The sequence below is a fragment of the Castanea sativa genome, chromosome 5 (assembly GCF_040712315.1).
Source record: "Castanea sativa cultivar Marrone di Chiusa Pesio chromosome 5, ASM4071231v1".
In the NCBI taxonomy this organism is placed as follows: domain Eukaryota; kingdom Viridiplantae; phylum Streptophyta; class Magnoliopsida; order Fagales; family Fagaceae; genus Castanea; species Castanea sativa.
Genome location: NC_134017.1, coordinates 61,971,572 through 62,043,660, shown reverse-complemented (window position 1 = coordinate 62,043,660; position 72,089 = coordinate 61,971,572). Strand labels below are relative to the sequence as shown.

Below are 72,089 nucleotides of genomic sequence, written 5' to 3'. Positions count from 1 at the left end.
TTAATTTGCAAGAATTGTAAACAAATATGTGTTGGGGAATTTAACATAAAGAGAAACAAAAAGTGAAATTTGTTAGATAACAATGTAAATGTAAAGAAAGCATGAAAGTAATGGCATGTTCATCCAAGAAATTAATGTAAACAAGGAATTCCTAACCTAGACATGTTCATCTAAGCATGTGAAGGAAAACAAATCATCATGTTATTTGTCATCAACGTAATTGCAAAAGAAGATTTAATTTTAGGCCTACCAATCATCCAAGCAATCATGAGAAGAACAAAGAAAATCACCCAGACATGTTCATCCAAGTATTTAAGCGAAAACCATAATGTTAATTAGACTTGTTCGTCTAAGCATTCAAAAAAGAGAGAAATAACTACCTAAACATGTTCATCTAAGCATGCCATGAAAAGCAAATAATAACTTAGAAGTGTTCATCTAAGCATGTGAAGGAAAACAGAGAATTGTCATGCTATTTCTCTAGACATGTTCATCTAGAGAAAATCAAAATACTTAGACATGTTCGTTTAAGCATTTAAAAAAAGTAAAACAATTACCTAGACATGTTCATCTAAGCATTCAAGAAAAAGTTGCACATTAGCCTAGAAATGTTCATCTAAGCATGTAAAAGGAATATCAATGAGATATATAGGCATGTTCATCGAAGCATATCATGAAAGAAACAAATAATGACTTGTAAGCATTTATTCAAGCATGTGCAGAAAGTTAAAGAGCATAATTAACTACGTACCAGCATAGAGCATAAATTGAAAGGGGGAAGTGATCACTTAAAGGGAAAAAGCAAGGTAGTACTAAACTACAACCAAAGTAAGAACAATGGTTGCACAACAGCTTTTCTTTTCTACTTTCTCACTAGCTCTCCAGAGGGAATTGGGGTCCTGAAAATGGAAGAGGTTTTTTCCATTTATAGGGGAAGGGATGGCTTAGCTTCAAGGCTAAGCTATTAGCTTTCTTCTGAAGCTAAGAGAGAAGATAAACCTATTTAGATAAGCTGGAACAGATTTGGTGTTGATCCCCATTTGAATTTTGAAAGGAAGTTGAAGATGATGCTGCACCTGTGTTACCTTCTTCACCTGTTTTGTATTTTGGCTTTAACTTTCTGCTCAAAATTTTATTGATTTTTTGAAAGGAAATTCAATTCTCTACAACTTTTCCGGAAATAGAGAAAACTAAATTTCAACGTTTTCCAGGCCAAAAATGCGATTCAAGTTGCTGCTAAAAATAATAACGTTTTTTAAGCATTTTTCTAGTTTTTTTTGAAAATTTTCATAGAATGTATTTGTTTTTCTATCCAACTTATTTTTCAAAAGCTTTCTTCTGAAGCTAAGGGAAAGGATAAGCCTATTAGATAAGCTTGAACATATTTGATGTCGATCCTCATTTGAATTTTTGAAAGAAAATTGAAGATGATGTTGAATTTTTGTTATCTTCTGCACTTGTTTAGTATTTTAGCTATAACTTTCTGCTAAAAATTCCAATTGATTCAGGATTGGTGTTTTCAACTCTCTACAACTTTTCTAGAAATAGAAAAAATAAAATTTCAACGTGTCCTGGCCAAAAATGAGATTCAAGTTGCTGCTGAGAATAATAACGTTTTTTTGAGCATTTTTCTTTTTTAATTTTTCCATGGACCATATATTTTTCTCTCTCCATTTTTAAAAAATAATAATAATAAAATGCCATAAAGGAAAACATTTTTTTATTATTTCTTAAAAAAATGAAGTAAAATAAAATCCAATCAAAAATCACACTTAATTAATTTTAAATTAATTCTTGTGAGAACCAATCAAAAAAAGTGTTTAAAATAGGATGTGATCATGCCTATTGTGTAGGTGAGCCATGATCATTGAAAGATTCTACAGTTATTTGTGCGTTAGCAGGGAAGGTTGTTTTTGGATTTTGCTTTGGGTTATTTGTGGGTCAACGGTAGAGGTTGTTTGTGGATTCTAGTCTAGGTTATTTGTGGGTCGGCAGTGGAGGTGTGGATTTTGGTTTGGATTGGTTGTTGGTCAGCAGTGGAGGTTTGTGATTTTGGTTTGGATTAGTGGTGGGTTGGTAGCGGATGTTTGTGGTTTTTTGTTCGAATCAGCGAGGTGGGTTTGCTTTGATTTGAGCAAAGGTTTTGTGAGTTTGCTGTGGTTTGAGCAAATATTTTCTTTTGCTAGTGAATACGCCGAGCTTATGAGCCATTGGTGAGGGGTTTCAATGATGGAGTGAGCAGTGTTTGTGATTTTTTTTTTTTTTTGAGAAACACACACACACACACACACACATATATATATATAGGGGAAGGGGGCAGTGTTTGTGAATTTGAGAAGATGTTTTGGGTTTTTGGTTAAGAAAGATTTTGATTTGTTGCGTTTGGTTTTGGTTTTGAATTAGGATTTTGAGTTGAGAGGCTGATTTTTTTTTTTTTTTTGTCATGGTTCTTGATGGTTTTGTGATTTTTGTTGTGTATTTTCTTTTTTGATTGTTGGATCCATTCAAGCATTTTCTTTCCTTATTTGTTTACTGAGAAAATTATAGGAGAGTTTCTATTTTATTAGTCAAGAAAGAGAAGAGAGATAGTCAGATAAAGGGATGAGAGGACTGAGGTTAATGGCGTCAGAGTTATTTGTACTTAGGAATTGAAATTGTCAGTTTTAAAATCTTCTGGACCACCTTGATATTAACCCAAATCTCAAGGGTAGTTAGTAAAATTTACCTTAAGTTAATAATAACTAATCCAACCCATAATATTGAAAGAAAATAATAAAGGCTAGCGAGTCTATTTGATGAACTCCATTGCTAACTAAGGAATTTAACTAAATCTCCATCACTTATCCCCTAAGCTGAGAATCCCATTAGGCCAAGACTTCATCGCAAGTCTCATTTCTTCTGCTTTGAGGTCCTTATCTGCTTTAAACATATTGAGATTGATTATCTATACTACAATTTAAGGGGAAGTATCTCTTAGGTAATTTAAGGTAAATTTTCAGGTTGAATACAAACTTCTTGTAATACACGAAATCTTCTGGAATAAGTTAAACTAAGGCTTGTTGCACAAGACTTGAAAGATTCTTCTTGCAAAATGCGTACGAGCTGAAAGTTTTTGACAAACTTTTTTAAAGATATTCAAAAGCTGGATGAAAATCAAGCAAAAATATGAAAGAAATTACCTGAGAGATACTTCCACCAAGAGTCCCATGCTCTCAAAGCACTGATGGAAGGACAATGCAACTATAAGAGGCCTTGTTGTTTTGGGACTTCTAGAAGCACCCAGAGATTCTCCAATTATGACAGAATATACCACAATTCCCAACTCCAAAACCTTAAGTACTGTAATAAGACTCAATAATTCACCATTAGGTGGCGCTTGTGTCCAGTGGCCAATTTCATTGGACACATTGGGATACGGACATTGGACACGTGTCCGCATCGCAACATGTCCAATGGAACTGGTCACTGGACACAAGCCATTCCCTTCTTGATTACCACTTCATAGAATAAAATAATAAACATGACTAGATGGTTCAAAGGTTGGTGAAAATAGAATATACACAAATATATAAGAAATATAGAAATTAACTAACTAAATAAATAAATGAAAAATTCAAATTTCCCTTTATAAACATTTTTTTTAATGAAATTTCAAATCCATCCAAATGAGTTTGAAAATATTATGTCATTCCAAAGATAAAATTACATGCGTTATGACACGATGCTGAATAAGGGCCGATGAAGCCAAATTGTCAACCAAAGAAGAGGATCCATGAACATGACCATGAGTTCCAGACTCTTCTACATCTCCAATAATCCCATGTTGATTTTTAGTGTTGTTGAGGCGAGACTTCTCATAATATGAAGTTGCAAATGCATCAACCGTCAAAGTTTCAATCGCAGATACCATTGCCACGAAGCCCATGAATGGGAAATTCTCAAATGGGTTCTCACTAAGACATTGCGACTTCAAGTTCTTAAAAGCATCAGAAAGTATATGGTGTTGGATATATTTCAACAATTTACTTTTGTGATAAAATAAAAAGAACAATACATAGATCTAAATATAAGTAATAAGTGATAAACAAAAACAATAAATAGATGCCGTATATATAAGAAGAAATCTGCAAATAATTAAAAACTCACAAACCAAATGCGTGAAGGATGAATGATTCAGATCAAGTCTTGTGTTTGACACAATCTCCTTAATGCAGATTTCGCCCCTCACACAGTCTGTGGTGCTTTGAGACTCACAGACGTCTACCTCCCAGGATAAAATCATCTACAACATGAAGAAGAAGCACACTAGGTTCGTGCTCTGCGAACTACTCTATGTATCTCTCTCTCTCTCTCTCTCTCTCTCTCTCTCTCTCTCTCTCTCTCTCTCTCTCTCTCTCTCTCTCTCTTGTTGATTAAAATGAATGCAGAAAATTATTTTCTCTCCGAGAGAGTTTTTTTCTAAAATGTTAGTTTTCATGAATGAGGGACTGAGAATTTATATATGTTAGTGAACAAACACACTGTTCAAAATAAAAACTGTTGTGCACAGACTGACTGACTCAAAAAATGAAATAATCAAAACAATTATTTGGACAAGAGGGCCTAGTCCACATATGCCAAAGCCTAACCCAATGTCCAGCCCATGAGCATAAAAAATTCATATATTATCTTTTTCCTTTCCTACGAGGGACTCGTGATTTTTATCACTTTTAATAACATCTTCAAGTGAACAAATTAAACATCAATTTCTTATTCACTCAATACTATTTTTCCAATAATCCTTCACATGAATGGAAATTGATAAAACACAATGCAAATGATGATGCAGACATAGAGAGAGTAGAAGAAAAGTTACTGTATCTGGAGAGGTGACTTTTGGCTTTGAACCTTCCTTTGTGAAAGACTATTGGATATACTAGCTAATCAGTGAACACGATATTTTTGAATTGTCAGCCGTTTGTGTATACCAAGAAAATAGAATTCACACAGCTCATTTTCGAACATATTTTATTCTTATAGTTGTGTTCATTTCTTGTATCACATTTACAACACTTACATCTTTCGAGTTGAACTCATTAGTCAAATCATCTTTGTAGTTTTTATTATTGCTACCTTCACGAGCATATCCCGCAACGACATAACCTCTTGTGATATATTTCACATCACACACTAGTCGTATTAAATCTAAACACATTTTGACATCATCTTATTGTCAAATTTCTCAAGTCATTGCATTGAAACTTGCTTCAATCTATAAAAAGATTTAACAAGCCTACACACTTTGTTTCCTTGTACAAGAATCCTTAACCCCTTTGGTTTATGGTGTGTCAAGACGTCATCCTTTTATGGTAGGTCTACCAACTACTATGCATAGATTTGTAAAATGGATTAATTGCACTATTGGCAATTTCTTTTCCAAGAAGGCACCTCAGGATATCATTTCTTTGAAACTTTTAAGTTCATCTACTAACATATGAATTAGAAAATTTGGACAAAACGAATATGGTGTTTGTCCTATTACTACACTTAGGCTCAACCTCTCTTCCATCAACTCTTGATCATGAGAGATATTAAACGTAGACTCAAACTTTTTTTAGCACTTGAAATATATTCTAATTAATTTCCATGCATATAAGAATAATAGACACATAAATTAGAAAAGTACTATGCACTATTGTTATGACCATAACCAATGAAAACATAATCAGTGGTTTTTTATCCTTTAAGAATAGGAATTACCACCTTCATCAAACACCCCCACATTTAAAGAATTTATGAAAAGACGATCACTCTTTCTAGAATTCGCAAAGTGTCTTAGTGGTTTCTTTTAAGGCATCTCAATGAACAAATAATTGGTGGAAATAATAGCTTCCCCCCACAAGTTCTATGGTAATGAAAAATTTATTGCATTCATTGAGTTATTTCTCAACTTCATTCTTATAATAAATGAAACTCTAATACCTCATTATTGCTTACTTATAAGCACTAGACTCTTGTGCATACCACATTTTAGACAACCCAAATATGTCAAATAAGGCATGTAACATATAATTTATACAAAGAAATATTACAAAACATATATTGGGATTAAACACATTAATATCAAATCAAGTTCACACATGCTCAAAAAAAATTATATATATATATATATATATATACTCACACATGTATGTAATTAAATAAGGCTATATGTGCTCAAATACAACAATTATGTATCATTATTATTAATACCCAAAAAAAAAGTGTTCCTTATAATAAATAATATCTTTGGCCTTGGGCTTCAAACTCAGCCATTATGAAACCCGATCATTATAATCTCACCAATGTGCAATTTGTCTCATTATTTTCTCAAATTTGACACAACCAAATATTGGGCTTATATCCCCACTTTTGAAATTGTAAATAATAGCTCTCATAATGCTATTTTGATTAACAATTAAAGGGTCACATGATAAAAAGCTAACCGATGACTAAGATGGAAGCCACACCCAAAAATAATAGTTCATCTAGCCCATGCACCATTGCACATATAAGACCAAGGACACATGATTGACATTCAAAGCATAGTTAGTTACTATAAACTATAAACCAGTCAAACATCATGTATATCACTAAAGAGTCATTTTATTCACAGAATGAATTATTAGATTTACACAAATCCAAATAATCCTCATTGGAATTATTAAACATGAAAATACCAGGTTTGAGGACATGTTTAATAATTCTTGACTAGTATAATTCAAATGCAAGAATTACCTATATCAAACAGCCAAAGATCAAATAGATTGAAACTTCTTCTTCATGAAAGTGATATACGAAATGCTTCTACAAACATTAATATCCTTTACCCATGGGAAGTTCTAAACATCTCTTTGAAGCAAGGAAGTCAATACCGTACCGGAGGCTGTACCGGTTTGGCCACCGGTACGATATATTTCGGATACCGGTCAATACCGGTGTACCGTTTCGGGTTTACCGCTATTTTATATATATATATATATATATATTATATACACACACTAAAATCTCTAGAACCATGGTTATAAGCATATAATATTTCACTTATATTATAGTAAATATAAAAATTTATCATAAAATATTACCTCAATTCAGAAAAAATTATTCATAGTTTTAAACTTTAGTATTAATTAAAAGGAAAAAAAAACACAATATAAAAAATAGAAAGCTTAGTTTTTCATTGCATACTAAAAAAACAAATAATACTAATAAGTTAGTGTAAATAAGTTATTATTATGTCCTTACAAAAATTCAAAAATTACAAAACTAAAAAAAAAAAAAAAGTTTTTTTCTGTACCGGCCGGTATGCCCGGTATTGGCCGGTATTGCCCGAAATTGGCCGGTATGGCCGGTACGCGACCGGTACGCCCGGTATTTTTTCCGGTACAAAATAGAAGTGTACCGGTACCGGTGCACTGACCGGTACGGTACGTACCGGCCGGTACGGCCGGTACCGGTACGGTATCGACCACCCTGCTTTGAAGTTCACAAACCAAAGATAAATGGCATGCATGGTCTTCCACTAATTCGATCCTAGCTCATTGTTAATTAAGCATAACAAGCCAAACAAGAGATAAGAGATTACAGACACGTGAAAGGCTAGAAACAAAGCAAACATCAATCATACAATCTACACACATGACTCTACACCATGCCCAACCAATTAAAAATCCAAAGAGACAAACATCCTAATTTTATATAATATAATTAAAGAAGATGGATAGCCTTGAAAAATCAATATCACCAGCACAGTCAAACATGTAATCAACTTTCGAAGATCACAAATTAATTTATAATATAAACAAGTAGATATTTATGCTAAACAATAAATACAACCCCAATTTTTCTAAGTTTTGCGCAGAGTATGTGCAACTGCCCATTTAGTGTTTTTCAATAAACACAATCTCCTTAAAGCAGATTTTGCCATTCACACAATTCGTGGTGCTTTGAGACTCACAGACATCTGCCTCCCAAGATAAAATGATCTACAACACGAAGAAGAAGCACACTAGGTTCGTGCTCTGCGAACTACTTTATGTCTCTTTCTTGCTCTTTGACTCAAATGAATGCATAAAATTATTCTCTCTGAGAGAAATTTTTCCAAAATGTCAGTTTTCATGAATAAGGGACTATGAATTTATATATGTTAGTGAACAGACACACTATTCAAAATAAAAACTGATGTGCACAAACTGACTGACTCAAAAAATAAAATAATAAAAATTGTTATTTGGACAAGAAGGCCCAGTCCACATATGCCAAAACCCAACCCAATGTTTGGCCCATGAGCATATAAACTCATATATTATCTCTTTTGTTTCCTATGTGGGACTCGGGATTTTTATCACTTTTAATAACATCTTCAAGTGAACAAATTAAACATAAATTTCTTATTCACTCAATACTATTTTTCCAACATATAGATGAAACCAGTTGCTAATATCACACTAGCAATGAAGGCCTCGATAATGAAGAAGATGTCCTCTTCTTTTCCAATACTGGAATTAATACAAACACCAATTGCACCTGCTACGAGTATATAACCTATAGCAGCAAGTTTATATTTGAGAGCTTGATTATATTCACGTTCATCAGTCTCAGTATCACAGGTACAATCCCCAAAAACTAAGATAGGGAGTAGAACAGTAGAAGGATGCCAAATAGTGTGAGGAGGAGTTTGTGTGAGTACATGGTATGGAGGAAAGATTTAGAGAAGAAAAGAGAAGAAAGGAAATGGGTGAGACTTTAGAGGGAGATAACTTTTGAAAATGTTGTGTATATAGCATTTTTCCTAATGTTTAATACAGAGAATTGTGCTGTAATTACAGATTGCATATAGGTCACATAATGCACTTATGTGGCATTTGGTACATGGTCATGTTTTAGGATTTTTTGGAATGTTTAAAGATTTTCATGTTTAATTGCAAATCACGCCAACAAATCGGTTGGAAAGGGGTTTAAAGGGAGAATCCAGATTCCCCTGACATCTAATTCCATGGCGTGATTTGCCCTGTGAATTAAAGGGAATCCACATTCCTAGTAAGAAGGGTCTAAAGGAAGAATCTAGATTCCCCTGGAAAGCCATAAGTTTGTTGGATAAACAAATTTAAATCACTTGATTCGCCAGTTGTACACAACTAAAATGTCTTAGGGGAGTAACACGTGCAAAGGAATCGAACATTCTTAACACAATTTAAACATGAGATTAAGGAGATAGCACTTAATTACTGAAAATCAAATAACGCTTGGAATTAGGAATGACAACTGGCCAGGTTCAGACCGGGTTTCTTTATACCTGAACCCGACCCATGGGCCTATACTTGTTACTTGAACCCGGCCAGTTTAATAAATGGGTTTTTTTGTTGCACCCAAATCCGCCACGTCAGAGCCCACGAGCCCCGGCCCAAAATTACAAATCATCACAGAACAACATTTTCCTGGCATCCAAATGGATGCCAAGATTTAACAAGCCAAAAAAAAAATCCAACAAATCCCAGAAATTTTGCAAATCCATAAATAAAACTAGCAAATCTGAAAATCCCACCAAAAAACCAACAAATTTGGCTTACAAAAACAAAACCCAAACCCAAATTTTGCTCACAAAAACACGAAAAGAAAAAACCCAAACCCATCCGGTTGTGGGTCTATAACAGGTGAGGGGTAGTTCACGGTGGTTGTGGAGATTTTCGTGATTGTTAAGAGTTTCCCATCGATATAGACGTACTGCTAGTTTCATAGTTAGGTAAATCTTGGAATCATTTAACTTTTTAGCAAACTAGTTGTAGAGCCGCGTGATGCGCAAAAAAAAAAAAAAAAAGACAATTTGTTTTTTTTGAGTGAAATGAAAAATGAAAAAAAAAAAAAGTAAATGAGATTTTTAGGTGTTAGTCCTAAACCTTTTTTAAAATTATGTGATTATTTTCTAACAATGTATAGTTAATTAATACAATATATTAAATTTTATAAATTAAGCTATTTATATTTGTTATTTGAAAGTATTTTAAATTTTGTAAGTTTTTTCTTTCAAGGAAACATAATGGTTTTACATTCTATTATTATACAAGTGGGATATTTTATAAAAATTGTAATGTGTAGTTGGAATTTTGTTTCTAGTACTCCTTACAATCGATTCATCCTTTATATGTAAAGAGGGGGAACATATATATATATATATATATATAGAGAGAGAGAGAGAGAGAGAGAGAGAGAGAGAGAGAGAGAACTCTATCAAAAACCTATTAACATTACGTGGAGAAGATGATATAATTGTCAATGAAGTGGCTCTTTTTTCTACACAAACCTCTCATTCTAATTCATCATCAAAGTGTACTGAATGGACTGAAGTCGACCAACTAGATCAAAATAGAACAAAATGGATCAAAAAGACTAAAGTGAAAAGAATGGACTAAAATAGACCAAATAGATTGAAGTTAACCGAATTGGACCAAAATAGACAATACTAGACCAAAGTAGACCGAATGCACCAAAATGGACCGCACTAGACCATAGTGAACCAAAATAGTCCTAGATACTACGCTGATGTGACCCAATATGAGCGTAGCAATAATAAATGTTATGTACACATTATATAAATTTGTAGTTTCGAAGATCTAGAACAACTAAAAAAAACTCTCAAATTGCAACTTACTCAATAATTAATGTTACGTACTTTGCATTTTCTTTGAACATCCTCGTAACAAAAGTTACAAAACTTCATAGATTTGGCATCAATAGATTAAAAGTCATCTTCAATGCGGTAGTAGGAGAAAGATCTTAAGAAGATTCATAGGCGCCTCTAAGATTCTCAATACACTACTAATCACATCTGTACAACGTGCATTGAAACATTAAAATTATCTCTGTTACAGAGAAATTGCTTGGAAAGAAAGAAAGTTTTAAATTTTATTAATTTCTCATGCAACAAGGTTTTAAAAAAAAAGAAAAAGAAAAAGAAAACACATTTTTTCCCCTAATTAGGAACACAATCTTTCATATATAGTCCGTGAAGGCTGAAAGCCTGAAACAATGAGCTATGGAGATCTAAATTAAAATCAATCATATAGCCCAATAATATAGTCTTGCTAGAGGCCAAATTTCATTCTATTCTATATTTCTCCAATAAAATAAAAATTGCTTGCACGTACGTACCCCATACCAACAATTACTGAAAATATGATTCAGCAAGACTGTCGGCTAGCAATCACATAGCACTATTGTTCGGGTGGTGACTCTCAAGAAATGGCCATCCGTACCTTCCTCCCTCAGCTATTTCTTTTTGACTCGTTTGTCCTCTTCGATCTTTCTCACTCGTGTTGCTCCTTTTATTTATTTATTATTTAGTAGTTTGTCTTTGTCACCATCCATCCAAAGCATCGCTTATACTACGACATGATTAAATTAAATATACCATATGATAAAATATTATAACTTAGCTTTAACATTATTTCTCTCTATCTATCCACAGTACCATACCATCAGACACATGTACTTATTTAAAATCATAATTAAACCCCATTTTCAACCAACCATATTTAACTAACGCAATGATCAAAGTTACTAACAACTAATTTAGTAAACAAATATGATTAAAGGTGTAGCCACATAATGAAGAAACCATTCAATTGTCGGGTTGAAAAAAAAATGCATGCTAAACGATAATCAATAATTAGTTTTTTTAAGAGATTCCGACAACAATTCGTGGTGACAATGTTATAGTAATTGAGATGAGTGTACGTAGTGTTGGTACAGAAATATATATATGCTAAATCTATCTCTACCTACCGCTGAAATTTTTGGCGGTGTCCCTACATGACCCAGAAAAAGCAACGGCTGACAAAATATTTGGCTGCTGATTCGATTTATTTATTTATTTATTTAAGGTTGTTTGTTTCATTGTTTTTATAATTGTTAGGAGCATGAACTTGAGCGTCGGTGATGTGCAAGGAAACCGTGGCGAAACTACAAATTCTGAGCGTTCGTGCTGGATAGTGGATATGTACATTTTTATCTTTATGATCGGCACAGACATTCATACTGAGACGAGGATTTGCTCTTGTCTATAGCTAGACTGTAGATAATGTATTTGGGCATTTCCACACCCAAAAAAAAAAAAAAAAGAAAAAAAAAAAAGAAAAGAAAAGAAGAAGATAATGTATTTAGGGTCCCATTGCTTGGCAAGCTGTAATAAGATAAATTATAATACTATTTAGCGACAGGAAAATGTTTAGGGGTGAACAGATCGATGCACTTGTTAAACCGCTGCGGTGGTGGTATAGCGTGACTGGTATGAGTTCTTATGTATAGCTTCACATAATATAAGAGTTGAGCTGTTAAAGTAGTGATAGCTATAACAAATGTGTTATGTACATAATGATAGTCTCATTAATGTTTCAATGATACACGTAATATTACTAATTAGTAATTCCTGTTACATAGCATGGGATCAATGACACCATACAAAAAAGATAATCGACTATAATAAAAAAGGTTCTATTAATGCATTCCTTTAAGGCATACATTAATAAACCATTTTCAAAAAAGTTATGAAATTTTTTTATAAAAAAATGGCTAAATTTTTATCAATTTTTTCATTTTTTCATAATTTTTTTTTTCTAAAATAGATAATTAATGTATCCTGTACCTAATAAAAAACGCCCTACCTTTCCCAAAACAGTTTGTGGCACTCATTAACCCAATCCTTAGTAGTATTTGTGAGGTTTTTCTCGAGTAAGACTTTAATTCGGTGCTCACTAAACAAGACACAAGACTTGCACAATATCAATTCTACACGCGTGTTGCATCCGTGTTAATTTGCAGTAGACAGAAGCTAAACATTTCTTTTTCCCTTTTGCAATAATAAAGACAAAACATATCTCTAACAAAGTAGAATTTATTGAATAAAGGCTTCAAAATCATTAAACGTTGAACCACGCTAATGCCTTTAACTTACAAAATCATTAATGGTCAATTGGCTTAATTAATGACAAACTTGATTGCCGCCCAAACCCATCTTGGGATTCAAACATTCAAGGAAAAAGAAGAACATGCACTTCCACCTTATAATCTCAGTCACTCGCGTCTTTTTTTTTTAGCCCAAATAGGCATAACTTTTGGATTGTTCTCTTTTTCAAAGGTCTAAAACCTATTCTTCCCAGAACTTGAGCAAGAATGAAACCAATTTGCACTTGTCCTTTATTATCTAACGCGTACTTGGGATATCCTCCGACCCAATAGAAGTAAATGAAAGGCGCTGCATTCTTTGTCACAGCTAAGCAGTTTGGTAGATTTCATTTTGGTACGGGTCCCTGGCCAACTGTAATGGACAGTACCAACACCTAGATTTCATTTCCCTGTAGTTTTGATGTACAGAAATCTGGAAAGATATGCTCATTTATTGAGAGTTTGTGAGATTTGGCTGTGGACTTGTGGCTGAATTTCTTCTCTCAACTTTTACTACAAGTACTAGAAATTAAGAGAGATGAAAAGAAGATATTTGTCACTCAATATGTCGGTACAACCGTACATCCAAAAGCTTTAGAGAGAGAGAAAATAAACATTGTAGCCTTCGTACTAAAAGTCTAAAACCCTACATATCTTATGAGGCCCTACTAGGATTTTTTCGCTGAGATTGTATTTCTGTAGCTTTGAATCATTGAATGGTGCATATATGCTTTGGTATATGGTCAACTTGATCTTTCACATTTGTAACCAATACATATATAGATACTTATATCCATTGACAGCAGTCAAATGTAAATTTACTACAATGACGAGATGTTGCATATTGCTGCATGTTGGGCCCCAATTATATATATTATTGGGTCCTGACTTCCTTTATCACATTTAATTGGAGTCATCAGATGAAGAGTGCTATTTCAATTCCTTAGCAAGCATTAAATGTTAGCATGTTCTATACTTCATTGCTATATGAATCAAAGTATGCCATCTTTGTACAATTGTTTCTAGAAGAACAAGCAGACAACTCTGCACAAAGTTATTGGGTTTCAGTAAGAGCACAAGAAAAAATTGAAGCAAACAAAAAAAAATCACTTTAAAAGTGGAGAAATTTAGAAAAGAAAGTTGATACTTTAGATTTGGAGCATAGTTATATAAACCCTCACCAATAATTGACCTTGCAAGTGTATATGGTCAGGTTGGATTGAGTTTGTAGTATTTTTCAACCGAACTGATCTCATTGGGTTGAGAAATCGACCATAAAACTCTAAAATTGACCATAAAACTTTAATATAACCTAGCACATAATAACTCTAAAATCGACTATAAAACTTTAATACATTTTTTTTATGGGAAATACATTAATTAGTTACAAGGAAAAAACGAGAAATTCAATCTTTTAAGGTCATGTGACTTGCACGTTATTGTCAATTTTAACAGTGAATCATGTCATGAGATGCAATTCGTAAGTTTATCTTAACAATTGGGGTGGTGATTGCAAGTTTTCATCAAGCTATATGGTACAATTTGGGAAGTTTTTTACAATCGGGGTGGTGATTAATTGTACGTAAGTTTTCATAATTTGGAGTAAAAAGTGCAAGTACACCCACAATATTAGGTTGTTTTCTACCGTTAATCATTTTTCATTCAATGACAAGGATGCTTGATACGTTCCTCTACCTTTCTCATAGAAAACATAATTTCTAAATTCTTTTCTTTTTTAGGAGGAAAAATGATTTTCTCTTTTAAAAGAAAAGGTCTATGTAGCTTTTATATATATATGGGCTATGATTAAGTCACATATGGTGTAATTCTTTATTAATGTTTCATAATTCAATAACTTCTTATTGGATTAAAATTTTCATATTAATCGTGTCTTTTTTACTATTCAATCTCTAAACTTGTATTTTATGTACAATTTTAAAATTAAAAAAAAAACATTTTATAGACAGATAATTATTAATTTTTTATTATTTTGAAATTTATAAAAGTGGAGGATAAAAGAGAAAAAAAATGTAATCCAACAATCAAGATACACATCAAATAAAAAGTATTGAGTTGTGTTATCAAAAATTATATAAGGTGTACTTTGAATCCAATTATATAGATATCTGTGTGTTTTATGTGTATTGAGATGTTTTTTGTTGAATTACAAGACAAGGCTAGCCTTGATTATTGTAGTTCATTTAAATAATTGTTAAAAAAAATTTGTAGAGTGCGAAATTTGTTCAGATCAGTTTGTGGACTAAGAAATTTAGAAGATTTTTGGGTTTAATGATTGGCAGGTACGGTAAAACAAGTCTTTTATTCCTTTTTTTTTTATTATAGAAGATAGAACTTATACTATATCCTAATTTAAGTGTATATATGTGTGAAACTTCCTCCTGGAGACTTGAATTCGGCCCCTTGCCCCCCACAGTCCCACACCCTACAAGTTCTTATACTTATGGAGTGACCATCATACCAAAGGTGTATAGTACTTTTATTCTATTATTAGTCTATAATTTTGTTACATAAAAATTTAGGAAGCATTATTAAGTACCTTCAAATTAAGCATAACAATATGAGACTTCATTCTTTTATATAATGATAAGTTTTGTGATAAATTTAATTAGTGAGACTTATTATGAGCTGAAAATATAAATGCCTTCTAAATATTAAATAATTACTCAAAAAAAATGAAATCAGTACAACACGAACGTCTTTACAGGGGGAAATTATTGTATACTCCCGGAGTACCATAAATGCGTACTTCCTTCTCTAACATAAATGGTGGGTCCCACTAATTAAATTTATGGTGGGACTCACCATTTATGTAAGAGATGGTACGCATTTATGGTACTCCAGGAGTACCCAATAATTTTTTTCTATTGAGATTGCTTAAAAAAAAAAAAAAGTTTTTCACATGGGCCATGGCTTCCCCTTTTTTTTTTTTTTTTTTTTTGATTGAGCTTTCACAAGGATGCTTGATAGCAAAACATCAGCCTTTGTGACTTGTCTTTTCTTTCTCTCTCTTCTCTTATTTTTATATTATATAATAACAGGATTTTACTTGAAAATTCAAACAATATTTTTCATGGTACAAGAACAAGCATAGGTAACTCAATCTACTAGATAGTTATGCAATGCTATGCCTATAATATTTTTCACACAACTATTAAGTTATTGTTCATTTTTATATAGGGAAAAGTGTTATGTTTATAATATTTTCACAACAAATCATAGGTGGTTTGTTATTATTGGTTCTAATTTAAATTTAGTATTGAAATTACTTTTTTATACTACTAATAATAATTTGCCACTTAAAATTTATTGTAAAAGTATTGTGAAAATATTTAGAGCATAGATCATTTCTCTTTATATAGGTTCATAAGCTATACCACTTTATTTTTTTATCATTAACACTTTTTTTCTTTTCTCTTTCTATAAAACAAGTCAATTTATATAATATGGGGAAAATTATACAATACTTCGAGAGTACGAAAATGTTATACTCTCTTTTCTTACATAAACAGTAAATCTCACCATAAAAAGGGCATATGACATTAAACTTTAGAGATTAAATTGTGTAATGATGTGGTGTAAAACTCATATTTTACCCCTCCAATCTCAATATGTCACATCATTTATCACATATTTAAGAATAAGTACAACCATAACCAATCAATTATAATATCCACTACCGCACACCTTTGGTGCGATAGTCACTCCACAAGTATAAGTATTTGTAAGGTGTGGAGGGCAAGGGCCGGAGTTCAAGTCTCTAAGAGGGAGCTTTACATACATATCTACTTAGATTAGGCTAGAGTAGAAATTATATCTTGTATCAAAAAAATTATAATATCCATATATAAATCCAACCAAATTGGAGTTTATTGAGATGTTATATTGTTATTAGATATGATAAGACGTATTAAATTTTAATTAAAATGTTAATGTGATAATTTCTTATTAGATAATGTAAAACATCAATTATACACCCTATTTTTACCAAATTCGGATCCAAAATTTACTACTAACAATCGAAAAATCAAAAACCAAAATAAAAATTTTAAAAACAAAATAAAAATTGTGAAATAGCCTATGGTTCTAGACTTATTGCTTAATCAGAGGACCTACAAATTTCAATATCAAAGGACCTACAAATTTCAATTCGACCGTACATATGATGTTGATGTTGAATTCAATACAGGGAAGACTTCAAAATCCACCGCAAGGAATAAAGGAAATTATTAGATATTTACTGTATCTCCTAACGTGGTACTCCACACCAATTATTGCAAGATATTTTATCAAAATATGACACAAATCCATGAATATATATATATATATATATATATATATAAATAATGTTTCTTGTAATTGATAAATTGGTAAGTTTTTATTGATTTTTCAAATTGCCCACTATTAATATCATTTTATTATTTAATATTAACAACTTACATCTCAACTTGTTGAATTTTTATATTTTAGAGTCTAGACTTATTACTTTGTCAAAGGGCTTAGAAATTCAAATTTGAAGTAATGAAATCTAGAGGTGTTGTGTCTATGACTGATTCGAGGCCAACCCATTGAGTTGGTTTCACATTGATTGAACTGTTGTAGAGAAATTCCACCGCTGATTGGGGCGGCAAAAGGAGGGCTTCGTAGATTTTTTACTTCAACCGATACGGTGGGCGGTTGCCATTTCAAAATTCCGACAACGATACTACACCATTGAATGCCATCACCTCAACCTATTTTTCCAATTTTTCATATCTCTATCTCTTAGATCTTCTCTCTTTGGGTTATGGGTTTCAGATATGAGTTTTAGGTTTCAAATTTAAGTTGTGGTTATGGCCATGGGTTTCAAATCTAGGCTTATGGTTAGGGGCAGAGCTAGAAATTTTTGTTTGGAGAGGCCATATTGAGTTACTAATTTATTAGTCTATACAAACTTTCATACACTTACACAAACGCATACATTTATACACATACACACACAGAAGTTAGTATCTTTCATAGTGATATCCTTAAAATTAAATGTTTCATAGAATTAAATACATCTTTCACCATCTTCCATAATGAAATTTTTTCAATTTTCATTTTCAATATAAGTTACCAAATTGTATACCATTGTGAGTAAAAAAATTTAGATTAAACTAATGAAGTGTTCAAAGACATGAATGATTAAAAATTTTAAGAGATACGAGAAGATATTTAACAATTTTGGGAAACAATACATTCCCTATAACTACTAAACCAATTAGACAATTTTTTAAGAACATTATCGGACTAATTCAAATATTTGGGAGGGGAGAGTAGGGGGGAACTCCCGTTTTTTATTTTATTTTTGGGTTTAGTGTTATAATTTTCTTTTCAATTATAGCCACATCAAAATCCAATATACACTTATCTATGTCATAGTTGACTCCATACTTCTTTAGTTTGTTTTGGTTCATCAAAATTCCATAGCATGAGTTATTGTTCTAGAAATAATTAAGATTATTATTTTAAAAGGAATAGAAAGAAATCAAAATATCAGCCACAAATCTAACCCAAAGTAAATTTAACCGAGTAAAGAAAGAATATATATATATAATTAAAAAAAACATTTGCATTGAGTAATATATATGTAATTTTATTTGTTCCCTAAAGATAAAATCATAAAACACATTAGAGGAAACTTACAAACCTTTATGAGAGGAGAAACCCAAGATTGTACACAGTTTTTTTTTTTTTTTTTTTGACGCTCGAAGAAGCAAAATAGCCCATAAACTTTACATGAGGAAATTAAAACTATGGTATAAAAAGTTTTCTCACTTTTAAATAGGAGGGAGGGAGGGAGACGTAAGTTGATAATGGAAGTTGTTGTTTTTTAGGGGGAAGTTTGTGATGCAGTAAAAAACGTGAAGAAAGAAGAGGTTATCAGTTTTTTAATATTAAACTTTTGTGTCTACGTTTTTTTATAAGAAAAAATTGTATTTAACTTTTGTCAATATTTTGAAATTTGAATTGATACATATGTTAAAATATATGCTGGGTTTTTTTTTATATATAGAATTGAACGTGTGTAAGAAAGAAAAAAAAATTATAACCTAAAATTTGGGATTGTAAAATTTAATAATTTTACTTAGATAAGTGAAAAAGAGCAGCGAATAACTTGGAAATTCTTTATGGGATAAGATTTATTTTTTCAACTCTAAGTTAGATTGGGAAGCTTTTTATTTAACGTGGGTTATTGTTTTTTTTTTTCTAGAATTTTTATGGGAGGCTTTTTTTAAAAAAAATTATTAAGTAGAGTTGTTTTAAAGAAATAGATTAATGGGAGAGTGGTTCTATTTTGTAGGCATATCATTTCTCTATATTTTTACTGGGTTGTCCCAAATATTAGGGGTGTGGGGTATTTTTGAATCATATAAGGGTGTATTTGGATACTGCTTATTTTGCTGAAACTCAAAATTTATTGTTGAAATAGTACTGTAGATAAATGTAAAAGCTAGTTGAAATAGTACAGTGAGAGAAATTATACAGTCCTTTGGTGGACCACGCCACTTGTCCACCATTTCACTAAAAGACTCCCACTTGTTTAAAATTACTGAGTCAGTAATCAGTTTCTGTTTTAAAAAAAAATTATAACTCAGCAATTTTAAACAAATGTGAGTTTCTTAGTGGAATGGTGAACCATAAATAGTATCAAAAAGTGTAGTGGGATCCATGAATAGTAGTAAAAATAAATTGAATAGTAAAATAATTCTAATTTTCCATCCTAATCCAAACGCACACCAAAATTTCATTCTAAAAAAATGAAAGTTTATAAGGAATATTGTGATGTTATATACCCTATTCCTAAAATATTGTAAGAGAAGTTTACTAGATATTGGATGAAGTATTTTTGACCTTCAGAAAAGTCTAAATCAAAGTGGGAATCTAGTTATATATATAGAATACATGGATAAAAAAAAGTTATTTTCATAAAAAATTTGTGGTTGTGGGTCTTAGAATTTTACTTATGTTACCTACAAAAATTGCCTGAAAGCCAATCTAGGTAGTGTGACAGTTGTTTTGACCTTACAAATATGGAACTTAGTGAAGCAACTCAAAAATCTCCCCAAAATTGGCTGCGCCGAACCGTGAACACCCCTAATAAAATCCATAGTCCATTCGGCAATCAATTGTAAGGCTAATTAAAAGAGCTGCCCATAATACAGCAAAATGCTTGGACCACAACTGAAGACACGATATGGTTAAAGGAGGTTCCCCATGTGTTGCTCACTTAGTCACTAATGATTTTTCTAGTGATGACATCAAAAAAAATAAATAGTATTAATTGGATTGCATTTGTTATTGTGAAGACCACGTCTACTGTAGTGCCAAATAGTAATTACTCAAGATACATAACATAAGGATAGAGCTCTGTGATTCTATGGAGTTTCAACTTTGCTGGGTGTCATTTTATTTCAGTCAAAAGATCGAAAGAATAAAAATAAGGTTTGTATAAGAACACTAAAGCGTTTACAAAGAAGAAAAAAGAAAAAGAAATACAAAAGGTCTGAACCCAATGTGTTTCCACTGGGACTTCAAAATTTCTTTGCTCCCTCCATTCCAAAAAGCAACAAAAACACAAAGAATAAATTAATTAATTAAAAAAAAAACATATGATAATCAGTATTAGTTAATTACTCGGATGCCGATTAGTCGCCTACCGTACCAAATGCTCATTCCACGACATTCACAAATCACAGAAAAATTTTATTAAAAAAAATTAAATAAATAAAAACACACACACAAATGAGTGAATGACACAGCACACCAAAGACAGAGACACTCGCCCGTATGTACCTCCACACCTATATAAAGGCAATCCGGTGCCTCCCCATTTTCATCATCCTATTCCTATTCTCATTTCTTTCTCTCACACGCTCTTTTAAAGTCATAACTCTCTCTCTCAGAAAAACATTAAGATTTTCGAAAAACAACTCATAAAAATGGCGGCTGCAGTGACAGTAGTGTCAAACCCAATGCTCAACTTAGAAGAAGACCCTTCCTTTGACGTAGACAAATTGTCTTACGAAATCTTCTCTATCCTTGAAACCAAGTTCCTCTTCGGCTATGATAGCATTCCCACCACTCCCCTCCAAGAAAACTTGAAATTGAAGCCCATAACCACCAACAATAACATCAGCAATAACAACAACAATAACAATAACAATTCTGTCGGAAAAGTCCGAGTCCTCTCCATCGACGGAGGCGGCGCCACCGACGGCATCCTCGCCGCCACCGCCCTCGCTCGACTGGAGTCATTTCTCCGCCGCAAATCCGGCAACCCCAACGCCCGCATTGCCCACTTCTTCGACGTGGTGGCCGGAGCCGGCGCCGGAGGAATCCTCGCCGCCCTTCTCTTCACCCGAGGAAAAGACGGCAACCCCATTTACACAGCCGACCAAGCGCTCGGCTTCCTCATCCAGAACCGCCGCAAGCTCTTCCGGGTGTCGCCGGAAAGCACTCTCCGGCGACTCCTCCGCCGTCCGGCGAAGCTGGAGAGACTCCTCGCCAAGACTTTTGGGGAGTCAACCACCCTGAAGGACACGCTGAAGACGGTTCTGATCCCCTGCTACGACCTCTCCAGCAACGGGCCGTTCGTGTTTTCCCGCGCGGATGCTGTGGAATTCGACGGCTACGATTTCAAGATGAAGGACGTGTGCGCTGCCACGTCGGCCGTGGGGCCCGTGGAGATGAAGTCGGTGGACGGGAGGACGAAGATCTTGGCCGTGAATGGGGAGGTGGCGATGAATAATCCGACGGCTGCGGCTATCACGCACGTGCTGCATAACAAGCAGGAGTTTCCTATGTGCAATGGAGTTGAGGATCTGCTTGTGGTGTCTTTAGGAAATGGGGAGTCTCAATTCGATGTTGCAAATTCAATTCGCAATGGAACTCAGCTTGTTAGAATTGCCGGCGATGGGGCTTCCGATATGGTAAGTTATCGCATATTTTACTATAAAAAAATTACAATTACAAAAATAACGAAATTGACATGTTGAACATGACTAAAATACATTAAACATAAACCAAATTCTATGTTATAAAATATATTGGATCCATAACAATTACTCCATCACTCTTAATTGTTATGGTAATGGTGATGAAAGTGCCACCTAACAGGGTTATTTAATTAATTAATTAAGAGTAGTTTTATTTTATTGAGCAAAAAAAAGTATTATTCTTGTTTACTTGAAAAAAATTTGTCGGCTAAGGAATCTGAACGTGGGCTTATCTTGTCCTTTGTGTATTTTTTTTTAGCTTATTAAAAGAAAAAGAAAAGAAAATTAAAGTGAGTTTCAATTGATTAATTTGTTTTAGGTGGGTATGCTAATCATTGAACCTTTCTTATTTTAATCTACAGGTTGATCAAGCAGTTTCAATGGCATTTGGTCAGTGTCGGACAAGTGATTATGTTCGCATTCAGGCAAATGAAAGTCTAGCTAAAAAGCATGGTGGTTTGAAGAAGGGCATGAAATCTTCTAGCGAGAGCATGGACATGTTGGCCGTGACAGAAAGCATGTTGGAACAGAAAAATGTGGAGTCAGTTTTATTTCAAGGGAAAAAGATGGTTGAGACCACAAATTTAGAGAAGCTAGAATTGTTTGCTGGAGATCTAATTAAGGAACAAGAGAGGAGAAAAACTAGCATTTTACCAACTGTGACATTGAAGCAGTCATCACCATCACCAAGAACATCTTCAGCTACTACTCTATCAAATTCAACTCTATCTTCTTGCTAGTTAATTTGGGTGATTAAAACAAAAGGGAAAGGGAAAAAAAAGACAATTGAGTTGAGTTTATTTATGATGCCTCTGCTGCCGCTCGTGATGAATGAAATCCGAGTCTGAGCTGAATTGAGTTGCTGGGCGGACCTATATTTTTTTGTATTATTTACTAGTTTTTATGTAAAGTTATGGTATATTGTTGATTGTTTAGATGGAATGAGTTATTGTGAAAGCATATTGTGTAAAATTAAATTACATTACCGATGCTACTTTTGGGTCCTTCGCATTATAATTGGATTGGGTTGAATTTGCGTACTCAATATATATATAAATATATATATAGTCATGCTAACAAGTCCTTTGAAGGCATTGGTTAACAATCAATTTTAGAAAAATTTTGACACAACTTTTATGTTGATACAAGATAGAATTTCTACTCTAGCCTAATCTAAGTGTATATGTGTGTGAAGTTCCCTCTTGGAGACTTGAACTCCGGCCTTTGTCCCCCACACTCCACAAGCATTTTATACCTGTGGAGTGACCATCGCACCAAGGGTGTGCGGTGGTTGACACACAACTTTTATGAAAAATGAAAAAAACTGTCAAAATATTAATTTTTTTTTTCTTTTCCTATAAAAACTTTTTTTAAATGAATTATTAACCAATACTTTAAGGGCATTCGTTAGCATTTTTCATATATATATATATTCCCTGCATTAGTTGGGGGAATGGGGGTTGGACCTCATCATTTGAGAGAACAAAAAATACCAATTGAACCAAAAGATTATTAACAAGGGTATTCAAATGTTGAACCAAAATATTCTTTCTTAGTTCCTCTTAAGTTGGGGGAATGGGGGTTGGACCTCACCATTTGAGAGAACAAAAAATACCAATTGGACCTCACCATTTGGGGGATGGAGATCTAACCTGAACATTGGGGACACAGAGAAGGCTATAAGTGAACCAAAAAATCATTGGCTTGCATATTTAAATGTTATTCTTTCCAATTTAGCTCCAAAAAAATGTTTTTCTTTTCTTATTCCCCTTAAGTGAACAGATGTAACCACCGCAGGGTATGATTTAGTGATAGGAATCCTCATATCACTTTTATAAGTTCACACCGAAGACCTTCTATTTTATTCAAAGCAATAAAAACCTAAAAACCTCATTTTTAGTCACTGGATTAATTAAATTGAGTTCAAATGATTTATAGTTAGTCAAAATAGGAGAATTCAGTATATTTGAAACATGTATAGCCAGTATAGGTCTCTTTGCAAAAAAAAAAAAAACATGTATAGGTCTAGAGAGTAGAGACATTGAGACACGCACAAATTCACATTTTTCATTCACAATTTTTTAAGGTATCTTATTCTTATTGTTAACGTTTCACGTTTGCCTATTATTAATACTTATACTGCTTCAACATAAATCTATAGTGGCAAAACACATCAACTTATAAGAAAGCTCGTAAAATTTTGCATGTCTACAAACTTTTTTATTGGAACATACAAATTTGCAAATTGAAAGTTTAAACTTTTTTATTGTTATTATTCACTAGTTTGATGTAAATTCATGGTATATTGTTGATTGCTTAGGTGGAATGAGTTATTTTGAAAGCATATTGTGTCAAATTAAATTATATCAACTGTGGTAATTTTAGGTAATTGGCATTTTCATTGGATTGGTTTCAACTCGATTACAAAAATGCACCTTTTTTTTCCTTCAATTTGGGAGATGGGGAATCGAAGTATCAAACCTAGCCATTGGAAAATTCCAATTGAACCAAAATGTTATTAGCTTGGGTAATTAAATGTCATTCTGTCCATTTTAGCTGAAAAAAAAAAAACACTCTTTCTTAGTTCCTCTTAAATTGGGGTCCAATATGGAGTGTCAATTGAACACACAATTTAGCTCCCACCCCCCAAAAAAAAAATTGTTACTCTTCCCTAGGCACACTCATGTAAACACGTCATTCTTAGGTCACTAGATTAATTAAACTGTTCAAATGATTTAGTTAGTCAAAATTGGGGGACATAGCACATTTGAAACATGTATAGTATAGGTCTAGAGAGTAGAGACATGCACAAATTCGCATTTTTTTTAAGGTTTCTTATTCTTACCGCTAACGCTTCACGTTTGCCTACTATTAATAGTTTACTTCAACATAAATCAATAGTGGCAAAACACATCAACTTACAGAAAAGCTCGTAAAGTTTTGCATGTCAATAAACTTATTATTAAAACATACAAAGTTTGCAAATTGAAGGTTTGAATTTTTTATTTGTGAAAACAATGAACTAAATGGTGCGTAGAAATGTAGTGATTTCTTTCTTTTTTTTCTTTTTTTTTTTAATTGTTAAAGTGGGTATGTCAAGTTCTTCAAACACCTCATTATTCTTTTAAGCGTGTATAATCTTCGGTTCTACACATATTATAAGTAAGGATGGTAATGGGGCAGGGCAGGTCCGAAAGATGGGGTCTTTGCCCCCTCTTCGTATGATTTTATCTTACCTCATCCTTGCCCTGCCCTGCATGACAAGGAAAATTTTCTTACTCCATTCCTGCCCCTTAGGGCCCTACGAAGCCCTACCCTATCCCGCAAAACTCTACTTCTTGTTAATTTACCCACAACTCATACAATTGTTTTTAATAAAACTTATTTCGTTAATAAAAATATACTTGAAATTACAAATAATTTGATCCCATCAAATCAAACTTATTTTTAGTAAAGATTGAATAATATTATTAAAGTATTTAATAAGACAATATCACAACAAAAACAAAAATCTCATAATACAAAATCAATGATTCAATAGTAGATAAATTTGTTTGTAATAAAGACAAAGGAAAATGTTAAAATTGATACATTATTTCCAACCTTGCTAAAGAAAAAAAAGACAGAAAGTCTTGTTGGGTAGAATAAAATAAGCTGATGATATCTTTATTTAAATAGTAGGATTTTAGAATATGAAAAATTTACAATTTAACTCTTATTAATGCAGGGCAGAGCAAGTTGGGTCTAAAAAATCTAAATCTATCCCCATCCTGCCTGCCCTGTGATGTGGGGCTAAGATCTCACTCCATTTCCACCCACTACCTTTGCAGGCAGGAAAATCCGCGTGGCGAAATTGTCATCCCAATTATAACTTTATAAGTAGTAGTTCTTAGATTTCTCGTGTGGGCTTGGACCACAGTGTCAAAGGTAGAGAAAAAAACAAGCAGCCTTAATTTGACTCTGTTCGTTTTGTACATTGCACGGCTTTAAGTTGGGCTACCTATTCATCAAAGCCCGTATCATTCGTGGCCCCAAGACGTGTGGTACTTGTTTCATAGGCCCTACTTGTATTGGTACATAGAAATTATCCTACAACAAATATAAATATATCAATTAAGAATTAATCTGATTTCATAAGTTTTTTCTAATTTTTCAATACCCTAAGGTCTAGATACATTTTAACTTGTCATTTTTGTTATTTACTCCTTTGATGTGTAATCTGGTGGGTCTTGTATAAAAACAAGTAAAAAGATTTTTTTTTTAAAAGGGAGGCTTTGGATTTGAAAGATTTTACATTATGTGTAGGCCCACCACTAGTTCAAATTTTGAAACAACAAAATCATCATGGAGTCACTTTTGTTTTTTCCTTTAACCGTTCCTTCTATTTGAAACAAAGAGCGGTGAAAATGATACTCAAGTGCCTAGTGTGCCCCATGGGATTGATTCCCTTTGTTCTGCTCGATCTGGTCCCCCAATTAAAATTTTACTTTAAATCAAATTTCACACTGAGTTGTTTAACTTAACTTTGAAGTTACAGCTCTCTTTTTCCATGTAATCCATTTATGATTCAAATCTTTCAAGCTTCAACTAGTAATGTCACTTTCAAGTTTGATTTTTTTTTTTTTTTGCATGTATTTCTCATCACTGGCCTGACCAACCAATTAAATGGCTCTCTTTTAAACACTGCACGCGTTTGGCAGTGCAAAGCACGATTCTGAGAACAAAACAACGAGGCTTCTCAAAATCAATTTTAAGAGGTAAACAAAAACAAAAACAAAAGGTAACAATGTGGTCCTGTGTGGAAATGTGGTAGTGAAGCTTACACACACTATTTTGGAACATGATTGGAAGTTAAGGTACTATCTGATATATAGTGCGCAACTTTAATAAGAGTACTACTACTAAGACTGTCTCTGCTACCTTTTGTAGTTTTTAGTTATGAGCTTGTTTCAGATCTCTTTTGTGTATGAAAAGCCTGTATACTATCGAGTTGTGGGGGACTAGTTTTTGCATGAAGTGAGCTCTCTTTTAAAAGAGAAATGTCTTTTTCTCTGTTGACAATTGTAGCGTGCGTGCGTTTCGTGCAGCCATGCTGCTATGTTTATAGAGAGGGGGCCGGTTGTGTTGAGCTTAGGGACCCCCTCTCTTGCTTGGACATTATTGTACTTCTACTTTGGTTTTTTGGCAGACTAATTGAAGTGGGTTTATCTTGAAAGAATAGAAATTTTGCGTCAAACTAAATTGGGTTTTGAATCTTTGCCATACTATTTAGCCAAAGCCTAATGAGGACTGTACATACAGTGGAATAGTACCAAGTACGAACCTTTGCTCCTTTCCAGGCCCTCTCTAAGCCTGACCAATGGATTCCACGTTCTCCTTTTGCTTGTAACCAAGTGGATCTTTCACAAACCAAATCCTAGTGCCATTGTTTGATGGAACCCAAGGACAAGGAGAGCAATCCAGAGAGAGAGGGGAAGAGTGAGCTAGGAATTGAATTGTGGCTATGAGAGAGACCATTATTTTTTTCCCCGGAATCATTTTGTCTAGGACAAGATAAAGCTAGGGCTTTTCTAATTGGTTACCCAAATGAGCGCCTATTTACGCATTATGCCAACATCCTCTTGAGATAACAATGACTCAAACTGTCATTAATGTGGTGATCAATCAATTAGTATAAGTTCTGGTGAGGTGGAGGAAATAAAGGACATGATTTAAATATCTAAGGGAAAACTTCACACACATATACACTTAAATTATGTTATAGTAAAAACTCAAACTCTTGAGTATCCTAAACAACTAAAGTCTCTACTTGAGTATTTATGGGCAAAGATCAAGAAACTCAAAAAAAAATCATCCTTATATATATATATAAAAAACCGAAACCTCTAAAACTCTTACAATTTTTCACGTTAGCACAATATTTAAAAAATAAAAATAAATCATTATCATTTTTTAAAATAAAATTATTATTTTTTAGTAAAAACTTAACAATGAGTGAAATTCTATCTTTTTAACAAGTTCAACTTAAACTCAAACTTTCTCAAACTTAAATTTAGCCGTGGCTTTAAAATTGGGTGCATTGGTTATTAAATTTCTACAAATTATGGACTTTTGTGACTAACAACCTATCAAAAAATAAAATATATTCTAATTGTAGGGAAACAATTTTCAGACCAAGCCCAAAATGTAAGGGATCTTGGCCCAGTGAACCCAGTACAATAAATTTGTAGAGAGTGGGTTAAAGAACTAGGTTTTAGTACTTGGATAACAGTTAATATGGTTTTGGATGATGAACCAACAAGAATTGAACCAGGTTTTTGCGAGAAAGTTGGTTCACGGCACAGTCCGAGAAGCTCTGTTCTAGCATATATTGGATGACAATGGTTACAGGAGTTGTTGAGTTGCTATAATGCTTTCTCTTCTCCTTTTTTCATCCCCTCTTCTCTGGGATCTCTACCCTTATTTATATTACATCTCTCCCTTCATCCTTACCTTACACGTGGACCACATATGGACAGTTGATGGTTGTCCCATCAGCCCCCTCTAAAAGTCTTCTGAGGCGGCTGTAAGGCTGCCATAATACTGTTCAGAGGTCACTTCCTCATTAATACAGTAGTAGCAGTTTTCCCTTAGATATTTTTGAGTCATTATCCCTCTTGTACGTTCATAATGCTCGTTGCTATCATTAGAACTTCCTGGAAGGTCATCCTTAATCATTAGGATCTATACCAGATTTGCGTTTGGCTTTATCCGAGGAGATAGTACTCCTCGGACTCGGACCACCCATGCTTCTCGGCCAAAACCACATGCTCTCGGCCAAATCCCAAAATCCATGACCCCACACTAATCATAATGCTTTTTTTTTATATATAAAATTATAATCTAATCATAATGCTACCAACGTTATCATTGGGATTCTATATATTGATATTATAAAATGATTTAAATTAGAATATTCAAATCATAATCATCTAGACATTTTTTTTAGGGAGTGGTTATTAAAAAAGTTATTATAAAAAATTTGATAAAAAGATAACTTGAATAAATTTTTCTATCACAAAAAAATAATAATAACTACTGCTAACCTCATCACACGCGATGAGGTTTTTTTTTTATGTGTGTGTTTAGTGTCTTAAATTTGCATTCATCCACTAATCTATATATTCTATATATAAAACTGAAGCATTTAAAAAATGGCATAACCAAATAATTGTTTAGCCAATGATGGATTTCCCGCCACAGAATGGATCATTATCACTATCCCACGTTAGCACAATATTTTAAAAATAAAAAATAAATCATTATCATTTTTTAAAATAAAATTATTATTTTTTAGTAAAAACTTAACAATGAGTGAAATTCTATCTCTTTAACAAGTTCAATTTAAACTCAAACTCTCTCAAACTTAAATTTAGCGGTGGCTTTAAAATTAGGTGCATTGGTTATTAAATTTCTACAATTTTTGGACTTTTGTGACTAACAACCTATCAAAAAATAAAATATATTCTAATCATATTGCTTTTTTTTTATAAAATTCTAATCTAATCATAATGCTACCAACGTCGGGATTCTATATTTTGATATTATAATATGATTTAAATTAGAATATTCAAATCGTAATCATCTAGAACTTTTTTTTAGGGAGTGGTCATTAAAATAGTTATTATAAAAAATTTGATAAAAAGATAACTTGAATAAATATCTATCACAAAAAAATAATAATAACTACTGCTAACCTCATCACACGCGATGAGGTTTTTTTTTTTTTTTTTTTTATGTGTGTGTTTAGTGTCTTAAATTTTCATTCATCCACTAATCTATATATTCTATATATAAAATTGAAGCCTTTAAAAAATGGCATAACCAAATAATTGTTTAGCCAATGATGGATTTCACGCCACAGAATGGATCATTATCATTATCCCACATTAGCACAATATTTTATAAAAAATAAATAAATCATTATCATTTTTTTAAATAAAATTATTATTTTTTAGTGAAAACTTAACAGTGAGTAAAATTCTATCTCTTTAACAAGTCAACTTAAACTCAAACTCTCTCAAACTTAAATTTAGCCGTGGCTTTAAAATTAGGTGCATTGGTTATTAAATTTCTACAATTTTTTGGACTTTTGTGACTAACAACCTATCAAAAAATAAAATATATTCTAATCATAATGCTTTTTTTTATATTAAATTCTAATCTAATCATAATGCTACCAACGTCGGGATTCTATATTTTGATATTATAATATGATTTAAATTAGAATATTCAAATCGTAATCATCTAGAACTTTTTTTAGGGAGTGGTCATTAAAAAAGTTATTATAAAAAATTTGATAAAAAGATAACTTGAATAAATTTCTATCACAAAAAAATAATAATAACTATGGCTAACCTCATCACACGCGATGAGGTTTTTTTTTTATGTGTGTGTTTAGTGTCTTAAATTTTCATTCATCCACTAATCTATATATTCTATATATATAACTGAAGCCTTTAAAAATGGCAAAACCAAATAATTGTTTAGCCAATGATGGATTTCACGCCACAGAATGGATCATTATCATTATCCCACGTTAGCACAATATTTAAAAAATAAAAAATAAATCATTATCATTTTTTTAAATAAAATTATTATTTTTTTGTTAAAACTTAACAATGAGTGAAATTCTATCTCTTTAACAAGTTCAACTTAAACTCAAACTCTCTCAAACTTGAATTTAGCCGTGGCTTTAAAATTAGGTGCATTGGTTATTAAATTTCTACAATTTTTGGACTTTTGTGACTAACAACCTATCAAAAAATAAAATATATTCTAATCATAATGCTTTTTTTTATATTAAATTCTAATCTAATCATAATGCTACCAACGTCGGGATTCTATATTTTGATATTATAATATGATTTAAATTAGAATATTCAAATCGTAATCATCTAGAACTTTTTTTTAGGGAGTGGTCATTAAAAAAGTTATTATAAAAAATTTGATAAAAAGATAACTTGAATAAATTTCTATCACAAAAAAATAATAATAACTACTGCTAACCTCATCACACTCGATGAGGTTTTTTTTTTTTTTATATGTGTGTGTTTAGTGTCTTAAATTTTCATTCATCCACTAATCTATATATTCTGTATATAAAACTGAAGCCTTTAAAAAATGGCATAACCAAATAATTGTTTAGCCAACGATGGTTTTCATGCCACAGAATGGATCATTATCATTATCCCACGTTAGCATAATATTTAAAAAAATAAATCATTATCATTTTTTTAAATAAAATTATTATTTTTTAGTTAAAACTTAACAATGAATGAAATTATATCTCTTTAACAAGTTTAACTTAAACTCAAACTCTCTCCAACTTAAATTTAGCGGTGGCTTTAAAATTAGGTGCATTGGTTATTAAATTTCTACAATTTTTGGACTTTTGTGACTAACAACCTATCAAAAAATAAAATATATTGTAATCATAATGCTTTTTTATATATATAAAATTATAATCTAATCATAATGCTACTAACGTCATCATTGGGATTCTATATTTTGCTATTATAATATGATTTAAATTAGAATATTCAAATCGTAATCATCTAGAAATTTTTTTTAGGGAGTGGTCATTAAAAAAGTTATTATAAAAAATTTGATAAAAAGATAACTTGAATAAATTTCTATCACAAAAAAATAATAATAACTACTACTAACCTCATCACACGCGATGAGGGTTTTTTTCTTTTTGTGCGTGTTTAGTGTCTTAAGTTTTCATTCATCCACTAATCTATATATTCTATATATAAAACTGAAGCATTTAAAAAATGGCATAACCAAATAACTGTTTAGCCAATGATGGATTTCACGCCATGGAATGGATCATTATCATTATCATTTGTTTTAAATAAAATTATTTTTGTTTAGTTCAAACTTAATAAGGAGTGAAACTCTATCTTTGTAATAAATCCAACTAAAACTCAAACTCAAACATTGATAATTTATCTTCAAATTTGCGAAGTTAATCATGAACACTATAAAAGCAGTGCAAACCCCAACATTTTTTCTATTATTTCTTATATTTCTCTTTTGAATAGTCATATATTCTTTGAATTGTTTCAATACTTTATTCTTTAATTATATATATATTTTTGGCATTTTGGAAGTTTTAACATTTAAATTTATGTAGTCACACTCTCTCTCTCACACACACACACACACAAAAAAAAAAAATATATATATATATATATATATATACTTACAGCATCTATAATTTTTAGGCTCTGAATCTTTTGATTCCTTTCAATAGTTTTAGTCATGGATTATTCTTTTAAATATAACCTATTTTTTTCTTATATTTCTCTATTGTTTAGTCATATATATTTTGTTTTGTTTCAATAATTCTTAAGTAGTGAATTATCTAATTCTTTAATATTTTTTGGTTTTTTAGAAGTTTTATTATCTGAATTTTTGAATTATTTTTTTTGCATTATCTGAAACTATCTGACAAATTTTTTGTAAACCATTGCACATTCAAGTAATGACTTCTTCATCAAATTTTAACACAAAATGAAATTATACAAAAGTAAATCATGAAATAATGTAATTTCTTAATCAATTTAAGATTTTATAAAAGTATTTTAGTCTACTTCACAAATAGGTATATTTCCGTGCATAGCACGGGTAAAATAAATTTCATACTTACCTCATCCTCATAAAAATAAGAAAATAAAATTGCATGGCCCATTTACTAGTTACGAAGCCATCCTATCATCTCGATGATTAATCAATTTTTTGGGTATCTCACTAAGCTCAAGCCCAACCAACTAATAAAAATTGACCATATTTTGCATGAACATGAATTTCTAAGCAAATATGTTTGCTCCTACTTAGGTAAGCATGTGGTAATCATCCTTAAGATGGTAATAATGGTTTCCTTTTAAAGAAAACATTCAATTTATAAGTTTTTAGGAAAAACTATCATGTTTGGTAACTGTGTGTGTTTTTTTTTCTGTTTTCAAAATTTTGTTTTTAAAAATACAAAGAAAAAACAATTTGCTTGTATTTTTGAAACCAAAAACATGTTTGGTTAGTTGAAATATAAAAAATATTTTTCTAAAGAAAAAAATAGAAAATATTAAAATATGTTGTTATTAAGATTTGAATTCTGGCTCTAACTTGTTAATGGGATGGATTCATTAAATCAACACGTGTTTTCATTGGCTTTTGAAAACTAAAAACAAAAAATAATGGTATATTTGGTAATTATTTTTTGCCCTTATTTTATGTTTCTAAAAAAAATTTTCTATTTTTGAGACCGAAAACTTGTTTGGCAATCCAAAATGGACTAAAAACAAAAATTGTTCTCAAAACTCAAATTGTGAAAGAAACTGAAAACATGCAAAAAGTTATTTTTAGTTTCTAATTTTCAAAAGCCAATGAAAACATGCATTTAATCTAATGAAGATGTCTTATTTAATGAGATAGCATTAGAGTTCAAATCCTAGTAACAACATATTTTAGTATTTTCTATTTTTTTCTTCAAAAAACTATCTTTTTAATTTCAACTAACCATACATGTTTTTGATTTAAAAAATACAAGAAAATTGTTTTTCTTTGTATTCTCAAAAACATGTTTTTAAAAAATAGAAAACAAAAATTGTTACCAAACATAACCTAACATTTTGCCTATTTTCAATTTTCTTAACAAATGGAGTTTTGAGAACAGTTTTTTTTTTTTTGGTTGCCAAACTAGTTTTTTAGTTTCAAAAATAGAAATTTTTTTAAAAAAATAGAAAATAAGGGGAAAAACAATTACTAAGAACAAATTAATAACAAATGGAGTTTTGAGAACAGTTTTTTTTTTTTTTTTGGGTTGCCAAACTAGTTTTTTAGTTTCAAAAATAGAAATTTTTTTTTTTATCACAGAAAATAAGGGGAAAAACAATTACTAAAAACAAGTTAATATTTTTCTTTACTTAATTCACTTCAAAAAACACTGGCTATAGCAGCATTTTTTTAATGGCGTTTATAAAAAAAGCTACTATAGGTATCCTATATATTTCTTGAAAACAAAAAATAAGGGGAAAAACAATTATTAAAAAACAAGTTAATATTTTTCTTTACTTAATTCACTTCAAAAAACACTGGCTATAGCAGCATTTTTTTAATGGCGTTTATAAAAAAAGCTACTATAGGTATCCCATAGTGGCGTTTTTAAAAAAATGCTGCCATAGGTTTTCTATAGCCACATTTTGAAGGGTTTATAGTGACATTTTAAAAAATCGGACCTATAAAAGCGTTTGGAAGGGCCCATAGTAGAGTTTTAGAAATGAATAGAATCCGAACCACAACTATAAAAGCCGACCCTTTCTCTCTCTATCTCGGGTTAGGGTTTTTCAAAAAGCATTATTCTATGTTATTCATTTGCATTTGCAAACTCAAATCCTACAGTCCACTTGCCTACACTACAAAAAAAAAAAAAAAAAAAAAAAAAAAAAAAAAAAACGCTGCTATAGGTATCCTATAGTGGTGTTTTTAAAAAATTCTGCCATAGATTTTCAATAGCCACATTTTGAAGGGTCTATAGTGGCATTTTAAAACACTACTATAGCATCTTTTGGAAGGGCCTATAGTAGCATTTCAGAAACGAATAGAATCTGAACCACAACTATAAAACACGAGCCCCCTCTCTCTCTTTCTTTATCAGGTTAGGGTTTTTCAAAAAGCATTGTTCCTTGTTATTCGTTTGCATTTGCAAACTCAAATCCTACAGTACACCATGCTTACACTACGAAAAACAATGGCTATAGCAGCGTTTTTTTAGTGTCATTAGAAAAAAACACTTCTATAGGTATCCTATAGTGGCTTTTTAAAAAACGCTGCAATATGTTTTCTATAGCCGCGTTTTGAAGGATCTATAGTGGCATTTTAAAACACTGGGCCTATGGCAGCATTTGAAAGAGCCTATAGTAGAATCCAAACCACAACTATAAAACCCGGCCCTCTCTCTCTCTCTCTCTCTCTCTGGTTAAGGTTTTTCTAAAAACATTGTTCCATCCATTTGCTATGACAAAAATCGAAATTGGACGGTATCTATTTCATGGGGTTACGTTGTACAAATATTCCAAGGCACCGAGATATAGAATTTCCTGGAAGAACCTTTGTTGATCGGCACCATAAAGCTGATAACACTGCTTTCTCCTTCAACACTCGCCCTAATAGTATGCACAAATGTCAAATAACTTCTGTGTATTACATTTCTAGTTCTAAAAATTGGGCACATAAAAATCAAACGGCCACTGAATATCTTCAACATAAAACTCTGTATCCAAACTGCGAATGGCAAATGGCAAGTCTTTCTCAAATTGATAGAGTGGATGTTTACAAGACGCCCAACCCATATTTGTCGTATAAGGTAATCATTTATTTTCTCTTCTTTAGGACAATAATCAACACTCCATGAGATACTGCCTAATTTACTTGATATTAGTGTTCCTATACATAATTTGCAAGTTGCGTGGATGCACATTCAAAATTATTTTTTATATATATATTTGTAACACGAGAATATTATAAATAAACTAAGGTTATTTTTTATGGAAAAAAATACATATGTAAAAAGTTGGCCAGATTCTCATCTCGAAAAATATATATGTCAACTTGAGTTATCAATTGCATCAAAAAAAAACTTGAGTTATGAATTTAATTTGTAATCATATCATCTGTCATTATCATGATTGATAACTTACATCGTTTTTTTGTATTTTGAACAACCTACAAGAAGAAACTGCTGCAGGATCTTGTTGATTAACAAAAGAAGTACGATGGTAATTGATATGGGAGAATGCAAAGAAGATTAAATTATTGCATTGCGGTGACCAAATTAGTATTGATTTTCCCTGTTTTGTTGTTAATATTTCCCCTCATAACTTAATGATTTCTTCTCTTTGTTTGAATATCCTCTTCTACTATATTCAATCTAAAATCTCATGAATTATCCGGAGATTGCGTGGCATATTTGCTAGTTACAAAGTCATCATATCATCTCAAGGATTAATCAAATTTTTGGGTATCCCACAATGCTAAAGCCCAACCAACTAATAAAAATTGACTATATTTTGCATAAACATGAATTGCTATTTTAGTATTCCACGTCGTATGTCTGAGCAAATATGTTTGCTCCTACTTAGGCAAGCATGTGGTAATCATCCTCAAGATGGTATTAATGGTTTCCTTTTAAAGAAAACATTCAATTTACAAGTTTTAAAAAAAAAAATTTATTATGCTTGGTAATAGTTTTTGTTTTCTGTTTTCAAAAGCTTGTTTTTTAGAATAGAAAACAAAAACAATTTTCTTGTATTTTTTAAACCAAAAACATGTTTGGTTAGTTGAAATATAAAAAAAAAAAATTTCTAAAGAAAAAAAATAGAAAATATTAAAATATGTTGTTACTAAGATTTGAACTTTGACTCTAACTCGTTAATGGGATGGATTCATTAAATCAGGCACATGTTTTCATTGGCTTGTTTTCATTACCTGTTTTCAATTTCCTTCACAAATTAAGTTTTGAGAAAAAATTTTGTTTTGTCCATTTTGGGTTACCAAACAAGTTTTCTCAAAAATAGAAAAATGATTTTGGAAACAGAAAATTAGAGAAAAAAAAAGTTACAAAAAACAAGTTAATGTTTTTCTTTAGTTAATTCACTTCAAAAAATGCCAGCTATAATAGAGTTTTTTTTAATGGTGTTTATAAAAAAAAACGCAGCTATAGGTATCCTATAATGGTGTTTTTAAAAAACACTACCATAGGTTTTCTATAGCCACATTTTGAAGGGTCTATAGTGGTGTTTTAAAACACTGGACCTATAGAAGCATTTGGAATGGCCTATTGTAGAGTTTCAAAAATGAATAGAATCTAAACCACAACTATAAAACCCGACCCCTTTCTCTCTCTCTTTATCTCAAGTTAGGGTTTTTCAAAAAGCATTGTGCCATGTTATTCATTTGCATTTGAAGACTCAAATCCTACAATCCACCATGCCCACACTAAAAAAAACACTAGCTATAGCAACGTTTTTTTAGTGGCGTTTATAAAAAAAATGTCGCTATAGGTATCCTATAGTGGCATTTTTTTTAAACATTACCATAGGTTTTCACTAGTCGTGTTTTGAAAGATCTATAGTGGCATTTTAAAACATTGGGCCTATAGTAGTGTTTGGAAGGGCCTATAGTAGCGTTTCAAAAATAAATAGAATCCAAACCACAATTATAAAACCCAACCCCTCTCTTTCTCTTTCTTTATCTCAAGTTAGGATTTTTTCAAAAATCATTGTTCCTTGTTATTCGTTAAGATTTGTAGACTCAAATCCTAAAGTCCACCATGCCTACACTACAAAAGTGTTGGCTATAGTAGCATTTTTTTCAGTGGCATTCATAAAAAAATGCTACTTTAGGTACCCTATAGTGGCGTTTTTAAAACATGCTAGCATATGTTTTCTATAGCCGCATTTTGAACTGTCTATAGTGGCGTTTTAAAAAATTGGACTTATAGTAGCATTTGGAAAGGCCTATAGTAGAATCCAAACCACAACTATAAAACCCCGCCTCTCTCTCTCTCGTGCGCGCTCGCACAAGTTAGGGTCTTTCTAAAAACATTGTTCCTTGTCACTCATTTGCACTTGCAAACTCAAATCCTACAGTCCACCATGCTTGTGCATTTGCAAACGAATGACAAGGAACAACGATTTTAGAAAAACCCTAACCCAAGAGAGAGAGAGAGAGAGAGAGAGAGAGAGAGAGAGAGAGAGAGAGAGAGAGAGAGAGAGAGAGAGAGAGAGAGAGAGAGAGAGAGAGAGAGAGAGAGAGAGAGAGAGAGAGAGAGACGGTTTTAAAGTTGTGGTTCAAATTCTATTCATTTATAAAACACTACTATAAGCCCTTCCAAACACTGCTATAGGCCCAATGTTTTAAAACGCCACTATAAACCCTTCAGAACATGGCTATAGAAAACACCAACAGTGCTTTTTTAAATCGCCACTATAGAAAACATAGAGGCATGGTGGATCCTAGGATTTGAGTCTGCAAATGCAAACAAATGGCAAGGAGCAATGTTTTTAGAAAAAACCCTAACCCAAGATAAATAGGGAGAGAGGGGGGTTGGATTTTATAGTTGTGGTTTGGATTCTATTCGTTTCTAAAACGCTATTATAGGCCCTTCCAAACGCTGCTATAGGGCCTTCAAAAAGCGACTATAGAAAACATATGGCAGCTTTTTTAAAACACCACTATAGACCCTTCAAAAAGCGACTATAGAAAACATATGGCAGCTTTTTTAAAAATAACCACTATAGGATACCTTTTGCAGCGTTTTTTACAAACGCCACTAAAAAAACACTGCTATAGCCAGTATTTTTTGCAGTGATTTTTTTTTTCTGTCCATTATGGATTGCCAAACAAGTTAATGTTTTTCTTTATTTAATTCTCCCACCTTTTTGAAATTAATAAATGAGTAATCTTACGTACTCGCTCAATGTGATTCTAAATCCTATTAAATATTAATATGTTCTACCTAGGTGCGGAACTAGGTGGGGGCCTAAGGGGACCCGAGCCCCCCTAGTCTTAAGGAAAAAAAAAAATATATATATATATATATAGGTTTTTTTTTTACAATTTAATATTTTGGCTCCCTCTTTCAAAACTTTTGAGCCCCCTCCCCTACAATTTTTCATTGATTTCATTGTGATAGCATTTGCATCAATTGTAAAATAACATAAGATTCCAAATCTGTCCAATCAACCCCAAAATACATTCACATTAGTTTATTTATCATTGTGCAAAAATACATTTGTGCTACCGTAACTGTGTAAATTTACACAATTACTATAACACAAATGTATTTTGCAAATTTATATAATTACTATTGCACAAATGTATCTTTGTAGAACGACACATCTCTTTGTACAATGATACACAGACTAATGTGAGTGTATTTCAAAGTTAATTGTGAAAATTTACACAATTATTATGGCTATACAAATGAATGTTTTAGAAATTATTTAGATTGTGGGTAGTGATTTTATGATTTTTTTTTTTTAACTTATACCCTGATCCCTCCTAACTCGAAATCCTACGTTTGTCTCTGGTTCTACCATACTTGGAACACCATTCATTATGGAACTCACAATGTGCAAATAATCTCGACCAACAGGACATCAAGTTAAAGATGTAGAGGCAATTAAAATGCATTGCCCAAAATTGCAACACAATGTTCCATTATTCACATAACTTTACTACTTGATTCTCAAAAAAAAAAAAAAAAACAGAACTTTACTACTTGAACTCTTCCCATTCTCAGAATCCAATTGCAAGATATTAGGGAATATTCTAGCCATTTTCATAGCAAAGCACCTAATTTACCACATTACAGATATGTGGGGAGAATCCCTACAAACAAACCCTCAATATCACTAGCAAATATAATAGGCAAAATCTCAGCATCGAACTCTGCTAGAATAAGGTGGAATTTTCACATAAGAGGCAAAATATCTTATGTCCATAAACAATATGCTAATGTGACAATCAATTAACCCTATTAAAGGAAGATGCTCTATCCGACTCTATAATTTCCTAACCTACTTCCGCTTCATTAATTATGACGGGAGGGTTCATCCAAGCGAGATGGTCCAATGACCTACTCAAGCTATCTTACGCACCATCGAGTGTGGTTGTGCATATGCACAACGCTCTCTACGCCAATGCACTTACACGGTCAATTTAAAAACATTTCGCTAACCATCGGTCCCAATTTCATCAAATCGAACCAAGAATAACAACATATTTAAGGATAAAAACTTGCACAGTGAAGAATTACTAACTACTTCTAACCATAATCCAATGGCTCAGAATATAAGGTCAAATATGCTCGTCTCATATGGCGCACTATATCCATGAATGTCATACAACGTACTACATCCCGAACGTTAATTGTGCACTTCAATTTTTTTTTTTTTTTTTAATTCAGCAATAAAATTGACGCGCTCAAAATTAGTCACACATTTAGACCCAAATGTTCAATGTAGACCAAAAGAGAGTAATCAATGCCAACACGCTCCAAGCACCAAGCTTGGACTCAAAATAATGTAGCAATTCAATTCACGTCATGACGTGCCTAACAATCTCCCCTATCCAGGCATTTTCAGATGCATCCACTCAATGAGACCTTCAACTTCTAGTCTCAGCCAATGCACACAACATAATAAATCACAACGGTTTAGAGGTAGTATCCTATTTAGCTTGTACCACACTAGTGTCCTGTGCTCATGGAAAGAAAACATAGGTTGAGCTAAAGAACCATTGTCCTTTGCTTATGGAGGAATCATTTGTTTATGATGAGAGAAATGCTCGGGTTGAGCTCAAGAATATATAACTAGGCGACAAAACAAGAGAAATGCTACATGCACAAGCTGAGCTCATAATCACTAGATCATGTCACGTGCAATATTTGCTCGTGCACAAACTAATAAAAAGGCAAGACATAATCCATCACAGCTTGCAATAACTTCATTCGCCTGCTGACTCATGATTTCCAATGCAATATAATGCTGGCCATTACTTGGAAGAATAATTTGTATACATCACTGTTCATTTCAATCAAAATTTCCTTGTGCCAGAAATAACTCATCAAATACAGAAATTTATACTCAAACTGCACTAAGGAGTTAGTACACTCGTATTAAATAAAAGAAAATCAGGCACATCTGCAAAAAGAATATTTAACTACAATATACAATTATATGCAGAAACGTTAAAAGTCATTAGCACTGGCCAAAAAGTGCTACTTTCCGCAGAGCTCTGCAACTAAACCGAAGGTTGCCAATGACATCAACTGGAGAATGGAAACTCAATACCCAACTATATATGTACTGGAGGCAACTACCTTTCAAATGCATTCTGGCTCTCAATCCATTTACAAGGCAGGGTGATCAATAAGATGACAAAATACTTGTTCTTTACTCCAACTGTATTCTACACATGTTCCATTGACCCACTTTTAAGCCTCTCCATCCTGGCTTGAAGCCCAGACAACGCTTTCTCATCCATAGGAAGAACCCCACCCTGCACCGTATTCTCTACACCAGAGCGGTCTGATGCATGGGGAATTTGACTAGAAAGTCCCTGGCTTGAGTTGTCATTCATGGACATTAGAGGCCTGCTTCCTGTGTTTGGGTTACCAGCTGCTGCTGCTAATTGCATGCTCTTCATCCTTTCTCTGATTGCATCTAATGTCCCACTGTTTACTGCAGTTTCCATGACGTTTTCCACTTAGTTTTTTGTTAATCTAGAAGTGTAAAAAACACACAAACACACACACCAAAAAAAAAAAAAAACCTACAAATAGTATAGATTACCTCCAGTTATAAATCTGTCATTTCTTTGGTCCCCCAATGAGTTCTCCGAGGTGATTCCCCTAGAAGTAAGGGCATTCATGGCCCTGTTGTCCTCAGTATACGAAGGTGGTAGATTAAAGTTTGTTGGATCAGATTTAATATTCAAGGATTTTGCATCATTTAAAGCATTTGTGTGTACAGGGGAGAGAGGAGCAAATTCAGGCGAAGAAATTGTTAAGGCTGATGGAGGAGGGGTTGACATTGGCAAACTTGAGGGAGTCCTTCCAGCTGCTGCATTCTTCTCCATCTGTAGAAAGGCAAAACCAACTGATTACATACATGTTTTCAATTGTTTCTCCCACCCTCTGTCTGCATGTGCATGCACTGTTTATGCACCTACATATTTTACATTACAATTTTTTCTTAGGGAATACCTAAACAATTCATAAGTGTAAGATGATAATACAAAACCTGAGCTAATCCATCTCTAATGTATGTGCGAAATGCCTCACTAGCATTTTGGAGCTGAGCAAATATATCAACCTGAAATCAGAAATAAAAATAAACTTTAGCCAGGTAATAAAACACAATTGTAACTGACTTTTGATTCCATCCAAAAAATAAAAGGATTATCAAGTGTACATCTTCCAAATGGAAAGCCCAGACTCAAATGCTTACCTTTGGGTATAGTTGAGTTATGCGATATAGCTCATATAGACCAATGGTGCATGTTTGCTTGTCACCAATTTTCTTGAATATAGCAGCAAGTTCTTGCTGTAAATTGGAGAGAGCAAAAGAAAAAAAGAAAAGGGGGGAGGGGGTGGAAGGAATTATCATTGAGTCACAAAAAGAGAAACAGAAAAACAAGTAACACAGGAGGGGAATTTATAGAACATAATATTACAAACATCAAGGACAACCACAAATTTGTGATTGAAATTTTTTTTAATATCGTGTGGGCTGATGACCCATATATCAGATATTAAACTGATAAGAACAGATACTACACTTGATCTTAGCCAAAAGGCCAAGAAAGGTATTGTGATTGAATATTAAGTATTAGAAAATGAGCAAAATGATACCTTCAACTGTGCATCAGCAGAATGAGTGCCAGAGGATGGATTGTTGGCTGCTGAATCACCCCAATGAGTTTGGCCCCCAGGCCCTGATGAGGTCAACATTCTTGCCGCAGCTAAAGTCTGCAACATTAAGGTGTAAGAAAGCCAAGTAAAAATAATAAATATTTCTAGAAAAGCTTATTGTCCTACTGGATAACAACCTCAAGGTTAAGGTCAATGTAGGCAAGAATAATTGGCTGAGGTTTCATATCAATAGGAACCATAGAAAGGTGACCCTTTATTGCAGCTCCACGAAGCTTCACTAGTTCATGAAGAACAGTTTTCACCATTCGTAACGGTTTGTCATCAGCACCAGCTCTTTTGATGTGTAAGGTTTTAAGATAGCAGAAAAAAGGAGAAAAGAAATCAGTTCATATTGGGTAAAGGGGAAAAGAATAAAATTTAACTGCAGTATATAAATATATATTAAAGAGAGCAAGAAACACGACATATATACAAGGAGGATACCTCCTCCTAATTTCTTCCATCCCCAAGTCTTGCAAGTACAAATGGATGCTTTGAAGGATGCGATCAAGATCAACATCATATATAGTGCTTTGAAGAACCTGAACAACATGGAAGCAGAACTATGACAAATCCAAAAATATCTGAGCATAAATCAGAAAAAGAAACATTTAAAAACAAGTAATACCGATGCTTCATCAATTAGTAACAAATTTTCCTCCATAAATTTCACTCCATCCATAGAATTTCAATAATTAAACTACTTAAACAATTTTTTAGTCACGGTCTCTTGACAATTACAAATGAACATCTCTGGGAGAAACCAAAAATACAGTATAACAAGTGCTCAAATTCATCAGATATAGTTGTCACACTTACTGTTCAGCCAAAAACAAGTACAAGGCATTACCAAGGACAAACATTTAACAATTTCAAGGAGTGAAGGATTCAGCAACTGTTGCATAAATGAATTCCTAGTGAGGACTCTGCGAAATCTGTGAAGGCCTGTCGGTATTGCATTACCAGACCGACAGACCCCTTAAAGCACTTTAAGTGCCCTAAAGCTCTTTCAAAATAATTACAGGCATCTGGTAAGTTTTGAAAAGTTTTTTATGTGCTCCCCTAAAGCTGAATTTCTGTGTAAAATGATAAATCTGAGCTTTTAGAAAAACCATTGGATTGATGAAATTGCCCATGCCCATTAGGACACCTGAACCTATTCCTTTCCTTCCCCTTCCCCACAAATCTAATAAAACTATAAATTTTCTTCTTCTTGTTGTAAAATAGACTGAAAGACCAAGAAACCAACGTAATAAATGAGCAGTTACCTTTGTAAGTTTGATTAAGCACTTGACAACCAAATCAGAGAACTTCTGATTTCTTGAAGCAAGGGACTCATTTGATGCAGGTGAAGGCCATCTTGAGGGATCCAAAGGGCTTAAGAGATTAATCAGTACAACAAATGATGAAGTTCGATCCGCATTATCCTGTACATACAATCTCTTAGTAAAGCTAATATAACAGATGCAAAAAAGCAACTGAAATACAGATGTATTATCAAGCAAGTATTAACCAGAATCTTAAGCATCAACACATTCAAAGCTTTGAGAAGTTGGCTTCCATCATCCATATGGGGAACCCTTTCATCCAAAAGCCAAAGCAGAAGCTCAGTGATGAGACTGTCAAGTGTACTCTCATTGACAGCATGAGCAAGTCTTTTATTTTGAAATGTCTGCAGAAAAGTCCAGATATCATAAGTACTTTGAAAAAAGAATAACTACTAAATGCACTCTGGCTGAAGAGAAGACAAAAGGGGAGGAGAAAATTAAGAGTCTTACAAAACCCATCTTCTATTAGGGGGGAAAAAACGTGACCAAACCTAAACTTGCATTAAAATGGAGCATAAAGTAAAATATCAGGCTGGATGGAAAATTACCTGCATGAGCGTGTTCAGGACATATTTACAAGACCTTGAAGAGGCACCAGTCAGACTGAAGTCAAAAGTCTTTGCTACCTGTTAGGATAGAAAATACATTTTCCAGAGAATATAAGATTTTATTAAGAATACTTACTCAGGAGAGAACAGGAGTGTAAGAAAAGAGAGAGGAGGCGAGGGGAGCGGGGGTGGGGGGATAACATCATGACATAATGATAGATGTAATTGCCTTAGTAGCCAAGCAAGAAACCAGCCTATCTGCATCCTTCACAAGTTCATCCATTGCACTGCCATCTGGATCACTAGTGGCCTGTGCCAACTCATGACACACAACTTTCATTCCTTCAACAGACTGCAACACATGCATATTTCAAATCTCAGAACCTACTTTTTATAGTTGAAATTTTCATGTACATACATAAAAAATTGGATATGCCTGTATGTTTGCAAGAGACATGCACCTCCAAGAGAATTGCAGCTTAAAAAGAACAAACATCAGGCCTAAACAACTTAAGGGATCACACTGGACCAGTTATGGAAATTCAAGTCACATATCTAACATGTTAGCTGCTAGAAGAGATAAAATTGAAATGGGAAAAATCCAAGAGAAGGACATATCTAACATGTTAGCTGCTAGAAGAGATAATATTGAAATGGAAAAAATCCAAGAGAAGGCCTGCAACTCAAATCACAACAAATACGGCTGACAAGGCCGAAGTAAATCCAGTATGTAATCAACTAAAAATGTTCAACTAGAGAAGTTGAGGTTCAGAGAAAGCCACAATCTTTGTAAATCTTCGTCTGGACATTTTGTTGGGGAATATTTTATATTTATAGATCATTTGAGAATTAAATAAAAAGGAAACACAGGATTATTTCACTATAGAAATTCAACAAGTGACATTAATATACAAAAATATAGAATGCTGTGAATGACAAGGTGGCTTTTTTACAATATTTTCACCAAACAAAAGAATGCGTGGCAACTTCACAACCCCCTTGTGAAACTCCAGACCTTGCAATGAAAGAGAAATGCCACTAGCACAAAAGGCCTAGCAGCTACATTATACACTATAAATAATCAATTATATTAGTATACAATACAAGTACTCCTGCAATACTTTTCCAACAACATATTTCATCTATATAGAGGAAATTTTTAAAATTTCCCAGCCAAATTTCAGATAATTGAGGAAATTTTTCAAAATTACCGACATGTCTCAATGCGCACAGTAATCTTCGTTTATTGGAAGAGTTTAATTTAATCAACAGAGAAAATCTCAACACAATATAAGATGGATACCTGCTCGGGAGAACCAAAAGAAATGATTTCCAGAGCTTCATTCCAGTCTGTGGGGCCATTGGCACTAGCAAGGGTATGAGGCAACAACTGTTGGTCCATGTGAAGTTCAGTATGGCCAAAGTTTTTCCTGGAACTGAATCGTATTAGCACCATGACAAAAATGCTCTGTGCATAACCATAAAAACAGCTAAAAACTTATGAAGTACATATTGCACCTTGTAATTATTGGGCCTGAAACAGATCGTGAAACTTCCCCACTTTGCTCTGCTACATCAGACCTGTTAATCAACAGAGAAAACAGGGCTGAAAGTTTAATACAATCTCAAGGCAGCCACAAAGCTACTACAGCTAATTACTGCATTCATGGTTATAATATTTACACAAAAGTTTCCCTTAGTTAAACAAAAAAATTTCCTATTATGCTTCTGATCCTTCTAACTGAATATATAGCAGAGACCAGTTGAACTTTATAAAATTACAAGAACTATGAGCAGAACTTTGCTAAATAGTAGCCAATTGTTTCTTTTCCTAATCCTTTTTCTTGAAAAAAAAGAAAAGTATTTAAGCCTAATTAGAACACCCTTCTGCCTCATAAAGGAATGAGCATTGGAAATTAAGGGTTCCAATTGAAGAAATAGTAAACACCATATATAAGCATCCAAATAAAACTTAGTTTAAATTTGTAAGAATTATGACAAGACTTGTATGAAACATCATCAAAATTCTTTCCTTCAATCCTTTTCTTGGTATAACAAGTAATATGAATTTATTAGAAACGAAAAGGGAGAGGCCCTAGGCCCCTAGAACATGGAGAGTATACATGAGTATCATCAAAGAACTAACATCTAAAGTTACAAAATCTAAACATTACATAAAAGAGCTACAAGCTAAATCCCAAATCTCCTTAAAATTCAAGCAAGGATCTTAGACATAAAAGTATCAAAAGAAGCAACAGGTCTCAACTCTTGCAAATGTCCTAGATACACGACATCCAAAACTATAGAATAACATTCCCTCATTCATTTATAACTCACTAATATATATATATATATATATAGCAATAGTTTTAGTAAAATAATGAAGCTTTAAGTTAAGCCAGCAGAAACGCAAACCTGAAGGGTACACAAACAACATACAGTAACTAACAAGTATAAACGTTGAAAACCAAATACATCTCAGTTCACACTCACTAATTAATTAACATGACAAAATTTGCAGGATTGGAAGCAAGAAACAGGAATGACAATTTATTCTGTAAATGGTACAGAGACATGTATATCCAAGCATTAAAAGTAGGTACAGACCCATTCTCCCTGACAGAGCGCCTTAAAGCAGCTCTAGCTTCACCAGGCCTACCTTCCTTCTTCTTTTCCATCTCTCGAACCTGATAAAATGCATCCAGGTTAACAGAAACAGGACAGAATAAATACATACCTTTCAGCACAGAAAAAAATAAATACATACTCACCTTCCACTTAAATCTATCATCTAGCATGCTTCTCTGCGCATCTGTTAGCTTCCCGACATATCTCCATATGTCCTCACCTACAAAATTTGGAAAATAAATAGTGCTCAGCAACAGCCAAGGAGCAGGAAGAGGGTGGGGGTGATGGGGGGAATATAACTGGAAGCCCCCTTGAAGACTTATATGAGGCAAGGGAAAGCCGATTATAGAGCTCAAGCATTAATTTGGAATGTTTTTGATGATGGAGAGCTTTATTGGGACCCTGCTTAGTTAGTTTAAATTGAATTGGGCCTTATTGTTCACTTCTTTAATTTTTTCTATTTAATCAGGCTTTATTGTAGTCAATAACATTCATAGTGAGATTAAATTTGGTAAAAGTCCAACAGCCTATTTTAAGCTTCAAGAATGTGATTGCCTTATCCTAACAAAGTGTGATTTCTTAGGAAACCTAGGTGTGATTGCCTAGTGTTTATCTTTCCATATTTCTCGTTCTAATCACTTTTTAATACCAAACAGCCATCAAATATATTCAAGATCCAATCATTTTATTACATAAACACATCAAACCCTATTCAAGAAACTTCAAGATCTCATCAAAAAATCTAATTTGGTGCTGAATTCTTAGAGATCCTAAATCAGGGGCTGTAAAAGAGAGTTTTTGAGACAGAAAGAGCCTGGGGACAAGGGATGCTGAAATTTAACACCAGTTGCCTCAACTACAAAGTATGACAGGTAAACACATAAAAGATCAAACACTCCACATGCCCTATGAATCTGCCTTTCCTTTTTCATTAATAAAATAATTTATTACAGAGCCAAGAGTCTTATAGTTCAACTGATTGGCAGTTCCTGGTGTCTCCAACTTAAACATCCAGGGTTCAAATTCCCCCTCCCCTAAGAAAGAGGAAGCAGTTTGAATCTATTTCAAATTGGAGCAATTCCCACCCCCCCCCCCTACCTTCCCCCCTATTCCTCTCCCTCCAAACTGATACATTAATCAAACATTAACAAAACCAAAAAAAAAAAAAGTTTTAAAAAAATCACAATCAGAAATGAATACTACTTAAAAAGATTACATTCCTTGAGGCATGAGTTTTATAAATCCAAAATCCCATTAAAAATCATGAAGCATTACAATGAGTACATATCATGACATACCAAGAATCTTATAGCCAGTAGCCAGCGTATTTAATGCTGCTTTCCTAATTTCACCATCTCGTTCTGCAGTCAAGCTCGCAACAATTTGCAATGATTTTAATTGCCCACTAATCTGTTCAAGCATGAAATGTAAGCACATTAGAACTAGGGGAAAAAAAAAAAAAAAGAAGAGAGAAGCAGCAGCACAAATTTCTCTACTTTTACCTCAACTCCATGATGATCAATGATGAATCCAACAAGATCAGCACACTCTATTCGAGTACGGTTGTTCTTCGATCGCAAACCCTCCAAAATATAAGGGAAACTTTTTGATGCAGAATATATGTTTACAATCTGTTTGGTCAGCTCCCTCATTTTTTCTCGTACTTTCTCAATATTATGCCCTGACTGCAGCACAACATAAAGTTCAGCATTCTCTGCCATAACTATTTTAAACTTCACGGAGCAGATGATGGCATATAACACACCACATTGAAAAAGCTCTAAACCCAGCAATACAGAAACAACCCAATGACAGAAAAATAATATCCCATAAATTGTTTAGAAGGATATGAACCAAATTACAGAAGATGTTTATACATGCAACCAAATTCTTCTAATAAAAGAATATAAAGAACCTTCTCAACTAAGCATGGAAGAAATATGGCCGCTTCAGATTCAGTCAAAGAGTAGGCCTCCTCCCTCAAGGTATCAAAAAGTTCGGGAAGAAATTCTAACACCTGTTCATTTCAACAGAATGAAGTTATAATTTTACATAATAGACGCAACAAATTTATATACAAGTAACAAATAATCAGGGGAAACAACATTAATACAGTAAAGGAAAAGTACACCACCTTCAAAAGGCACGTTGTGTTTGATTTACAGAACTGCAACACAAACCACCTCAGAAGTATATCCAAAACTTCAATAATTTCCTTTGTTATGGATGGAAGTGCCTGAAATGTTTATAGAAGATCCATATAAAAACAGAAATTCATATTCTCAAATAAGATTCAAATACTCAAGGATGTAAGAAAGCAAAACACCTTCTGCAGCATCTCAAGCCCATCCACTTGCTTCTTAAAATCTGTACTTAGAAGCCGCCTGTGTAAATCTTCTCTGAAATACCTCATCATATCATTCTGCATCCAAAGCATGCTTTCAAAAATCATACACAACATGGTGGCAAAAAGGGGTAAACAAGATATCATTCTATGAACACTATACAATTATAAACCTCAAGATCTTGAATCTGTTCTATACGTGGCTCTTCAAACTTGAACCTACGAACTACCATTCTCTCCCGATCCTCCTGCATATAAGCCATTGCAAATGACAGCTAAATTATCAATGCCTTAGATTTTATACCAGTTTCAACCTTTCATATTCTAGCCAACATACCTTAGATGAGTCCTTGACATTTAACAATGCCTGTGACTGGACAGCTATATCTTGAACAGACAACAGCTCTGTCCTTGACCCCTTCGTTGCAATGACTCTCTTTCCAGAACATAAAACACATAATCAATATTGCCATTACATTTCAAAAAGAATACCCAAGATAAGACAATATTACATACCGAGGACATAGCTCTGTTTCCAGGCTTCATTACACCATTTGAAGTAGATTTTCCAACCCTTGAGCTGGATTTGGATGTTGGCCCCATTGAAATTGCTTTCGCTGAATCAAAGGATTCTAAGAGAAAGGATGTTCCATTAGAATAAAGCATGACCAACCCAAAAAAAATATTTAAAAAAATAAGAGTCAGCCAAGCTACCAGAAAGCCCACCTTGGAACGCCCCACTAAGTTTCAATCGTTCAAGAACAAGAGCCAAAGCTGGTCCATGTAGGTCTTTAAGATTCTTTTCAACCTGAACAAAAAATTATATCAAGAAAATGTTCAGGCACCAATCATACCTCAGATGAATTAGAAAAAGCACCAGAATTTACCAAGCAGACTTACTATTTCTTGTCCACTAACTCTCAAAATTTCATTAATGCATGTCTCTGCTGCCTTTCGAACATCTGATGATTTATCCTGAGAAAGATCCAACCATGCATATAATTTTGAAGGGAAAAGTTAAAACAAAAAAGAAATGAAAAATTTGCACTAGTTATAATCAGGAAACATTTGAGCCAAGAAATGACTGAATATACTTTCCTAAATTTAAATAAATAAAATACCGTCATAGCAGAACATGCTGGTTTCAACAGTTGTATTGCATCAGAAAAATCACTTAATCCAGAGAGTTGCCTCGTCAACCAATCAAAAAGATCCTTACGCCCCTCTGTCCCATGCTTTGTGTCTGTCAATGCTGCTGTGATGTAAGGAACCTACAATGAAATTACAATTACCACACCTGACAGTAAAACATATTTACTTTTGAAACATCAGGAAATAAACAGTTACCATTTTGTCAAGATGAACAGCACCAAGCCAGGAATCTAAGGTAGTCAAAGTGCATTCTCTCATATGCTTCTTATTGTCACCAAGACATTTCAAAACATCTGACAGAATGCCCTGTAATTAAACAATTTCATAATAACTTTCAAATTTCTAAAGAGCGAGAAGCACATTAAGATTTACTAACAGCTAAAAAAGTGGTCAACAAACCTTGCTGGACTTCTCAACAGCTGGTCCCATTGCAGAGGCAACACTACCAATAGTCGTTAAGGTCGCCATTACTAAATTTTTGTTGCTGTCCAATAGACGCCCTTTAAGGGCCCCAAATAACTCAACTGGCAGTCAAATAGAAAAAAAGATTTAAGCAGATTAACCATCTTCGCAAACAAAAAAGTAAATACGCAAGCTTATTGTAAAAGGACAGAGCAACATCAACAGCCTCTAACCCATGAGACACTCTAACTGAGAGACGGAATAATAGAGAGAGAGACAGAGACAGAGCAGTGGTTTTGATTATTTTGAAAGCACTTGAGCAAATGACAGTAGTATCAAACCTGTTCCAGTTGGTTGAATTCGCTTATTTGCCTCTTCCAAAATCTTATTCACAGCTTCAATTGACTCCAAACGAACCTGGAATATGGAAAAATTCCATAAATGAAATGTTTCTAACTATTTACTAAACATTGACTGCAACCAGAAGAATGACAAATCAAACTGGTGTCAATATATACAAATAATCAAACCTTCCAATCAGTACTTTCCAAGCTCTTAAGTAGCACAGGGGTGATCTTTCCACTGATATCTTCACGTGGCAGGCCATCGAGCCCACTAACTGATACAGACGAATTGGACTCAGATGCCTTAACAGTCCTCTTTGGAGCTGCAGAAGCACCCTGAAGGATCATATATGAGGACAATTAGTAATCCACAAACAATAAACAAATTTCTGGCATTAAAACACAAACTTGATGTACCTCAAAGGGATTCTTTTCATACTCAGTATCAAGCGCACTAAGCAGTGCAGGTTTGACATCCGTAAGAAACCCTTTAATATCTGCAGTGGAATACATTTCAGAATTTGTAAAATGAAACACAGGCAGATGGAAAGTTCCAAATAAAATGATTAGTCACCTGGACCAACAAATTTATGCACAATGCCCAATAGCTTAATTGTAGAATTTCTAGTGGCAGCCGCACTAGACTGCAGTCCAGTTTCTTTACAGAAATCAATTAAATCCTGTAAAAAATTACAGTTAGAGTCACCTTAAATAATGATAATATTACAGTTTATTATTAAAAAACCATGAGAGACAAAACAAAACAAAGACAACATGATAATTATGTTAAAATATCAGGCAAAACCTTTAGTTTCAAATGTGATACACCGAAGTCCTCAACAGCTGACACCATCCACAATATTCCTTCACTGAGAACCTTAGGATTCTTGTGCTCCTTCATGATTTTGTAAAGCTACAAAAACCACAATTTGCAACAATCATTTTAGACCAACATCAAAATAAATCTAATGCCAATGAACATAGGGCATTGTTTATCTTTTCTACAGTATAAATTCTTCATATGCATATATATATATATATATATATATATATATATATATATATATATATATCTGCAGATGCTACCAGAAATTATATAAGTAGAAAGCATACTTACTCTTTCAAAAACAAAGCCTGGACCTACTGCTTCACAGAAAGTAGTAAGGCATTTCATGGCATAAGCACGTGTCTTGATATCTGCTACCCGTTCGCTTATACCTGTCAATTAGACGTAATAACTCCAGCTAATGTTAAAGTTGACTTGACAAATCAATTCAGCCACAAGGAAAAACAGCATATTGACCATAGAAATTGAAAAGCAACACAACCATGAAGCTAGCTACTACTACTAATATGAAAAAAATACCCACCCAACAAGCAAAGTACTACACATTTCTTTGGGAACTTTGTCGCTGTAGAAGCTATGTAAGTAATAACTTCAATAACCTGTTGCTGAACCTGTATTACGAACAATTGAAAGCTATAGTAATTTTTTAACCAAAAAAAAACACCACCAGATGAATCTGTCAACCTGAAACAGCAGAACACTTAAGTACCTGAACATTTTTTTCACTCCAACCCGGCACAGTGCAAAGTAAACGAATCAAAATCTCTACAAATTGGTCAAGGCCCTGTAAACCTTCCACTTGTTGTTTCAATGAGGAAATTGCTGCAATAAAACTTAAATTTAGTAACCATACACTCAATCAAGAACCTCAGGTGACAAACCAGGTTTCCCACAAGGTAAATGCACAGTGCATGGCCTCTAAATTTTACTATTGTACAAAACAATCACTATGCAGTTTTTAGCCAACATAAATCCTACCAGGGTCCATGGCATGCACCATAAACAGTAAATGATAGGTACAGAAGTCATTTGATAGTTCCAAGCTCACAAAATCAAAACCAGCTAATTAAAAAACTGTTCTGTAACAAGTTAGGTTCTTGTCAATTATATACAAAGAAAGGCATAAGCATAAAAACTAGTTACTTCTAAGATTTCAGCCTTTTTTATAGGTAAATAAAATTCATTAATTAAAACTTCTAAGGTTTAAGCTTACAATTATACAAATAAATCTTTAAACCTTGATTAAAATCCAGAATCACAACATCAAATAATACAGCAGGAGTTCAGCTTCAGCAAACCATAAAACCATGTCATGATGAAGAATTTAATTGAATAAAAAAAAATGATATGTTTGTTTTTGTCCCAAGGGGAATGGAATTTACGTTTTTTTTTTGTTTAGTGGACTTTCGCAAAAATAAGGAACTAGTTCTTACCTGACTTCTTTATAAACAATTAGAACCAACTTGGATCATATTTCTGGTTAACATAAAAATCAGTTCATTATATAGCCTAGGCAAGCTATGTGTACACCCAAACCAATGCAAAATTTAGGTAATTTTTTTTCAAGCATGTTTTAGAACCCAAGCCTTCATTTGCAAAATTACAATAAACATCCATGCACTCATCTGTCCTAGCAACTTGACTGAATACATTTACCCACTAAATATAGAAAGCTTCATAAAAATAGACCCATTAAGAATTTATAGGATAATAAAAACTACTCAGTAGAAACAAAAATAATAATTTAATAGAGAGGAGGGTCCCATTACAAGAATTTACAGGATAAAGAAATTACATATACAGGAAACACTAATAGCCTAAAGCAATGTCTGGTTTAAGGGAAGATAAATGGAAAGGAAAGAAGAGATAAAAGGGAGGGAGGATCACAGAAATCCATCATTTGATTGGAGAGAAATGGGGCAACCAATTTTCCTTACACACCCACCTTTTTCTTTCCTCCCGGATTTGAAGGAAAGAGAGGGAAGGTGTACAAGAGGGACCCACGTGATGATTCTTTTTCCTTTTCTTCCTCCCTTGCAAACCAAACACTTGGAAGGAAAAATACTCTCCTTTTGACTCCCTTTATTTTCCTCTTACCTCCTCCCTTTCTGTTATCTTCCCTCCCCCTCCATTTTATCAAACAAGGTGTAAAGTGAAATTGAGCGCCCGTTTGGAAACAACTTATTTAGTTTTTTGTTGAAAGTGTGCTAAAGTATACATGTACTTTAAAAAAGTAATAAAAAGTGAGATTTTAAAAAACTGTACATTAAAGCTAAAAAGCTAGCTTATAATAATACCAAATGGACACTGAATGAAAAATGAAACTCAGAAAACAAGACTTGAAATGGGATGTTGTATTGTTTACCATGATCAAACAGCATGAACCAGAATGGTAGCAAAGGATAATATAATTGATTACAAGAAACTAAATTGCTTAATCTACAATCCCCAGAAAACCAATCTCATTATTATCTCTAGCACCACATGCTAAAAAAGTTGAATGGCCATGCCTTCCCCCTCCCCCCTAGCTCCCAACAAAAAAAGAAAAAGAAAAATCAAAGCAATGCTAAATGAGAAAAAATAAAAGGCAACTAAAGCTCAACGCAAATCTAGAAGGAATCTAAGCAATGCAGCCAGGGAAGAATAATACATGACTAGCCCAAAAAGATACATCACAAGGGACATCCATGCAAGATACATCCACAAATGGCCCGCCAAATAATATCACAATAAAAAGAGTTGAAAGAGAAGATAACCAACCTTCAAGTCGTTCTTTCCATACAGTGCTCTTCAATTGAGAAACAGTGTCTGCCTGAAGAATAGAACCTAATCTGCTTTCAATCTCTTCAAGGCTCATTTCTGCTGGCTGTAAATTTGAAGGAAAAAAAGGCAGTTAACAAAGACCTTGCAAAAATCAGATAGAATATTCACAACCAAATCATTGATTTACCTCAATGTCTTCAGGAGGCTCAATTGGTTTGGAAGATTTTAGCTGTCCAGTTCCATCACTTTTCTTGTTAGCACCCGGTTTTACAGAGCCACCCTTCTTTATAGCAGGCTATCAAAGTACCAGCACAAGTCAACTAGGAAATACTTCATGATATAAAGTAAATTAAGCACCAAGAGACACAAACAAGCACTCACAGCTGCCTGGACAGGCCTCTTCCCACTAAGCATGCTAGCTGCTGACCTTCTCACAAATGCACCTTCAGAAGCCTGCAATTTATCCAAGAATGACATCTTAATCTAGTAATCTAAATATAGGAATAATCAACATCAACAGCACACAAAAATTGGATCAGCGTAACATCTAAAACCTTGTAAGCAGCTGCTTATATAACAAGATGCATTTTTTTTAGTAACTATAACAAGATGCAACTTTTGTATATCAAACTTGGTAAACACTAGAAGTGTTGAACAACAGATGGGATCTCAGTCAATATTTATTAAAAGAACTTATGGAAACAAAAGGGCTTGCCATAAAATTTGTCAAAAGAATCTGTAGAGCAGGAGGGCTAAATAAATATGCCCCGGTATAGTTTTCAAAATTGTTTGAAACAGGATACTTCTCAAAAAAAAAATTGTTTGAAACAGGAAAAGAAAACCCTATGTAACTCACAGTGCAGTACAATTAATAAATTTGAGATGTTGCACAAATAGAATTAGAAATTGTTCATGTGGGAACAGTATGCTCTCCATTTCAATTAAAATGGAGATTCCATTTCACTGTTAAAATTTTATTCTTTAGATCTAAGAATGGCAAAGTACCCCATCATTTAATATAGTAAATAGTGTGGCACTAAATACACCTTCAGATTTGTAATAGTTAATATGAAGCACAAAATGGATCCATTTCAAATGAAGAGGACCCTTTTCTTCATTGATGTATACATTACAGCAGGAAGGAACTTCCATCTTGTTTTATATTTGGCATTTTTTTTTTTTGATAAGGTTTTATATTTGGCATTTATAGACTATATATATATATATATACACACACTCTCCACTCATGCTAATGGTTGATTGGATGACTATGTACGCCTATGTAGATTGTAAGAAGTTCCAAATCTCCTAATGCAAGTCCATCCCACGATAGTTCCTCTGTTTTGTCCTCTCACTTAGCTTTTGATGCAAATGCAGTTAATGCGAGTCCCAAATGTGATAAAAATCTGGAACCATAATACATTAAATAACCTAGTGTAACAATCAAATTTCATGAATGTACCATATGTAAAAGGTATTAAATATGCAAAGCATGAAACTTTAATCAAAAATCAAGTATCAACTCACCACTGAAGAGGGTATGCTTCCGCCTGAAGTTTGGACTGTGACTGACACACAATGATAAGGTATAAGTAAGAAAGAGAAACCTCAAGATAAACACTTTTTAAATTGATATCCACTTGAAGTACAAAAAATTTACAAACCTGAGCTCGTATTAGTGGACACACCAGCTTCAGAACCCACAATCATTTCAGAAAGCTTCTTTCTCCGAACATCATCAAGTTTCTCCAATGACCTTTCCAAAGGCCTCATGCCAACCAACTAAAAATGAACGAACAAGTGAAGTTGAAAATAACGACAGTAGTTTTCATATTTTATTTATTCACACTATGAAAGGTTGACAGTACTACCTTAGCCATTGCTGCCAAGGCTGAAAAGGCTGCATCCCTCACATCAGGGGTCCCATCATTGAGGCTCTACATAAACCAAAATATTTTCTTCAGACACATAACTGAGAAACCATAAAAATTGCAGCGGAGGAAAGTCCCAAATGAATCTTATCAATGACTACAAAAGGCATTAGCAAAGGGAGGAAGAAATGTAAATAACAATCCATATCATGTCCAAGCAAAGGAGCAATACTTGTATCAGACCATAATGAAAGCACCAAAGGACTGGCATTCCCAGACATTAAGAATGTAGAATTAAATCCTCTTATTCATAGATCTCAAGTTAAAACAGCACATGTTACTAAAAGCCAGAAAAATAAAACACAGGTAAAACCACAGGCACTAACCTCCATACAGATGGGTACATAATCCTTGTGCGCCTTTAGAACAACAGCCTTGTTGCTTGTTTCAATACAAAATGTAACCCAGTTCAAGGTTAAGGAGCGCACCAAAGGCACTTTGTTTTTTACTGCAGTCCTAATATCTGCAATAAATACCGTTCATTACAATCAACATTAATTCACAATTACCACCAACCACATGTAATATATGAAACATGAAGACACATTATTTTTTTATGCAACCACCTCCAAAAACTGTAACTTCTGCTCTTTAATCAATATTCAGAACTAAACCAATTTCAAAGGCAACCAAAGAAAAAATTTTAAGTTAAGAAAGATGAATTTATTGGGAACAGAGATAATGGAAGTGATTTTTGAATGAAACATAATAAAACCTACCTTCAACAATGTCAACAAGATTTAAGCACCCAGCCTTGTGCATTGCTTGGAGAGTTTGAGAAAGTGCTTCCGTCAATGTAGGCTTCTTCTCTTTCAGTTTTTCCTATTAAAGAAAAATATTTGTTATATCAGCAGCCACTTGTTCAGGCATAGCAATAAAAGGAAATGATTCTGTTCTTGAATAGGGTTCACAAAAACCTTAAAAAAAAATAAACATAAGATAACTTATTAGAGAGATATTGACAACCACAAATGGACAAATTTTCCTCAAGAAAAAAGTTTTCCTCAATGCAAAACATGTAACATATAAATAGATTTTGAATTGCATAATTTTCACTCTTTTACCTCGACGTCTTTTGCAAGATATAATCAGTAAAAAATGTACAAACAGCGAAGGCAATTATAAAGGTAGCATAAAAAAATCATTTACAGTTCCAGGGAGCATCCAAGTCACCCATTGCTATGAATAGAAAATAAAATTTCTGACCAAGACCTGCCTATCAAAAAAAAAACAACTGACCAAGACCTACCATTAAGGTTAACAAGAGAACCAATTCTATATCCTTATAGCACTTCCAATTACACATCAAATATATCAGGGTATATTTGGTTTCAAGTCATATTGGCAATGTTGATCATATTTAATCAGGGCTTCCCTTTCATTATTACTTTCACAAGGGAACTATGTCCTGCTCAGTCAAAGTATTGGAACACCCTCCTCACTCAAAGAGAGAGCTTTTGCACCTATAACATTTTTGCATTTCCTATTTGTTATTCCTAGGGAAATGTGAATTTCTTATCATTGTTTACACGTTAGGGCCCTTGTTTCGTCTCTTTTTCTTCTCACAAAACTGTTTTCATTTTCAAATTACCAAACAAAGAGGAAAACAAGAAATTTTCAATAACCTAAGACACCCTTAGTTTATGATCAGCACCCTGCCAGAAGATGACACAAAATAATTTGCAATATAGCAATTCAGTTTTCAAGTAGATTCATTTTAAGAGAAAAAAAAAGTGCAAAAGATAAAAAAGATGGGGGGGGGGGGGGGGGGCCGGGGATGCAATCATACTATAATAATACATTCCCTTCTTTCATAATAGAATAATGCATCATTTGGAACAACTTGAGATGCAACAAGGGATACACACAAATTATAGACAGTTCAACTTTGGTTTTCCTTTTTTTAGAATTACGTAATTGTACTTACAAGAAGAATTGGCAATAAAAAGCGTGAACTCCCAGAAAAATGCAACCTAAGACCACGGGCAAGATTGCCAAGAGCTTGAATAGCTTCAACTGCAACAGCAATGTTCACATCCGTAATAAGCTGCATGAAAAAACAATCAGTGAAACTTTTACTTGGCAAGGCAATTATTAGTTGCATGAACAGCTGTTCAGAAACAAAGCAACATGTCAAAAATTATAAAACAGCATACGCATAGCATATCAACATGCCAACTTTTGAGCACTCAAATAATAATTCTAGCTAACCAAACACACATTGAAATTTTAAAACCATTCAAAACATATGCAACCAAATACAAATCAAATGGCATCAACTATGATGTTGACACTGCAGTTTTTATGGGCATCGTCATTTTAAACCAATAGGGTTCCACAATACGATATCTTCCCTCAAATATACTGTATATAGAATAATATCATTCATGATTCAAAGAATTTCAGTTCTAACCTCTAAACCGCAATGTGAGAAAAAGAAAGATATAATTTTTACCCAGTAAAATGCAATAAGTAAACAAGAAGATTAATTCAAAATATGGTGAGCATGGTTTCACTGCTGCCAACAAAGCTCATGTACAACCACTGTGAAACGGTAACTACTTAATCCAGATCAATACCTGTCTATGGTTTTCCTATATTTATTTAACCTTCTACTTCACTCTCCAAATTGCCAAAAGTGCACCCAAAACCAAAAACCACACGATAAGTTTAATAAGAGCCACCGCCAAGAGCCTTGTAGCTCAATTGCATTGCAAAACTGAAAACCCCTCCTTCACTTGTTGTATCAATTGAATTGTCAAGCAAAAAAAGATAACAAGTTTGAGCAAGCCACCAACCAATTTGCTGATCACAAAGGGAATTCATAACCCTGTCCCAAGTGAGGCATATAGAGTGATATTCATCATCTAAAATTCATTTTAGAACCTTAATTATAATCCCCATGGTGGTAGGTTGCAGATCTCCCAACCAAGCATCTAGAATGGTGCCCTTTTAACCTTGCAGGAGGATCATTGACTCAAAGTTACTCATAGCAATTTGATGGACCCCTAAATTGTGTGCAAAAAAGAATACACACACACATCCATAATACTTTCCATAAATATATGTGCACAAGTCCCAAGGCATACGCATTTACTTTGTCTTCTTTTTTTGATAAGTAATAAAGGGCATATACCTTTATGCTCAATGTTTTTTTACATCAAAAAATTTAAAGTTATCAGCAGTGTTTTTTGGCTAAGTGGTCCGTAAATTTTCTTTTATGCACTCATGTAAAATCATTTTTTAGGTGTAATCCTTTTTTAGTATCTTTATAACTTAAATTGGACTTCATAACTGAACCACAATTGGCTATTCATGACTCTACTAACAAGATCAATACAAATTGAGAGATTCAACTACTTGAAATCTTTTCTTTGTAAATTAAGCCAATATGCTTTGAAAGTTTTGACCTTATAGTCTAGCTTAAACAACCATTGGAACCTCAAATCAAAGATGTGAAAGTACAAGCACATCAAAGATGGGCTCAATCTACTGTCAAAACCCAGGTATTATTGAATTCATTTGCCCATTAAGTGACATTGTTGTGATATTCGAGGGTGTAAATTGCAAGTTTTCATAGATTAGGGGCCAATTTAGAAGCAACCCCAAACTTGAAGGGTGTAAACTGCATTTTAGCCTGAATAAAATGTACCCATAATCAAGCCCAAATGACAAGACAAAGGAACAATCTCAAACTGAATAAAAATGAAGACTCAATTACTTCAACTAAATAATTTTAACCCACCTTCTTCAATGTCCGACAAACTTCTGTAAAATCACCAGGTGCTATTCTTTTCGTTGAGGCAAGCTTGGTTAGCTCCGCTACAGCCTCCTTTCGTTCTGACCATTTGGTAGCTTTCTGAAAAATAGATACAACATTTAAACAATCATTAAGCTTCAAAACATCAAAATTTGCATTATTTGATGAGAAGATTAACCCCCCATATAGCCCAACAAAATATGTTTAACTGTGACCAAAAAGAGAGATTGATATGGAACACTGACCACTCCATCCCAAAATCCAGACTTCTCAAGAGGAGTCAATATATCAACAGGGTCAACAAGCTCATACTCATCTATTTCCAGCGGAGCTGTCAATCAAAAATATCAAGAACAAAGATATGTTAGTAACATTGCTATGGTGCTGACATGTTTCAATGGAAAGCATGTTCAAGGATGCTGCAGGGACAACACATACCGTCATCTGAAGATTCTACAGTCGGACCAGGGCCCGCAACTTCAGATATAGCTTCCTGCTCTGGCTCTTTATCTTGTTCAGATCTAACAAGCATATAACAATTAATCCCATCCATAAAAAGGAACCAACAATATTCTCACTTCAATTTTGATTCAATTCCTAAAAAAGAACAGTTATTGAGATAAATAATGCATAAACAATTATATGTTAAACAAAAGTGCAATTGGCATGCAGTAACAAGGAGCGTTTGTTAAACAGGTAATGAAAACGCATTGAAAAAAAATAATAAATAAACCTTTTTTAGTTTACTTAACCTCTAACCTCCAAAAAAACATTAATATAAAAATAAATAAATAAATAAAAATACCTAAGTACACATATTACACAAAATAATGTACAACCAAATAGACACCAATTCTCACTTAGGACATCAAATAAGGAAAATAGGAAAGCTACAATCCAAAAGTCCCTTTGTTCAAATATTTAGAGATTTAAACTTTTTATTAGGATCTATAAACACATAAATCAATGCAGGACTGCCACTGCTCATGAGCAATGCATTAATCAGTAAGGAACACCACACACACACCCCTCAACCAAAAAAATAATTTTGATTGGCAACTTGAACACACATACCCAGTGGATTTTAGACCCTCAACCTATTCTTATGGGAGAAAACAAGAAAAAGGCATAGAAGGAACAACATGAAGACACATTTAGAGACATACTATGATCATAACAATTGCCAAAGGAGTTACCAGATCATAACACAAGTAGATAAATTTTAGAAATTAGAAACATGGTTATTCACAACAGGACATTCACCTTATCTTGCGAGATGGCTTAGCTGTGACAGTAACATTTACAAGTTCAGCCTCCAGCTCTTTTTTCTTCAACACCCAAAAATAAAAACAAGAATTTTTTTATAATCAAGACAACAGGAGAAACATAGACACAATATAGATACAAAACAAAAGAAAAACAAATGCAAGATATACACCATACCATTGTATCCCGCATTTTTTCAAAGAGTATTGATTTTACAGGATCTTTCCCAATCCAACGACAAAGCTCAAGAGTCAATCCTTTAGAGGATGCACGAACATTTTGATCTTGATGGTCAAAGAGTTCAGGAAGCATCTTCAGAATTCTCTTTGGGGGAACAACTTTTGCTCCAAATTCACTAACGACAATCAGAACAATGCCATCAAATTATTTATTAAAAATGAACAACATAATACGTTTTGTTTATCAACAAGGTAAATACATAACATAAAATGCACATACACACTTGGCATAAAACCCATGACCTCTACCTCCATCTCTTGCTAAGGAGGCGGGGAGATGCAAAAGAACTAATGTATAATTTGTAAAATCAAACTTAATATGCAAACCTCAAGGCTTGAAACATAACATCGATTGCAGGCACAACAGCTTTGGCAACTTTGTTCTTTATTGCTTTCTCCATTGCATCCTACAATTACCAGGACCCATGAGTTAATAAAACCTATATTTAAAAGAAAGGTTGTGTTTTGTACATCTAAGCACATATTCTCAAAATATATTCTCAAAATATATTCACATTTCCCCCTTGCAAGTACCAAAATTGATTATACAATTCAAATAGCACAACCAAAGAACTACAAGTATATTTTTTGATAATTCCATAGTTACAATAATGGAGAATGGAGAATTAGAACCCTAGACGTCTTTGTTGGAAACGCCATGAGGTGCCAATTGAGCTACAAAGCACTTAGCATTTATAAGTAAATTTCTCTATCCAAAGAATATTTTGGCTCCATTGACCATACCAAAAATGTGCATACAAGAACAACAATTATACATAACCAATCTCAAATGAGTCCAGTGGGAACGTAGGATTGTTTTACTTAAAAGAAAGGAACAAAAGCACACTAATAATTCCAAAAACGAAGGAGAGAATAAAGAGGAATAACCAAGACTCTATGCTTGCCTTAAGCGAATTGCTACAATAGCGGCAACTAAATGGAATTAAAATATGTAAATGTACTATCACTAAAGCATTGTACGATAATTCACATAGTGAGCAAATGTTGGACAGGTTATTCCAAATTTTAATAAAAATAAAAGTAAAGGCGTCACATTTAATTGCCACTAGAAGAACATTACAATAGCCAAGAGCCTTGTAGCTCAATGCCCCAACCGACACCTCCTGAATTTCCAATGGAGACGTCCTGGGTTCAAATCCCTCCACTCCCAATTATCAAAAAATTAACAGTTTAATTAATAAAAGCATACAAAGAATCATTTTTGCTTGTTCATGTATTAAAGTCTAAACTAAACATGGTCAGATATGAAAAAAGAAACATGCATTGCACTCAAAGCAATCAAAAGCAGCAAATTCTTATAGCGAGAGAGAGAGAGAGAGAAAAGCACCAAAAACTGGTCGACTGCCTCCAATTCTATCCAAAGCATAAATGCCGCCTGAGCTTTCTCCACTGTCTTCGTCCTTCCGGTGAGGCATTTCGCCACAATTGCATCGCATACTTCCTTGGCATATCTGCAGCATTACCAAATACCAATCCAAATTACGAAGTTTCAACCACAAACAAGCCAAAACGAAAAAAAAAAAAAAAGAGAGAAAAAGCAAACAGACCTAGCGCCATCGGCATCGGCAGCTCGTAAAAAGGCAATCAAAGCGTCGAGCGCCTTCTCTTGCACCGGCGCATTGGAATCCGCAACTGTCTTCTTGAAAAGCGGACCTAAATTACAGATCGAACATTAAGAAACGAAGAAACGCAGATCTGAGTCCAAAACCCTAAAAAAAAAAAACCAAAAGAGCCGAAACAATACCGAAATCGCGAAGGCTAGAGTCCTTGGGATCTGCGATGGAATCGCATAGCGCAGCCAAGTCGATATTGGCTTCGTTCCTGACCTTCCAGTTCTTGTGTAGCAATCGATCTTCCCAAGGCAATTTCTTCGCCTCCTTCAACAATTTCTCTTCCTCAGACATTTTTGTTTTCTCGCTTTTTGGCTTATTTTACTGTGTTGGTTGTACTGACCAATATTAATCGATCTATGGAAAATGCAGAGAGTGAGAAAGAGAGGAAGGTATGAGGAATGAAAAACTCGCTTTCCTATAATTTCTCTCTCCCTTTTTTTTTTGTGCGTTTTTTAGTGTCTCTGCCGAGTGCCGGCGAGATCAGATAACTAGAGTAGAGAGAGAGAAAGAGAGAGATGAAGGGTAGCCCGGTGTTTTTTAACTTTTTTAACAGAGAAGAAAGAACCACCAGCCATTTTGTCTTTTTTTTTTTTTTTTTTCGAAGAGAGGAGGGACAGATATGGTATTTTTGAAAGTACGTTTCAAGGGAATGTTTTTCTCACGCGCATTTATAGCGCGTGATTAAGGACAGGGCTTGAATTTGCAAAATAATTTGTATTCAATAAAACATTGTTTTGAAGATAAGTTCTTTCTAAAGTCACAATAATAATTAACAACAATTCCGCAACATATTCATACTAACCTAATCTAAATTTTTAAAGGGCAAAGAATAGTAATATTACTGCATTTATTGGCACATCAATTTATAAACTTTACTAACCTCGTCACACGCACTTTGCATGTATGATAAGACTCTTTTTATTTGTCTAATGTACGTGAAATTAGGAATTAAGGAAACTAAAAATTCTAAATAAATAAATAAGAGAAACTAGTGAGTCTTGATAAAGTAAAAAAAAAAAAGTTGGAATGTGGTCTTGAGGGAAATATCAAAGTGGATTTAGAAGTTTTTTTTATTTTAATTTTTGGATAAGTTTGTTACAAAGGCATGGATTAGTAATACAGTGTCCTATTTTATAGGCATTTTACGTGAAATTTGAGATATATTTTTACTAAGTTGTTCTTAAATTTTGTCCATATTAGACATAGTGCCTAAGGATATTTATGAATCACATAAAAATCTAGTATAAAAGAGGAATCTTTTTATAGATAGTATAGATAGATATAATAAAACTTGTAGTATCTTTAGAATTTTTCATTCGAAAATTTGTAAGGAGCTTATGTGTGACGCGTTCTACTAATTTAAGCTATTTTTTTCTTCTAAATTTTTTTTTAGATTGTTGTTTGTTGGTGGTGCAACCCATAATGGTGAAACAATTGTTAGGCCTGGACCCCCAATTAATTTGTATGTTACTCTAGGTAGAGCTCACAATGGGAAATTTCAGGAAGAGTTTGGTTGATAAATAGTGGCTAGGAACGGTTTTAAGATGGTTGTGTATTGTCAATTTGACTACCCGAGGTAGCCCTTAAGTGTCCCAAATTGGATCACATCTTCCCTAATATCAGATGAAAACCTCTCATTCACTCGTGTTTCTCTCCCTTGAAAAATGTTTCAACCATATTTCCTTCAAATTCCTCTCCTTTACACTCTCTCATTAATGGGTAGATAATGATGAGAATATTTCACTTGTGCATGAGTTCCACCATTTGCCAGGTTTGAATAGCCCTTTGAGTTTAGGTGATTGTTCCAACATTGCTAACCTCGTGTTAGGGAGTGGGTCCATTTGGTTCCATCATCATGATGATTCTCTTGTAACTTGAACCTAGTTTCGAGGTTCGTGCTCGGATGACGGACGTCCCCAAGATATTATTTCTCTTTAGCATTAATTCCCCTCCTTTGAGAGTAGGTGCAGTCTACTCAAACTTAACTTGGTCTTTTGGCCAAGGGGGAAAAAAATACACAGCTGGCCAACCACCCATCGCAATCCACAATCCCAATCACCACCATGTCCTAGCCACCCAACAAAAATCCACAAACGTAGCCTTAAAATACAGATTGGTAAGCCATAAGCCCACGCAGCACTAAAAAACTCAAATCAGTAACTTGACACAGCATAAAAGTAAAACCAAATTTGAGCCAGTGGGTGAGCTATTAAAGGTGGAGGTAGAGATGATGGAGGCAAAGCCAATGGAGGTGGAAAATAATGGTAAAAAAAAATATAAAAAAAACTCAAGAAGCTCAAACTTGACAATTGATGTGTAGAGTTGACCACGGTGGGTGGTGCTAAAAATGGAATCGGTGGCCAGTGATGAGTGTCTTAATGGCTTATTTGTGGGAGAGATGGGATGGATGGTGGTTTGGGTTATGGAGAGGAAACTGGGAAAGCATGACTGCGTGAGAGTGAGAGAGAGGTAGGGGTATCGGGAATGAGAAAGTGCAGCAATTGTAAAATATTTTAACAATATTTCAAGTGTAAAATATTTACACAAATTTGATTGACTGAAAATATTTTACTTTTGACTAAATATTATACTACAAAACAAACATTGTAAAATATGAAAATATTTTCTTAAAAATATTTTATATTGAAAAATAATAGAGCCTTAGAGGGTGTTTGGTACGTGCATTTAAAAACTAAAAACATGTGTGAAAATACATGTGGGTGAAAAAGTGTATGAAAATACGTGTAATATTGTTTAAAAACAGAAAACGTGTGTTTGAGTGGGTGTACCAAATGGGGCCTTAGTCTTTTTTTTTCTTTTCAAAATTGTGTTTTTAAAACATAATTTAAACTATACTACATTGTATTTTAAATAAAAGGCGTAAATGCACTTTTAGTTCCTACATTTTGGTGTTTTTCTATTTTAGTCCCTACATTTTAATTTTATCACTTTTAGTCCCTAATTCATTTAACGCGTTTTATTTTGGTCATTTCCGTCAGTCAACCGACGGAAATAGCTGAGATGGCAGCTGGAGAAATTATAATATTATAAAAAATGCCACATCACCATAACACGTCAGCATATAAATTTAAAAAATTAATTTATTAATTTTAACTAAATAATAAAAACTAAAACAAAATAAAAACTAAAATTCATTTAAAACAGAATTTAAAAAATTATCTTAAACTCAAACTCTATTCTCTCATCTCAAACTCAAACTCAAATACGAGTAAAGAAAAATAAGTTAAAAACGGAGAAAAAGAAGCTGAAAACGGAAGAAATCAAACCCAAAAAATACCCAAACCCAGAAAATCAAATTCGAAAATCAAATACCCAAACCCAAAAAATGAAACCAAAAAAAAAAAAATCAAATCCGGATTAGGGGAACAAGCCCAGATAGCCAAATATCAAAATTAATCAAAAACCAATGAAAAACCCCACATACCCAGATGAGAAAACCACTGAAAACAAACAATCAAACACAAAACACAACAAAATAGATGAGCAAAGTGGATGGAGATTGAACCCACGATTGCAGAGCGCAGACATGGACATTGTACAAGCCTTCACGAACAAGCACTTCAACGAGGAACACAAGGCCAGGGGAGTCAATCCCATCTCCATCAGCTGGCTTCGGGGGAGAGATTGAGAGTGGAGAGGACTAGAGAATCGATGGGTTGATGTGAGAGAACTGGAGGTGAAGGCGTTTGGAGATCGGAAGCGGGTCGGAGCTCGTCGTCTCCGGTTTCATCTACAACGTCATCGTCGAGCCGCGAATACTTCTACGGTTGCAAAACCTCAATCACCGCCACTAGCCCAAGAAGCAAAGGCTCTGAACCAAACTCTGTGGTGGTGGTGGAATGGAGAAACAACCTCGAATCTTTGCAAGTGGGACGGCATCGTTTGCAATGATGGTGGAAGCATGATAAAGATCAACAGGTGGGTCGCGGCTCGCTTGGGGGTTTGGGGATATTTTCCAACCCAATATGAGAGCAAGTCATGGATTATTTTTTGGTTTGCTAGTTTGTTATTGTTTTCTTTGTTTGTTGGATCTGAGAGCAAGGTAAAATTTTTCTTGAAATGTGTTTTTCTGGGTTGAGATTTTTTTTTTTGGTTGGTTGTGTTGTATTTTTGGATTGATTTGGTACTTTGGGGTTTTGAGATTTGATGATTTTGCTGGGTTTGAGAAAATGGTGCCTTTGAGATTTATGATTTTGTTTTTGAGCTGAAATTTTTTCGGTTTTTTGTGTGTTTGTTTCCTAAGAAACTTTTTGGGTTTTAAAATTTTTGGGTTGGTGTTCTTGTTCAAGAAATTTCTAGGTTGGTGTTCTTGTTTATGTGAATTTTAGTTTTTAGTTTTGTTTTTGTTTTTATTATTTAGTTAAAATTAATAAATTAATTTTTTAAATTTATATGCTGACGTGTCATGGTGATGTGACATTTTTTATAATATTATAATTTTTCCGACTGCCACCTCAGTTATTTCCGTCGGTTGGCTAACGAAAATGACCAAAATGAAACGCGTTAATTGAATTAGGGACTAAAAGTGGTAAAATTAAAATATAGGGACTAAAATAAAAAAGCACCAAAATGTAAGGACTAAAAGTGCATTTACGCCTAAATAAAATTGTGTTTTCAAAATAAAATTTCAGAATTGGAAAAATATACTATTACTTTACTAATTTTAAATACAAATACCGATTTAAAAAACCAACGGATTCAGATCCTCTAGAGTTCCTAAGGTACTCTACCAGTAGAGTTCATTAAATCCTAACCACTCTTTAATGATTTAATGGTCTAGATTTTGCCATGTCAGCATTTCATTAATAATATTCTTGAAATAATAAAATAATGTTGTAAACAAAACAATTAAGATAATTGTTAATGAAATCTTGGCAAAATCTAGACCATTAAATCATTAAAGAGTGGTTAGGATTTAATGAACTCTACTTGATAGAGTACCCTAAAAACTCTAGAGGATCTGAATCCAAAACGATATCAAAAAATTTCTATTCAAATTTTATTCATGAAATGGGGCCTATGGGTATGGTTTGGTCATGAGATTTGGACCGCATTGGTCCGACAGTTGAAACTTGTAATGTAAGCGTACGAGGATAGCGCGTGGGTTATAAATGGAAATTTAATGCACGTCGTGGTGTTTCTTTCTTCTTCCTCTGATGTATGAATATTTATAGCAAAATAGTTATATGGTTGAGCAATCAGCAATATAATTCGTAGGGCCTTTTAAAGTGGGCCCCTCATGTTTTTCCCCAATCTCAAAAGAGTAGAGCGAGCGGCGAGGCAGACGTATCACTCTACTCGATGAACATCTTTATCTAACGATTAACATTATTTAAAATTTGCTGATCTGTCACAAAAGTTCTTTACTGGCCGTTGGATTTAACATCTGACGGTTCTTGTTCGATGCACTTTTTACAATGGGCTCACGGGATAAGTACCACTTAACAAGAGAGTGTTTGTTAACCTCTTATGATCATTATTGGTTCTTTGCCTTGCCGGCTGGTTTACTCATTGAATCCTGGGGGCCTATCGGTAAATTGACTAATTTGCCCCTTCCTAGTCATTACAAAATTTGAAAATTTTCAAACTTTTTGCTTCCGCCTCATTTTGTACCGTTTTTGTCTTCTATCTAGATTTCTATTGCCAACAAACGGGTATTTGACACGTCTCACTCTATACTTCCAAAATTGGAGATTTTTGCACCAACAAATTTTTTTTTTCCCTTAAAAACACTATTGTTTGGAGGAGAGAGTTAAAATAAAAGTTCTCAAAAAAATTAAAAAAATAAAATAAAAGTTAGCTTTAGGACTTGGAGGGTTGTTCTCTCTCTCCTTAAAATAAAAATAAAATAAAAATAAATAAAAATTAGCTTTAGAACTTGGAGGGTCATTCTCTCTCCCCTTGGTGAATGCTAGCGCCTTGATGCTAAAAGGCAATCGAGTCTTTTTCGATTGCCATCGCAAGCATTGCTTCGAGGTGGGCCTATAGCTGTTCAAAGTATAGGTCCTCAACCTCCTCAAAGGACTATGTGTCGTATTTTTAAAGGATTTATACGTTTTGTTTTGCGAGTTTTTTTTTATATCTCTGGATCTAATGTTTGCCTCTCGGAGGTCCCTCATTGATCTATTTTGATCATTCTCTTTGCCTTCATGGGTGATGTATTACTCATTCACATAATTTTAATATTTATTTATTTATTTTGAATTAATGGGGGCCATTGGTTAAAGTTTACATATAAAATAGTTTTTTTATTTATCAAAATCATATGATGATGGGATTTTTCAAAATCCATGGGGCATCCCTTGGTTAGATGGATGCTAAGAGGGGCGGCTTTGTTGTTGATTGTGTGTACCAACTTCGGCCTTCGACTTTTTTGCTGTATAACTGCTAAGAGTTTTTTTTTTTTTGATACCTGCGCTGTTGTGTAAGAATAAAAATTTATTTTGTTTAAAATTATTTAAAGGGTCAAGTTGTTTGTTTTGGATAAAATTGGTTGACTAGACTTTAACTTTTTTTTTTACTTTTACTATTGGTAATTTTTATTGTTGGACTACTTTTTTTGAGCTTGTATATTTTGTTTTACATTTTAGATCTATGAATTTTTTTATGGTCTATAAAATGAGGAAATTTCAAGAGTTACAAATTTGTTTACAAATTGCTGATATGATAAGTGGTTATTGGTAAATAAAAATACAATGTAAATGGTGGGCCCAGATGTAAACCAATAAGAATTTGCTACCTTAACGGTTTGTAAAAAATATTGTAGAAAAATTTGTGATTATAACAATACTCTTAAAAGAATCAATGATATTGTTAAAGGGATAAAAATATAATTTTATAAAACAAAATTGCTAAAAATAATACCCATATATATAATGATATTTTTTTATCCACTCGGATCGCAGTTATATAGCAATTGATGGTGAAGAAAATGGACTTTGATGCCGCATCAATATATGCCTTAAGGAGGATTCAAAACTAGTCATGGGTAGTCAATTTATAGAAGGCAAGGAAAAACCCTTAACCTATAATTTCTACAATGAAAGTCTCATGGCTAATATTGTCTTAGAAGTTATTTTCTTAACTCAATGAATTGGACTCCATTGATTTCATTAGTGTTGATCAATTCCTCGTACTACCTCACTATCCATTGTTCCATTCATCTATATAATATCTAAAAGTTGAAGCATATTGAGTCACATTTTGGTCCATTTTGTCCATCAGTCTATTTGGAAATTTAGACCCTGGTTGATAGAATTAACAAGTTTTAAACCCAAGTTGTTAATTAGAATTATTATGAATAAACCTTGTTAAAACAAACTAACATCAATATCACATTAATATCATGCAGTAGAAAAATAAATAAGACAAGATATGATGACCTAGAAAAACTAATGAAACAAACTAGTTTCACACTAAAAAAATTGAGGGGAAACCTTCCCAAAAAGCAATCCACTATAGTAAAGAGAAGTTTCAAATTTAGTCTCAAACCTTTGTCCCTAGACTCTACAATCCCTGTAGATGAACTTACAACAGAAACCTTCTACCGCTTCAGAGCATCTGAATTCTTCAACATATGAACGCCACCCTTTTGATGCATGGATCCCAGTACGTGACTAACTCCTTTGCACGAATCCCAGTACGTGACTCATTCATCAATTTGAGGCAGAAGAATGTTGGCTTCAAAGTTCTTCACTTCATCAACAATGAAGATCAAGAAGCACTTGGTTAAAAATTCTAAAGCGCAAAAACGCAGTAGCTTCTTTTAGAGAGAACAAGGCTTCGGTCAAGTTTTGCATGTGTTCTCCTTGTATTCTTATGTGTGACGGCCTCTAAAATAAGCCTTATATATGTCTAGGGTTGTAAGAAAAAAAACCCCTACACAAATACTTAAGCATAGGCTGAAAATTAGATCTGAAAAATTAATTTTTGTAATTCTCGATAGATACTTTGATAGATAGTTATTTGTTGAGACCTGTTGTGAGCTATCGAGAAGCTATCGAGCTATCTGTTGCGAGTTATCGAGAGCTATCAAGCATCCAAAAGGTTTCTCAATCGATCGAAGTAGCTATCAAGAGCTATTGAGATTGCGATAAAGAAAAGCTGAATTTTTTTGATAGATAACCTAGCTGTAGAGAGCTATCGAGGAGCTATCGAGATTTAATGAATTAGCACTTCTTCACTTGTTTCTTGGACAGACCTGCATGACTTTAATACTTGAACTTGAAACCTTATTTCTTGAAGTATTAAACACATCCTAGATCTTTTTAAATAAAAGTAAAGTGCGTTTTATCAAAGGTTTAGCCAATTATATAAAATTGACATATGTTCCTAACATGATTCATATATGTCCTAACAGTCTCCCC

At 33.4% G+C, this 72,089-nt stretch overlaps 2 protein-coding genes and 2 pseudogenes across 3 annotated transcripts; 1 reads left to right on the top strand and 3 right to left on the bottom strand.

The window, feature by feature from the left end:
• Positions 1–2,836: 2,836 nt before the first annotated feature.
• LOC142635569 (zinc transporter 1-like) lies at positions 2,837–8,709 on the bottom strand (annotated as a pseudogene).
• A 12,126-nt stretch (positions 8,710–20,835) lies between these two features.
• Positions 20,836–22,989, top strand: LOC142633742 (patatin-like protein 3). The gene is made up of 2 exons (XM_075807997.1): positions 20,836–21,929; positions 22,358–22,989. The coding sequence occupies exons 1-2, from the start codon at positions 20,940–20,942 to the stop codon at positions 22,733–22,735; spliced, it is 1,368 nt and encodes a 455-aa protein (XP_075664112.1). The 5' UTR covers positions 20,836–20,939; the 3' UTR covers positions 22,736–22,989.
• Positions 22,990–40,569: 17,580 nt separating this feature from the next.
• Positions 40,570–64,218, bottom strand: LOC142634466 (protein MOR1). 2 transcript variants are annotated; one of them, XM_075808754.1, is made up of 54 exons: positions 63,834–64,218; positions 63,637–63,742; positions 63,417–63,540; positions 62,396–62,475; positions 62,007–62,184; positions 61,827–61,891; positions 61,002–61,084; positions 60,809–60,894; positions 60,549–60,662; positions 58,731–58,850; positions 57,523–57,625; positions 57,130–57,266; positions 56,744–56,809; positions 56,537–56,654; positions 56,400–56,440; positions 55,254–55,325; positions 55,060–55,167; positions 54,870–54,975; positions 52,819–52,931; positions 52,633–52,720; positions 52,380–52,480; positions 52,068–52,175; positions 51,837–51,942; positions 51,680–51,759; positions 51,449–51,598; positions 51,260–51,335; positions 50,916–51,040; positions 50,712–50,822; positions 50,486–50,635; positions 50,265–50,339; positions 50,091–50,172; positions 49,881–49,996; positions 49,702–49,800; positions 49,538–49,612; positions 49,347–49,442; positions 49,155–49,256; positions 48,936–49,037; positions 48,523–48,705; positions 48,319–48,430; positions 47,164–47,240; positions 47,000–47,079; positions 45,911–45,973; positions 45,696–45,828; positions 44,622–44,744; positions 44,393–44,470; positions 44,030–44,188; positions 43,785–43,943; positions 42,961–43,058; positions 42,654–42,810; positions 42,457–42,573; positions 42,053–42,148; positions 41,846–41,917; positions 41,396–41,681; positions 40,570–41,284 (listed from the first exon to the last, which is right to left on the bottom strand). In XM_075808754.1, exons 1-54 carry the CDS (start codon positions 63,991–63,993, stop codon positions 41,013–41,015), a joined length of 6,087 nt encoding a protein of 2,028 aa, XP_075664869.1. In that variant the 5' UTR covers positions 63,994–64,218; the 3' UTR covers positions 40,570–41,012. The 2 variants fall into 2 exon arrangements, with proteins under 2 accessions (XP_075664869.1, XP_075664870.1); XM_075808755.1 differs by having other exon boundaries at positions 45,696–45,822.
• On the bottom strand, positions 42,299–42,414 carry LOC142637708 (U2 spliceosomal RNA; annotated as a pseudogene).
• Positions 64,219–72,089: the final 7,871 nt, after the last annotated feature.

Bases quoted from the DNA above. Each gene is read 5' to 3' on its own strand.
- LOC142633742 (XM_075807997.1), top strand. From the start codon at position 20,940: ATGGCGGCTGCAGTGACAGTAGTGTCAAACCCAATGCTCAACTTAGAA. The intron at 21,930-22,357 runs GTAAGTTATCGC...TTTAATCTACAG, and splicing joins GCGATGGGGCTTCCGATATG to GTTGATCAAGCAGTTTCAAT.
- LOC142634466 (XM_075808754.1), bottom strand. From the start codon at position 63,993: ATGTCTGAGGAAGAGAAATTGTTGAAGGAGGCGAAGAAATTGCCTTGG. The intron at 54,976-55,059 runs GTAAATCAATGA...TCAAATTTACAG, and splicing joins AGCCTCCTGAAGACATTGAG to CCAGCAGAAATGAGCCTTGA. The intron at 48,706-48,935 runs GTTCTTTATATT...GTTGTGCTGCAG, and splicing joins TTCCATGCTTAGTTGAGAAG to TCAGGGCATAATATTGAGAA.